Source organism: Callionymus lyra, chromosome 15, assembly GCF_982586985.1.
Source record: "Callionymus lyra chromosome 15, fCalLyr1.hap1.1, whole genome shotgun sequence".
NCBI lineage: Eukaryota > Metazoa > Chordata > Actinopteri > Syngnathiformes > Callionymidae > Callionymus > Callionymus lyra.
Window position 1 is genome coordinate 4,180,258 of NC_141832.1, and position 54,779 is coordinate 4,235,036.

At 41.6% G+C, this 54,779-nt stretch overlaps 1 protein-coding gene, 2 long non-coding RNA genes and 1 pseudogene across 6 annotated transcripts; all 4 read right to left on the reverse strand.

Annotated features, from left to right (window-relative positions):
• Positions 1 to 7,836: 7,836 nt before the first annotated feature.
• LOC148064533 (uncharacterized) lies at positions 7,837 to 8,716 on the reverse strand. Its single transcript, XR_015713413.1, has 3 exons — positions 8,509 to 8,716; positions 8,344 to 8,378; positions 7,837 to 8,245 (listed from the first exon to the last, which is right to left on the reverse strand). It is a non-coding gene; the product is annotated as an uncharacterized LOC148064533 (long non-coding RNA).
• A 3,915-nt stretch (positions 8,717 to 12,631) lies between these two features.
• On the reverse strand, positions 12,632 to 14,370 carry LOC148064534 (uncharacterized). 3 transcript variants are annotated; one of them, XR_015713424.1, is made up of 6 exons: positions 14,281 to 14,356; positions 13,628 to 13,715; positions 13,480 to 13,525; positions 13,316 to 13,400; positions 13,065 to 13,228; positions 12,632 to 12,995 (listed from the first exon to the last, which is right to left on the reverse strand). It is a non-coding gene; the product is annotated as an uncharacterized LOC148064534 (long non-coding RNA). The 3 variants fall into 3 exon arrangements; XR_015713423.1 differs by having other exon boundaries at positions 13,628 to 13,868; positions 14,281 to 14,347; XR_015713422.1 differs by lacking the exon at positions 13,628 to 13,715 and having other exon boundaries at positions 14,281 to 14,370.
• Positions 14,371 to 26,486: 12,116 nt separating this feature from the next.
• LOC148064535 (NACHT, LRR and PYD domains-containing protein 3-like) lies at positions 26,487 to 40,298 on the reverse strand (annotated as a pseudogene). Its single transcript, XR_015713432.1, has 10 exons — positions 40,240 to 40,298; positions 39,745 to 39,964; positions 37,821 to 39,615; positions 36,587 to 36,763; positions 31,315 to 31,491; positions 28,965 to 29,141; positions 28,109 to 28,285; positions 27,875 to 28,048; positions 27,520 to 27,566; positions 26,487 to 27,079 (listed from the first exon to the last, which is right to left on the reverse strand). The product of XR_015713432.1 is annotated as an NACHT, LRR and PYD domains-containing protein 3-like (transcript).
• Positions 40,299 to 40,499: 201 nt separating this feature from the next.
• Positions 40,500 to 45,117, reverse strand: LOC148064536 (uncharacterized). Its single transcript, XM_087809696.1, has 5 exons — positions 45,048 to 45,117; positions 43,986 to 44,054; positions 40,930 to 41,008; positions 40,701 to 40,856; positions 40,500 to 40,617 (listed from the first exon to the last, which is right to left on the reverse strand). The coding sequence occupies exons 1-5, from the start codon at positions 45,115 to 45,117 to the stop codon at positions 40,500 to 40,502; spliced, it is 492 nt and encodes a 163-aa protein (XP_087665822.1).
• Positions 45,118 to 54,779: the final 9,662 nt, after the last annotated feature.

Consider the following 54,779-nt stretch of genomic DNA (forward strand, 5'->3'; position numbering starts at 1 on the left):
TCCATAATTGATGTCATACAGTCTCAGCACGTCTCTAGATAGGGACACCCCTAAAAATTTGATGAGTTTTGCATCCCATTTCCAGTTATACATAGTCCTGATGTTTGATGGTGGGTCATAGTTCAGTCTTAGAACTTGGGTTTTATCAATGTTAATTTTGTAGCTGATAACATCTCCATCACTTTGGGGAGTGTCTGAGTAGGTTGTGTTATGGTCAACAGTAAATCATCAGCAAACAACGCAAGCTTTTGCTCCCCCGTGGACATCATGACCCCTTGGATTTCTGCCCTCTGCCTGATCCATTGACCCAGAGGTTCCATGAAAATGACAAACAAAAGTGGTGACGCACAACAGTCTTGTTCCTCTCTCCACAACAAATGATTTTGTTAAATCTCCATTAATTTTAATTCTAGCTGTTGGTTTTTTGTACAATGCTGCAAAAGTATCAATTATAGTTTCATGAAATCCAAATTTTGATAAAACTTTATATAAAAATGACCAACTTACCGAGTCGAACGCCTTTTCTGCGTCCAGACTCAGTAACAACGTTTCCAAGTTTTGATTCCCAGCTTGTCTTATAATGTGTAATGCTCTCCTGATGCTATCTTGAGTTTGTCTATTTCCAACAAAGCCTGTCTGATCCTCATGAATTAATTTAGGTAAGATTGGTTCAATTCTTCTTGTAAGTATGGAGGTGAACAGTTTATAATCAATGTTCAAAACGCTCACTGGACGATAATTCCCACATTCCATATTATCTTTCCCTTCTTTGGGAATGACAGATATGATCGCTTCGCTCCATGAGGTACAACTTTATGTTCTAAAACCCAGTTAAATGTTCTCAGTGTAGTAATTAGTTGATCTTGCATTATTTTGTACCACTCGGAGGTAAATCCATCTGTCGGGGGATTTCCCTCCTTTTAATCTTTTAATTGCTGATCGAAGTTCATCTTCTGTGATTTTTGATGTTAATTCTTCGTTTTGTTCATTGTTAACCTTTGGAAGCTCAATTTGGGATAAGAATTTGTCAATCTGGTGGACATTAGCTGTTTGAGGTTGAGAATAGAGCTTTTCATAACATTTTAAGAAACATTTCTGAATGTTTTGTTGATTAGTTTCCACTTTTGTGTATAGACCGGTCAGCTTGCTGTTTTCTCAACTTGTATGACAGGAGCCTCATAGATTTTCCACCAGCCTCGTAGTATTTTTGCTTGGTGAAAAGTAGTTTTTTTTGTATCTCATGTGTATTTATTTCATCTATTTCTTTTCTTAGTTTTTGGACTTTCAATTTAGTGTCATCATCTAAGGACTGGGAGTGTTTCATTTGAGTTGTCCTCAGTTTGTCTTCGAGTTCCATAAGTTCTTGTTGTCTAAGTTTCTTCTCATATGAAGAGATAGAAATTATTTTACCCCTCAACACAGCCTTAAGAGCATCCCATAATATAGGTGGTGATACTTCCTTGTTATCATTTAATTCTAAATAGTCTTCAATTTCAGCTTTCAGTTTATCTTTAATAGCGTGGCTATTTAGAATGTTTGAATTTAGTCTCCAGACTGTAGATCTACGCTTTTTCCCAGACCAACCGTCATGTAGACCGGACCGTGGTCGGAAACACTACTGGGGCCTATTTCACACTTATTTACCCTTTGATCCGTTTTAAACATGAAGAAATAGTCAATGCGATAGTAAACATTATGAGCTGCTGAGTAATGTGTATATTCTCGGTTTTTTGAGTTCAACTCTCTCCAAGTATCAATAATTCCCACTTCTTCCATAATATTGTTGAACATTTTGTTGATGTTTCTTGTGTCTGACTTGCCATTAGATGAGTCTATTTTGGGGTTAAGTCGAATAATGAAGTCGCCCACAAATCAACATCCTTTGGCTTTTTGTTGTCATTATTTCAAGTAAACGTTTATAGAACCAGTCGCTCCAGGTGGAACATACACGTTAAAGAAACTCACCAATTCCTCTTCAACTTTACCTGTAATTATTATAAATCTACCTTCATTATCTTTATACTCTGAAATGTGCTGGTAATTTACTGTTATCTATGAGGATCACACTCCCCTCCTTCTTCCTGAACTATGAGAAGCAAAATAGACGTGTTTAAATCCTGATTTATTCAGTTTACCATGTTCTGTGTCATCAAGATGTGTTTCTTGTAAGAAAGCAACGTGAATTTTATCTTAAGTTTTGACAATATCTTCGCCCTCTTAACTGGGTTGAATACGCCGTTAATGTTAAACGACACAATATTTATTGATCTTTTATCCATTACTGGTGTCCTTTTCCAACAATTTCACAAAACTGGTTCAAAGCTCCCTCCCCCCCTCAAAAAACGAATAAACAAAGCCAGAAAAAACAAACAAACTCAATAATACATTCAACTTAATAAACCATTTGAGTGACTCCCAAAGGAGGGGTCTCAGGAACTGACCCTGTTCAGCCATATTAGGTGGCTTGAAGGGAAACCCCCCCATCCCAATCCGCAGGGGGCCCTTAGGTGTGAGGCACCATGACTTAAAGCAAGAGTCTCAAACAAACCTTTTCAATTCTACGTTTTCCTTCCGCTGATGTTAATTATGAATAATAATAATAATATTCGTGTCACAAACCGCTGATGGAGAGTCAGTTGATGGGCGGAGCAGGTGAGGATCTTCTGAAAGTTTCTCCTTGTAGCCCTGATCCTGACGTGGAAGTGTCTCAGTGACTCTGGTCTGACCAGTGTGACGTCGAATCGTTTTCTCATATCCTCCGTTGCTTCCTCCACTGTAGGTTCTGGTTCCGTCTTTGTATTTCACTCGTAGTCTGGCCGGGAAGAGAGTCTGAAATTGAACTTGGTTTTCCTTCAGGACTTTGCGCACTTCTGCAAACTCGCGCCGCTGTTTGATGATGGCTGGAGGATAATCATGATCCATGTTGATTTGGTTAGATTTCCAGGAGAATCCTCTGCTCTGCCACACCTTGCGAAGAATCGATTCTTTCGTAGTGAAACTCAGAAACTTGACGACGATGGAGGTCTTGCTGTCGGGCAGCTGAGGTCCAGCGTCGCTCTCTCCATCCTCAGCTCCGCTCTCTGTCGTCCCAAGTCCGTCACGAAGCAAGTTCTCCAGAAAAGTTATCATGGAGGATGACTCCTCAGCCTCCTCCGGAACGCCATAGATCCGTATATTTTCCCTTCTAGATCGGCTTTCCAAGTCCACCATCTTCTCCTCGACTCTCGCGTGTAGCTTTAGCATCTCTGTAGCAACTTCCTCGATGTTCTGAAGCCTTTCTTCTGCCGTCACAATCTGTCCCTATGCCTCTTCCATCCTTTTCTTGAGCTTCGACATCTTCTTTTAATGATTGAAATTGAGTTTTACTCTCCTGTCGGAACCTCTCAGTTCTTGCAGGATGAGATCCATGTCGGCCATGTTGGTTCGTTAGCTTCGTTGTCTGCGGCGCTACAGGTGTTTTCGCTGTCCTTTGAGACACTTGTCTTTCGGGTCCAAATCACGGAAGAATTCTTGCCCCCTTTGTTTAAAATGTAAAATCTTTAGAAATTTCTGTGGTAATTTAGTAAATTTATCAGGTTCTATTGAGAGCTTCTTCACCACGCTGCCATCACATCGGTGTTCTCCCGGAAGCCCATTTAATACTTTATATAAAAGTTTATTTTTTAATATTGAATCATTTAATACCTTATTTAAAGGTTTATTTTTTAATATTGAATCATTAAGAGAAGTCCAGAAACCTTTGGTAGAGAAGTCCAGAAACCTTTGGTAGAGAAGTCCAGAAACCTTTGGTAGAGAAGTCCAGAAACTTTTGGTAGAGAAGTCCAGAAACCTTTGGTAGAGAAGTCCAGAAACTTTTGGTAGAGAAGTCCAGAAACCTTTGGTAGATAAGTCCAGAAACTTTTGGTAGAGAAGTCCAGAAACGTTTGGTAGATAAGTCCAGAAACCTTTGGTAGAGAAGTCCAGAAACGTTTGGTAGAGAAGTCCAGAAACCTTTGGTAGAGAAGTCCAGAAACTTTTGGTAGAGAAGTCCAGAAACCTTTGCTAGAGAAGTCCAGAAACCTTTGGTAGAGAAGTCCAGAAACTTTTGGTAGAGAAGTCCAGAAACCTTTGGTAGATAAGTCCAGAAACCTTTGGTAAAGAAGTCCAGAAACTTTTGGTAGAGAAGTCCAGTAACCTTTGGTAGAGAAGTCCAGAAACCTTTGCTAGAGAAGTCCAGAAACCTTTGGAAGATAAGTCCAGAAACCTTTGCTAGAGAAGTCCAGTAACCTTTGGTAGAGAAGTCCAGAAACCTTTGCTAGAGAAGTCCAGAAACCTTTGCTAGAGAAGTCCAGAAACCTTTGCTAGAGAAGTCCAGAAACTTTTGGTAGAGAAGTCCAGAAACCTTTGGTAGAGAAGTCCAGAAACCTTTGGAAGAGAAGTCCAGAAACCTTTGCTAGAGAAGTCCAGAAACCTTTGCTAGAGAAGTCCAGAAAACTTTGGTAGAGAAGTCCAGTAACCTTTGGTAGAGAAGTCCAGAAACCTTTGCTAGAGAAGTCCAGTAACCTTTGCAAGGGAAGTCCAGAAACCTTTGGTAGAGAAGTCCAGAAACCTTTGGTAGAGAAATCCAGAAACCTTTGCTAGAGAAGTCCAGTAACCTTTGGTAGAGAAGTCCAGAAACCTTTGCTAGAGAAGTCCAGAAACCTTTGCTAGAGAAGTCCAGTAACCTTCGGTAGAGAAGTCCAGAAACCTTTGGTAGAGAAGTCCAGAAACCTTTGCTAGAGAAGTCCAGAAACCTTTGCTAGAGAAGTCCAGAAACCTCACCACTATCGAACTCGGTGCAGCGTCAGAGTCGCTCTCTTCATTTGAAAGTTAATGGTGGTAGTTGATGGTCGACTTCAACGTTTGTTGCAGAAAACTCTTCATGTTCTCACCCTCAGCTCCTTCTGGAACTTGATATATCCGGAGATTTTTTCTTCGCGACCTATTTTCCTCATTCCGGGCTGTCAGGCTCGCTTCTCGTTCAGAAGATAAGGAAGGTTTGTCCGTGTAGCTTCTGTGTCTCTTCACCACAACTTATTGTGTTTGTGTTGTCGCTCCTCCAGCTGCTTGATACCTTGAGTTCTTGAAGTGAAGTCTCCAGTTCAGTCAGAGTCTGGTGTGACTCTGGCCTTCTCTCTTCACGGAGGCTGGTTAGCTCCGCCATTAGCCTCGACTCCGGCTCGTCAGCGATATCATGTTATTTTCAAGTTCTTGTCCAATTTGTCTTGTCGACTCGTTCCCTTTCCTCTGAATGAGGTTGATGTTGTTCGTGTCTTTTTTGACGAGCAAATTCAGTTTAGTTAGTTTTCTTAGTTTTAATGACGGAGCTGAAGTTCTACACTGTTGCCTGTGTCATGGCGTCACCGGAACTCAAAAGTTTATTTTTTAACATTGAATCATTAATATCATCAATACTTTATTTAAAGGTTTCTTTTTTAATATTTAATCATTTAATACTTTATTTATTTAAAGGTTTCTTTTTCATATTGAATCATTTAATACTTTATCTAAAGGTTTATTTTTTAATATTTAATCATTTAATACCTCATTTATTTAAAGGTTTCTTTTTTATATTGAATCATTTAATACTTTATTTAAAGATTTATTTTGTAATATTGAATCATTTAATACTTTATTTAAAGGTTTCTTTTTTAATATTAAATCATTTAATACTTTATTTATTTAAAGGTTTAATTTTTAATATTGAATCATTTTACATTATTTATTTAAAGGTTTAATTTTTAATATTGAGTCATTTAATACTTTATTTAAAGTTTAATTCTTTAATATTCAATCGTTCAGCTGAATCTCAGTGTGTGAAAGAACCACATTTCCCAGAGTGCACCAGCAGCAGCTGCTTCAGTCATTGTCACTAATGAGCAGCACCTGTGAACTGTGAGGTAATGGAGGGTCTCAGTCAGTCAGTCAGTCAGAGAGAGAAGACGCTCCAAGTTCACAACAATGGCTTCAGTCCAAAGACGCCAATGGTCGGTGAAATGTTTTCTTTACTTTGATTGTGTATTGATTGAATGCTTCTGAGATGTTCGAATGGATGTTTAACTGCTTTAAATATTTGTTAAGGAACTGAGTTTGGAAAATTCAAGAAATTAGATTTAGTGCTTGTTGATTCATTTAAAATATTTAAGATGTTTAAATGAATTTAAAATATTCAAATGTTTAAATGAATTTAAAATGTTATTGTTTGAATGAATTCAACATGTTTGAATGTTTAAGTGAATTTAAAATGAATTTAGAATGTTTAATTTAAATGGATAATTAAAATGGTTTGTTTATCTTTATAGGTTTACAACCTAATTACTGACAATAAAGAAAATAAAAGTGATTGAATTAAACATTTGAGTTTTCCTTGTGTCCTTTGAACCTGAACAAGAGTTGGACTTGACAGGTTTATTTTTTAATATCCAATCATTCAATACTTTATTTAAAGGTTCATTTTTTAATATTTAATCATTTAATCATTTAATCATTTTTAAAGTTTTATTTTTTAATATTCAATCATTTAATACTTTATTATACAATTCACTAAACTAAATTAAAATGTTACCCTGACGTCGGGGATTACTCCCCCGAAGTCGGTATAATACTGGGTGACCCGGGTAGGCTAAAACCGACGTTTTTGTCCCCCCTCTAACGTCACTCTAGTGACGCCTGGGGGGAATTGCACGCCGTAGGACGGTATGACGCCTCGGGTGTGAGGACGTGTTTGATAAACCAACACGTCCTCACACCCAAGGCGTCACACCGTCCTACGCCGTGCAATGTCCCCCTGGCGTCAATAAGGCAACGCTACAGGGAGGACAAAAACGGCGGTATTTGCCGACCCGGGTCACCCAGTAATATACAGAGCACCCCCCTGCTTTCCTTTGGCTACCGTAATACTACAACTATGAAGCGCACTTGAAATGTTTAATGTCAACAGTGCGATTCTAACCCCGATTGTGCTTACCGACCTCAAACCACTTTAAGGAGGTACAGAGTGAATATAAATCGGTAAAAATGCTTAATTTTAATTTTTTTAAGCTTGGATTGTTCACGCATCGCGGAAGTCAAGAGGCTCTCGCGGATTAATACATGCTTATTCTTTATAATCCGGTGCTTTTCTATGAAAATAGAATCTTTCATTGAGATTGCATTTATGGACATATGTTTTCTTTTTATTTAGCTTTAGTTTATTGAGCGTCTACGTGACGTTTGTCAACAGTAATCGCGATCCTGCAGAGGTGACGTCACACACGCGTCCAAACGCCAGATGATGACGTCACGCTTGTTGACAAAGATTGATAGCATTTTGTCCACACGTTTGTTCAGTAACTTGACGGAACCAAGTGCGCGTCACTCGTCTATTGAGGTAAGATATCATTATTGCTTTAAGTTGACTCAGAAATAAGGTTTCATTGCGTGTAATGTAACTTTCTGTGGTGCGTTAACACGAGAGCTAGTTCGCTAACACTTAGCTTTTTAAATTATACTTTTTATTTATTATTCTTTTGTTGTTTTCTTTAAATGAAAGAATATACAGGGAGTGCGGAAATATTAGGCAAGTTGTATTTTTGAGGATTAATTTTATTATTGAACAACAACCATGCTCTTAATTAACCCAAAACACTCATTAATATCAAAGGTGAATATTTTTGGAAGTTGGAGCAGGGCTTTTTTAGTTTTAGCTATTTTAGGAAGATATCTGTGTGTGCAGGTGACTTTTACTGTGCATAATTATTAGGCAACTTAACAAAAAACAAATATATACCCATTATAATTATTTATTTTCACCAGGGAAACCAATATAACCGTTCAACAATCACAAATATACATTTCTGACATTCAAAAACAAAACAAAAACAAATCAGTGACCAATATAGCCACCTTTCTTTGCAAGGACACTCAAAAGCCTGCCATCCATGGATTCTGTCAGTGTTTTGATCTGTTCACGATCAACATTGCGTGCAGCAGCAACCACAGCCTCCCAGACACGGTTCAGAGAGGTGTACTGTTTTCCCTCCTTGTAAATCTGACATTTGATGAGGGACCACAGGTTCTCTATGGGGTTCAGATCAGGTGAACAAGGAGGCCATGTCATTAGTTTTTCTTCTTTTAGACCCTTTCTTGCCAGCAATGATGGAGCATTGTCCTGCATGAAAATCATGTTTTTCTTGAAGGATGCCGACTTCTTCCTGTACCACTGCTTGAAGAAGGTGTCTTCCAGAAACTGGCAGTAGGACTGGGAGTTGAGCTTGACTCCATCCTCAACCCGAAAAGGCCCCACAAGCTCATCTTTGATGATACCAGCCCATACCAGTACCCCACCTCCACCTTGCTGGCGTCTGAGTCGGACTGGAGCTCTCTGCCCTTTACCGATCCAGCCACGGGCCCATCCATCTGGCCCATCAAGACTCACTCTCATTTCATCAGTCCATAAAACCTTAGAAAAATCAGTCTTGAGATATTTCTTGGCCCAGTCCACAAGTAGACGTTTCAGCTTGTGTGTCTTGTTCAGTGGTGGTCGTTTTTCAGCCTTTCTTACCTTGGCCATGTCTCTGAGTATTGCACACCTTGTGCTTTTTGGCACTCCAGTGATGTTGCAGCTCTGAAATATGGCAAAACTGGTGGCAAGTGGCATCTTGGCAGCTGCATGCTTGACTTTTCTCAGTTCATGGGCAGTTATTTTGCGCCTTGGTTTTTCCACAAGCTTTTTGCGACCCTGTTGACTATTTTGAATGAAACGCTTGATTGTTCGATGGTCACGCTTCAGAAGCTTGGCAATTTTAAGAGTGCTGCATCCCTCTGCAAGATATCTCACTATTTTTGACTTTTGGGAGCCTGTCAAGTCCCTCTTCTGACCCATTTTGCCAAAGGAAAGGAAGTTGCCTAATAATTATGCACACCTGATATAGGGTGTTGATGTCATTAGACCACACCCCTTCTCATTACAGAGATGCACATCACCTGATATGCGTAATTGGGAGTAGGCTTTCGAGCCTATACAACTTGGAGTAAGACAACATGCATAAAGAGCATGATGTGGTCAAAATACTCATTTGCCTAATAATTCTGCACTCCCTGTATTTAAAATTATAATGAAACGTATTTTAAATTCCAGCATAAATAGGTAAACCAGATGGAAACACAATCAAACAATGGATGAAGGAAACTTGGAGAGCTTATCTATGAATGATCAAGTATACTTGCTTATATTTATTGATTTATTATATTTAAAAGGGAGCACTAGTATGTTTTTGTTTTGTTTTTGCATGGAAGTGACCTGCAAGAACTGCCCAGACCTGCTTGACATGAAACCTTTCTCTCTGTGGTTCCTGACAAATGATTTCAAATGTGAAATAAGTGAGTAATATTTGTAACATAGTGAACACAAACTTGTAAACCTACAGCACATCCCATCATGGAAATAATCTAAAATGCAATTCTATGTTCTTTTCTAGGTGAGATGGAGTGCTGCATATCAGGTGCTGGACTAACCATCGGAGGTGGAAGGGGTCAACATGTCAAAAGCAGGTGAGATGGTTACATCATACACACTTTGGTCATTAAAATAGTCATGTTTGGTAATAATGATCAATACATTTCTGTGGCAGGACGCACTGACATGCTGACGCTTATGGTCAAGGTTTTCTGGCTTCTGTTGTTGGAAACACTTGGTCGTGCCCGTCAAGGTGGAAGGTACACTAGACTGAAGAGTCTTTTTCAATAGATTTTACAATTAAAATGATCAGAATTATACGACTTCATTAATACAATGTTTTCCAGGTTCTGTTGACTTTCAGACAAAGAGCATTCAACGTTGTTATGGCAGTAAGGAGACGGCAGGAAGTGAAAGATTCTTGAGAAGGAGATGAACCACCTCTGGACTCTGTCAAGTCGTTGTGATTCCCTGAAAGAGTTGTCTCGCATGGCAGCGTCACAGCAAGGTAAGAGTTGATTTAGCAAGTGAAGAACAGAAGTACAGCTGCTCATTCTTATTGTCTTATTCCTTTAAGATGCACCATGGGCTTGACTGGTGAGGCTTTGAAGGATCTTCAGAGCCTTTGATGAGCAGCAGCAAGTCAGCATGACGTCACTCGATCCATGACTCGGACCAGAAACTACTACACACAAGTCTTCGATGAGGACAAGACCATCAACGTCATGCAGATTCACTCTGATGGTTACTCGTGACATTTGTGACGATCTGTGAACAATTGTTTGATATGAAATATGTGTTTGAGATCGACATAGAGTTCAACATGAACAATATTCAGGCAAAGCAGACATCATATGTTAATGAATCATGAATGAATTAATGCTTTATTTGAAACATGTTACATAAGAAAGTAAACTTAAGACAAACAAACAAAACCAATGACATTAGTCAAACAATAATTATAGTCAAAACAATAATATTTACCCAACAGGTCCAAATTAAGAAGGATGAAGCATAAGCTCATCTATACCTAACCCTTCACTACTCAATATTAACCATCAACACCCAAAGTACATAAACAAAATACAAACATAAACAAACAAACATGCAGCAAAACACAGTGGAGATATTTAAGATATAAATAGAGATAAACCACTGCTTTCTTGAAATCACCACACTTGCAATAACTTTCATAATGTTGTCATTCCATGTGATATGGGTAACAGTAAAAAATTGATTTAAATCATCAGTAATCATCATCGTTTAAAATAGCAACTGAAGAGCTATTTGTAAATTACACTCAAACTATGAAATAGAAGACAGCACGTCTAAAAGCTTTGTGAGACCCACAGTACATGTTTGAACTTTAAAATATACATATTTATGTTATTGATAGGTGACTCAGGACTGCTGTTATACTATCAGAAAACTACACACACCAACATGATTAATTTGTTTGTAGTGGCCTGTGCTACATCAAAGGGTTAATTCTCTAACTTCAAGAGGCATGAAGGCCGTTGTAAAGCTGATATTTATATGACACATTCAGATGGTCTCCTACTATCCTGTGAGAAGTGTGGTTCAATGAGTCCAAAAATGAGGGAGAGGTTGTCATTCTTCTGTCAAGATGGTCTCTAAGTGTAACAGAATATGCAGACCCTGATCCTTCAGGAATGGACTTAGGCAACTTTTTTTCTTACCAGACCTCAGAGCTGATATTTGGATATGTTATTCTAGACTCCATTCTGAGTTGAGCTGTGGTGGTTTGATGTTGCTATGAACTTCCTGTGCCCCATGGTATCATGGGAAACTTGGAGAAATCTGGACTTTGAAGCTCTATAAATCGACCATTGTTAATTTAAATGATCTGAAACTTTTAGAGGTTCTTCATGTTCCATTTGAACACATATATGTTCAAGGGTGTTTCTCTAGTTGCTTCCTGAAGCTACTTCCGGTTTGGGAGGGATTATCATTATGGTTCTACCAGAATATGATTTTACAGGTGTCAGAGGTCACACAGACCAAGTTTCATATGGCTGAGGGTCACAGAGGTCAAATTAGAGCAAAATAGCAACTGTTGTGAAAAAATGTGCTTTTTGCCTCCTGTTTCTGGTCCGAGGCCCCTGGAGGTCTGAAAATGAGTGTGTGTGTTCACAATGAACTAAATATCAAACATGTAAATTTTGGTTTAAGTAGCTTTAGAAATCTCTGACCTATTGACCTATTTTGGCTATTGTGGCCTGTTGGACATGAAAGGGTTAATTCTATAACTTAAAGAGACTGTCACGTGGGCCCATGTGAAGCTAGTAAGATAAAATTAAAAAAGATAAAAAAAAGAGTCTGACGGTCCCCTAGTATCTATGTAAGAAATCTGGTGTCCATCGGTGCAAAAATGTGGGAGAGGTTGTCATTCTTCTGTCAAGATGGTCTCTGAGTGTTACAGAATGACGAGACCTGATTTTCCAGGAATGGATTTGGGAACTTTTTTTCTACTCAGACCTCAGAGCTGATATTTGGATATGTTATTCTAGACTCCATTCTGAGTTGAACTGTGGTGGTTTGATGTTGCTATGAACTTCCTGTGCCCCATGGTATCATGGGAAACTTGGAGAAATCTGGACTTTGAAGCTCTATAAATCGACCATTGTTAATTTAAATGATCTGAAACTTTTAGAGGTTCTTCATGTTCCATTTGTACACATATGTTTTCAAGGGCGTTTTTCTAGGTGCTTCCTGAAGCTACTTCCGGTTTGGGAGGAGTTATCATTATGGTTCCACGAGCATATGATTTTAGAGGTGTCAGATGTCAGGCAGACCAAGTTTCATATGTCTGAGGGTCACAGAGGTCACATAAGAGCAAAAGAGCAACAGTCATGAAAAACACGTTTTTGGCCCCGGTTCATTCCCAGCGGCCCCTGGGGGTCTGAAAATGAGCATGATAGTTCACACTAGCCTCAATATCAAGCCTCTGTTAATTAATGTACATGTTATTGATTACCAATGTATGATTATGTTTGTACTTATGCAATACATATTATTGATTACATGTGATTATAGATGTAATTATTCCAATAGTAGTAAACTTTTAACTTTTGACACTGGATAAACTATTAACTCCAATATGAATATTGTACATGAGCTGCTTTTTATCAACCTGTCATAATAAAAGACATGAACTGTTATCATAAAAACTTTATTTTAATTTTTTAAGCATTCATTGGTATCAATTATAGGCATCTCTGAAGTTACAACTGCATTGATCATGTTGGGATGAATACTATGCGAGCATTATTCAAAATTATGTCAAATTGTGCTTTATTACAGGTTTCATATCAAACAAATGTTCACAGATCGTCACAAATGTCACGAGTAACCATCAGAGTGAATCTGCACGACGTTGATGGACTCGTCCTCATCGAACACTTGTGTGTAGTAGTTTCTGGTCCGAGTCATGGTTCGAGTGACGTCATGCTGACTTGCTGCTGCTCCTCAAAGGCTCTGAAGATCCTTCAAAGCCTCACCAGTCAAGCCCATGGTGCATCTTAAAAGAATAAGACAATAAGAATGATCAGCTGTACTTCTGTTCTTCACTTGCTAAATCAACTCTTACCTTGCTGTGACGCTGCCATGCGAGACAACTCTTTCAGGGAATCACAACGACTTGACAGAGACTTCCAGAGGTGGTTCATCTCCTTCTCAAGAATCTTTCACTTCCTGCCGTCTCCTTACTGCCATAACAACGTCGAATCCTCTTTGTCCGAAAGTCAACAGAACCTGGAAAATATTGTATTAATGAAGTCGTTTGATTCCGATCATTTGAAGTGTAAAATCTATTGAAAAAGACTCTTCAGTCTAGTGTACCTTCCACCTTGACAGGCACGACCAAGTGTTTCCAACAACAGAAGCCAGAAAACCTTGACCATAAGCGTCAGCATGTCAGTGTGTCCTGCCACAGAAATGTATTGATCATTATTACCAAACATGACTATTTTAATGACCAAAGTGTGTATGATGTAACATCTCACCTGCTTTTGACATGTTGACCACCTGATATGCAGCACTCCATCTCACCTAGAAAAGAACATAACATTGCATTTTAGATTATTTCCATGATGGGATGTGCTGTAGGTTTACAAGTTTGTGTTCACTATGTTACAAATGTTACTCACTTACTTCACATTTGAAATCATTTGCCAGGAACCACAGAGAGAAATGTTTCATGTCATGCAGGTCTGGAGTTCTGGGCAGTTCTTGCAGGTCACTTCCATGCAAAAACAAAAACATTCTAGTGCTCCCTTTTAAATATAATAAATCAATAAATACAAGCAAGTATACTTGATCATTCAGAGATAAGCTCTCCATGTTTCCTTCATCCATTGTTTGATTGTGTTTCCATCTGGTTTACCTCTTTATGCTGGAATTTAAAATACTTTTCATTATTATTTTATATATATTCTTTCATTTAAAGAAAACAACAACAGATCAAATCCCTCATCCAAAAGGGTTAAAATAAACGTATACTTATATACTTAAATACAATAAATATGTTATCTGTATTAATATGCGGAAGTGATAAATGAAATCAATATCTTGAATATTAATAAAATAAATCGCCTACCATGACCCACCAATATAGCAAACTTTTTATTGGAATATAAATATATTTTCGTCCTTCAAAATAACAAAAAAAATACGTGCGTGAGTTACATTATAATTTAAAAAGCTAAGTGTTAGCGAACTAGCTCTCGTGTTAACGCACCACAGAAAGTTACATTACACGCAATGAAACATTATTTCTGAATCTTAAAGCAATAATGATATCTTACCTCAATAGACGAGTGACGCGCACCTGGTTCCGTCAAGTTATGCACAAACGTGAGGATAAAATGCGATCGATCTTTGTCAACAAGTGTGACGTCATCATCCGGAAGTTGCGTATGCGGCAATTTGAAAACTTTTTAGCTGACGCTAAATTTAAACTAAACTTAATTCGGTCTTTATACAAGCACGCATCTACTATTGTATTCATGGCGCTTTTAAACAAACAAGCACAATATCTCATTTTATTCCTGTGGTGTGACGTCACCGCTGCAGGATCAGTTGATTAGCATGTGTGACGTCACCCCTGCAGGATCGCGATTAATGTTGACAAACGTCACGTAGACGCTTATAATCGCAGCTAAATAAAAAGAAAACATATGTCCATAGACGCAATCTCAATGAAAGCTTCTATTTTCATAGGAAAGCGCACCGGATTATAAAGAGGATCAAGCGAAATAGCACAGACTTTATTTTACTCATTCATAAAACAATGTCAACATTATGGAGTTGAAACACCTAAAAATATACAATATAGTCACTTTTCTAAACTTAGGAAAATGTTGTCGGAACATGATCTGGAGCTTGTAATCCATGCGTTTGTTTCTTCTCGTCTGGACTATTGTAACAGTTTGTTTTCATGTCTTAACAAGAAGGATGTGTCTCGTCTGCAGTTGATTCAGAACTCTGCAGCGAGAATTCTGACTCGCTCAAGTAGAAGAACTCACATCTCTCCGGTCCTTAAAACTCTTCACTGGCTTCCAGTTTCTTTCAGGATCAACTTTAAAATTCTGGTTCTTACTTTCAGATCTATTCATGGTCAGGCTCCTCCTTACATCACTGATCTGATCCAGCCTTACACCCCAGCTCGGGCTCTGAGGTCTGTGGATCAGAATCTACTTATGGTTCCACGCACACGGCTCAGGACCAGAGGAGAGAAATCTTTTCAGGCTGTTGCTCCTAAGCTTTGGAACGATCTTCTCTCTCTTTGCGCTTGATGGAGTCTACTGACTCCTTTAAGAAACATCTTAAGACGTTTCTATTTGTTCAGGCTTTTCCTTGAATTTCTCGAACTCCTGTGTTGTTCTCAGTATTATCTTGATCTTTAAAGTATGTACTTTTTTGAGTATTGTTTTGATTGTTTAAGCGCTTTGTGACCCTGGTCTCGAAAAGCGCTATATAAATAAATATTACTTACTTACTTACTTACTTATAGTACAATAAACGTAACGTACATGACATGACGTATGTTTAGTGAGTGTTCGCTCACAAGCTAGCGAAATAACATTAGCATTCACGTTTTCATCCAAAATACAAATAAACAAACGTTACTGACGTTTCTATACAACAGCACTAGTGCAAACATATGAAATGAAAAACTTACATCGGTATAAAGTTGAAAAATTGACCGAGGGGGCGTCGCTCTCAACGTGCTCTCTTGCCTCCATTTGACTGGTAGTGACGTAACTTCCGTTCACAACGTCAACGTCATTAATATGGCGGCCATTTAGGGTGGTTAGTGTCCATCGAACCATACTCAGTTCTGTGGGAATGTTAGTACGCCAATTTAGTGTGCGTGGCGCACTTAATTTCGCATACTATGAATTGAGACGCACTAACGCACTATAAATACTAACTTTGAGTAGCTAGTATGCGATTTGAGACACAGCACTGCTTCAGTCATTGTCACTAATGAGCAGCACCTGTGAACTGTGAGGTAATGGAGGGTCTCAGTCAGTCAGTCAGTCAGAGAGAGAAGACGCTCCAAGTTCACAACAATGGCTTCAGTCCAAAGACGCCAATGGTCGGTGAAATGTTTTCTTTACTTTGATTGTGTATTGATTGAATGCTTCTGAGATGTTCAAATGGATGTTTAACTGCGTTTAATATTAGTTAAGGAACACATTGCAGCATTATATGGATTTTGTGATCAATGGGTTTTGATAAAATAACATTTCATTTGAGTTCGGAAAATTCAAGAAATTAGATTTAGTGCTTGTTGATTCATTTAAAATATTAGATTAAGATGTTTTAAATTAATTTAAAATATTCGAATGTTTGAATGAATTTAAAATGTTAAATTGTTTGAATTCAAAATGTTTCAATGTTCAAGTTAATTTAAAATGAATTTAGAATGTTTAATCTAAATTGATAATTAAAATGGTTTATCTGTCTTTATAGGTTTACAAACTAATCACTGACAATCCAAAATAAAATAAAAGTGATTGAGTGAAACATTTGAGTTTTCATTGTGTCCTTTGGAACGATACTCACAAGTGCTTTTATTTAGATGTAATTATATAATGTCTTCTGTCACTTTTTGGTTTGTTGTCACTGCTTTTGTTTTGTTGTTCAGTCCCACTAAGAGGGAATAAGAGAGAAATGACATGAAGTTGCAGGAAACAGACACAAGGTGGCAGCACTTGCGTATTCCTGGCAAGTGAAACTCATGATCCAAGAGTTGATGAAAACTTGTGGTCTGGTGTCGTTCATTGCATTTCTAGGTTGGTTAAGAACTCCTTCTTTAATTCCTCTTACTTTAAACTGTATATAAGGGTGTGTGTGTGTGTGTGTGTGTGTGTGTGTGCGTCTGAATTGGGCATGTGTGTGTGCTATGAAGTGTGAAAAGTGTGCTAGCATGCTACATACACTCAGCATGAATGTGCAGGTTCAGACCAGTTATAGGCGCCGCCCTGGTTGAAAGCGCGCTAAAATAAATATGTTATACAGTTTCGTCTAGTTACACTGCAAAAGATATTCATTTTGTTTTATTTAGTGTACACTCCTCCAGCATTCTCAGCCTATAGCAGCTAAGATAAACAGTTAAGTTAGTTATAGCAGCTAAAGATAAACAGTTAAGTTAGTTATAGGCTTTATCGAAAAGCAGAGGGGCTTGAAAACTAAAGGCCCTGGCTCCAAATCTACATTTAGAGATTTGTGGTATAACTTCAATATATATAATAATAATATATAATATATAAACTAATGTTTTCGTGTTGCCAGCATCTCTAACATATTCAGAAAGGTCTGTCCTCGAAGGGGGGTATTGAGAAGCGCGCCCCCAAAAAGTAAGTAAGTATGTGTGTGTGTGTGTCTTTTAGAAGTCCTTCTTAATGCATGCCTGCAAACCACCACATGACGCAGTCGCAGTAGAAAAAACATGAAGGAAGTTTACCGGTGATATGAAGAAGTGTGATCTATCACCACGGTGACGAGGTATTATACCTGTAGGCCTTTATTTTCTAATAATATAGAGCATCCCTTTGGGTCACCCTTTCTGTACTTGTACCTTATTTATCTGAAGTACTAGATCACATCTAGATCTGCATATTCAGAGGCAAGACCGTCAACTGCTGAACCCACATGGTCGGCATAATCGTCAGCAATTCCCCCAGGAAGTTGGTCAACGGCGATGACATGAACATCTTTTGTGGGGCTCACTGGCGATGAGAACACCTTCCTGGGTCGTGGCATCAAACGCGACTGTGATGTCTTTGGTCTTCATGCACATGTGTGAAGCTTGAAGATCTGCAACGACACCTGATCCACGAGCATCTGTTCAACAGTCTTGAAACAAAAGTATCATTTGTTTAAATGTAAAACAGTGGATACATAAAGCAAAGTGACGTCGTATTGAATTGATGAACTTCATGAAATCAGGCGGAAGTGACGGAAAATGTCAACATGACTCGTGCGACTCCAACAGGAAACGGCTCCAAAAAAAACGACGTGCGAATCGATCGATTCAGAAGATACTTGGCAGACTGACAGGTAAATATGTACTTTATAATATAACGGGGGTTCAGAATAATATCTTACCCACCTAAGAAGATTCGTGGCACGTGTACTGGACCAAACCGAAAGTTTTAATATTCCACAGAAACCATGTCTTCGACGTCATCAGCATCAATAAATATTGGTGAACGAAGCCGTTTGACGCGAATACATGATCCTGCAGATCTTCAGGTCAAAAGTGACACGTGGACAATCGTTTGAAGAATCTTTGCAAACACACTATTAAAACTAACTTCTCCTCCTTTTTTCAGATGAATGTCATTGGAAACCAAGAAATGGTTGATTAACGTAAGTGTTGCGGCTTCCAAACACAAACTTTTCGCCGCTGAGAGTATGAGGTTGGGTCCTCAGGTACGTAGATTTATGACGCGCTTTGGTTTCCTTGTGATAACAGATACGCTGAGATCCAGATATGCTTTTGGTGCATTTATTGTTATACAAACAGCACAGTGTAGCGTGTAGCGTGCAGCGCTTTCCAAAGTCTTTCTGATAGGACGGCGAGTATCCGTTGATGCACTGCTGATCACACTTGGGGGTGTCCGTCTCGCCCTGGCAGGGAGGTCGTGTTCCTTTGACGTGGTGTTCGCATGGAGCAATGGTGTAGCTTGTAGCGTGTAGCGTTGTAGCGTGTAGCGTTGAAGCCTGTAGCGTTGAAGCCTGTAGCGGTCAACAAAAATTACGGCTACTTCCAACCTTGACTCTCTCTCTCTCTCTCTCATCTGCGTCACCTGTGAGTGCCCACCTTTACGCACACACCTCCGCACGCACACACGCCTACTCCCATGTGAACCGCCCCCTCTGCAATACACACACACTCAAACACACCGTGCAGCACATCTTCAGCCTGTATGTCTCTTACACACCAGCCCCTAATTATTAGGACTCACATAATAATTCACATTTCAAACACAATAGGAGACATAATAAATCATATCAATTTCAACGAAAATGCAAAAAATGACTAATAAATTGCTCAAGTCCATGAAAAGTCATTATACCAAATATTCCTTCTTCTGGTCGTCATGACCAATTAGTGCAAAGTCCAGCACAAGTAATAAAGACAAAAACAAAAACAAAACACAAAGTCCATATAGAGGTCAGCAATGTCCTCATGCTGCCTCCTCCTTCTCCAGCAACAAACACACCTTGGATATGGGTCTGTCCAAACAATTTGTTCTCGTCTTAATCCGAATTTGACGCACAAATCCCTTGCAATCCGGAAAAGTTTGCAAGACACGTCCCATAATCCAAGAATTACGAGGTGCAGTACTGTCCATAAGCAAAATTAGATCTCCTGCGACAAGGTTTCTCTGGACTCCAGTCCATCTCTGTCGCTCCTGTAACAGAGGCAGGTACTCCTTTGTCCAGCGCTTCCAGAACAGATCTGTTACTGTGCCACTTGGTCAAACAGAATCCCCCTTTAGCGCACAGAGACATGAGCTCATGACAGAGGGTCAGTGCTTCCTCCTCTGTTGCAACTGCCACCAAACAATCATCCACATAAAAGCAGTGCTGCAGCTTGTCCACTGTCTCCTCCTTATGCTCATGTCCAAAATCCTCTGCACATTTCTTGAGGGCAAAGTTGGCGCAGCTAGGGGAGGATGTAGCTCCGAAAAGATGTACCTTCATCCTGTATTCACATGGTGCTTGGTTCAAGTCTCCTTGTGACCACCAGAGGAATCGCAGCAGATCAGTATCATCTGGGGGCACTTGCACCTGGTGAAACATAGCTTCTATGTCAGCCATGATGACGACAGGTTCCCTCCTGAACCTGGTCACAACTCCAATCAGTGAGCTGGTTAGATCGGGCCCTTGCAACAGCTCTTCATTTGGAGATTGTCTTTTGTAACTGGCACCACAATCAAAAACAACTCTGAGTTTTCTCTTTGTCGGGTGGTAGAAACCATGGTGCGGTATGTAACAGACCCTGCCATCACTTCTTTCCAGCTCTGCATCAGGAACCCTTTCAGCATAGCCTTTACCAAGCAGATCATTAATAAAGGTGTTATACTCCTTGTAAAACACTGGATCCCTCTGGAGCCTCCTCTTCAGATGGTTTTGACGCTGTTCCACCACTTTCCTGTTATTTGGCATGCAGACGTTTGAATTTTTCAAAGGCAGGGCAACCTGGTAATGCCCATTGACCCGTTTGGCTGACTTTGTGACCATGTCCATGAACCTCAGGTCTTCCCTGGACAGACCCACTTGTTCCTCCACAGCAGATTCTGGAAAGTCCATTTTAAATTGCTGTTGCCACAGTTCATCCAAATTTACAATGGACACACGGTTCACCGTTACTGGCTGGTCACAGTAATTGGCCTCTCCACCGTTTCCTGTCAGTGGTCCATTTACCGTCCAGCCCAGCACCGTCCTTATAGCGTAGGGTCCATTGTGCTCACTGCGGATGACTTCCAGCGGTTCCATGGCTCGTGGAACATTCGTTCCAATCAGCAACTCAATTCCAGCCTCAATCTGTGGTAAGGAGATGTGTCTTAAATATGGCCACCTTGTCAGATCCTTATTTGTGGGTATGTTTGCTTTGTGGACTGGCATTGACAACTGAGTGTACGCTTTTGGCAACTCAATGAAGCTGTCATCTTCAAGTGCTGCCACCTCCAGCTCTGGCACAATGTAGCTACTGACCACCTTCTCCTGCCCCATGGTCCTGAGAAGAATGTTGGCTCTCTTCCCAGACAAATTGAGCTTCTGCTTCAGACTCTCAGTACAGAACACTGCAGTACTTCCCGGGTCCAAAAAGGCGTATGTGAGAATGACTTTATTGCCCTTCTTCGCCTTCACTTGGATCGGCACGATAGGAAGCTTGCAATCTGTCTCACCAGCCCCTGTAAGCCCACTGGAAACCAAAGTGTCGTCCACTGTAACCTGGATGCTTCTCTCAGCCGGTTCTGCTGTTGCCACACTATCCTTATGGAGCACAGTTGGATGTCTTAGGCCACACTTCGAGCAGGAAATCTTCCTTTGGCAATTTTTGCTTATGTGTCCTATACACAGGCAGCGAAAACAGGCACCATTTTCCTTCAGGAAGTCAATTTTCTCCTTGTGTGCCATTTTTTCCAACCGAGCACACACATCCAATGTGTGTCCTCCAGTGCAGCAGGGACAGATCTTCCTGGCTGGTGGTTTTATGTTTGTAGCTTTATTCACAGGTTGAGCTGTTCTCTCCACATGATTCACTGTGGTAGCGAAGCTGGTTCCTCTGATGCTGGTGCGAGGGGGTGGTTTGTGTTTCATTTGTTTAGTTGTCATAACAGTGTCCTGAATGTTTCCAAACACAGGGTCTGTCAAGATTTTTACTTGTTTTTCAACAAAGTTGGTAATGTCCACAAACCTTGCTCTCCTATTGTACCTTTCCTGCAGGTCACATGCGTCGCACCTCCAGCGGTCTCGGAGTTTGTACGGCAGTTTTTTGATGATTTCCACCATGTTTGTGGGTGTGTCAAGATCATTTAAATACTGCACATCCTCCAAAGCGTTGCAGCATCCACGCAGAAAGAGGCCGTACTCCTGAAGGGCTTTCCCATCTTCTGCTTTAATAGTGGGCCATGACAAAGCTCTCTCCATGTATGCGGCTGCCACCTTTTGCTCATTGCCATAGTGTTCTTATAATAGAGCCTTCGCCTTCACATATCCTCTGCTCGACTCCATGTGCTGACAGCTCCTCACTAGTCCCTTTGCATGCCCTTTGGTGTATTGTTCAAGGAAGTAGAGTCTGTCACAGTTGTTACTGGTGTTTCGCTCAACTCCATTTTTAAATGCTTTAATAAACGAATGGTATTTGAGTGGGTTACCATCGAAAATGGGAATTTCCCTTTTTGGGAGTGCTGAGAGGCATTGTTGTTGCATCAAGAGTGTTGAAATTTCATTTTGTTTTCTCATTATGTCCAGCACACTGTCGTTTTGTGATGCATCAGTTTGTGTGACATTAGTCACAGGATCTTCAGGAATTGTAAGATAACGTTGGAGCATGTAAGAAGGATCTGGGAGATGTTTTATGTCAGGTAAGTGAGTGACTTTAGGCGTCACAACTGTCTGTGTGGTTTCAATTGCATTGGGTTTTAGTTGTTGTTTTGAGCATGTCTTTTCATAGTATGAGTTCATCCCTTCTGAAACCTTTGACTTTGATTTACTGCCGACACTGCTTTGTGATTTTATAACACTTAGTTTTGCCATTTCCTCAGCGATTTCATTCTCCAGTAAAAGCTGTTCTCTTCTTTTGCGTAACTTTAACTCCTCTTCATCCAATGCATGTTTTTCCTTTAATGCCTTTTGTCTTGTTGCCAAAATTGCAAGATTTGTTTCCGTTTTTAAGCGAGCAGATGAGCGTGAAGCTAAAGATGAGGAATGATGTGAGCGCGATTTCTTGGTTGCATTTGAGATGCTGTCACAGGGCTGTAGTTCATCCTGAGGATCTTGTTCAGTGGTAACAGGTACTGGAGGGTCAGCAACAGACAAATTCTTGCTTTTTTCGACAGGAATTTGTACTGCATAATTGATTTCCTTTGTTGGTTGCTCAGAAGTATTTGTATGTAGTGGTAATTCATTTGAGTTTTCATGCGGATTTTCCTTTATCCATTTTTCCACACGTTCCTTGAATGCATCACTGTAATCCATAATGCTAGAAAACCACTCTTTTTGTTTTTTATGTTCATCATCGGGAAGAAGTTGCAATACTTCGTTGTGCAGGTCAGTGGCCTTTTTACACAGTGCATTCAAGTTATTCAGTTGTGATGGGATTTCAGTTACATTTTCTTTTGATTTCATGTGCGCTTTAATTTGCGGAATAAGCTCTTTGATTTTATTAACGGCACTTTTGCGCTCATTCTGCAACCGTTCGATTTTATTTTCCATAGCTTTGGCCGTCAGTTTAATTTCCCTCTTTTCACGTTCCATGTTTGAACATTCAGCATCGGCGTTTATTTGACTCATTTCCGTTGGATTGTATTTTAGTATGTAGCAAAACAATCATATTTCATTCAAGAGCGTATTCAAATCCATCCATAGCATTTCAATTCATTGACAGAGCAGATTCGATCCAAGAATTTCAACAATGAGTAGGTCTTGAGACAACATCAGCCGCCACATTCCACAAAGTCCTGACGTCACAATCCAATAAAGCACAGAGAATATGCGCCACAATCAATGCGCCAATGCAACCAGCGTAACATCCATTTAATACATTGTCCTCACTTGACACAATGCATTCCAATTGAAGCGGATTCCTTAATCCACAAACATTAACAGGTTCAGGCCTACCTGTTCCCAGGTGAATGGATGGCGTGGTGTGGCAATTATCTCAGGCTGGTCGGTGCGTGACGACTTGGTTCTTTGATGCGGCTTGATGATTTTCATTCTACGCCATTTTTTGTTGACAAATGTTGCGGCTTCCAAACACAACTGAATAACTTGAATGCACTGTGTAAAAAGGCCACTGACCTGCACAACGAAGTATTGCAGCCTGTATGTCTCTTACAGTAAGGTTGACGAATGTGTAAAGTGTAGTTCCTCCTCAGGTGTGACACGTGGTAATGTTGAGCTCAATATTAATCCTCACAGTAGAGGATCTTAGGATCTGTGGGAGACACTGTGAAAAAAGGGAGTTGATAGAAGAAAGTGATTCTTTCAAATGATTTCATATGTTGAACATGTACTTTATAATTACTGCAGTACTTTTGACAAGACATCAGGCAAACTTCACTCTTCAAACTACATGACAAAATTCACAAAAACACATTAAAACGTGTTTTGAAATTGATTTGTCCAAATAGTTTGACCCCTGACCCTTCAGAAGTGCACCAGTGTGAGGAGATCCTGGAAGTAGGAAAAAGAGACAAAGAGAGGGTTAGAGTTCGGCTTCTGTTATGAAAGAGAAATGAATGACAAAGAGACGAATGAGACGCACCTGCCGCCAATCAAAGTGGTCCAGAGGAAGCAGTCCAAGGAGCTCCCGGGTCCACAGGTGGGCGCTCCTCTTCCTGAGATCCTGCCGATGCTCTTAGTCTCACCACCTTCTCTTGGCTCACCAGGGCACCAGGACGGTTCCTTGGGTCGACCCCGAGCACTTCAGTCAGCGGCAGGAGTGCATCAACACCTTCAGCTGGTTTGGCTACATGCCTCTGGTGCACTCGCAGCTGCGCCTGGACCCGGTGCTCTTCAAGGACCAGGTGTCCGTGTTCCGCAAGAAGTACAAGGACCTGGAGAGAGCGTGAACATGGGAGACAGGACTGGAGGCTGGACCAGACGACAGACCCTGGAGGACTGTCTCTGGAGCCACGAGTCCAGATGAAGAAGAACTTCTAGAACTTTCTCTGAAGCCTCGTGACGGTTCTGATGACAATGAAGAGAAGAACCTGTGTGTGTGTGTGTGTGCGTGTGTGCGTGTGTGCGTGCGTGTGTGTGTGTGTCCGTGCGTGTGTGCGCATGTGTAGGAATAAGTGTGTGAGTGTGTGTGTGCATGCGTGGGTGTGTTTGTGTGTGTGTGTGTTTGTATGTCAGTGCGTGTGTGAGTGTGTGCGCATGTGTAGGAATGTGAGTGTGAGTGAGTGTGTGAGTGTGTGTGTGTGTGTGCGCATGTGTAGGAATAAGTGTGTGAGTGTGAGTGCATGTGTGTGTGTGAGTGTGTGTGTGCGCGTGTGTGTGTGTGTGTGTGTGTGTGTGTGTCAGAAATGATGGTTGTCGATCAAAGGAGGTGATTCCACAAAAGGTTCAATGAATAAATGTACCTGTCTGACCTCACATCTACCCGTCTGACCTCACATCTACCCGTCTGACCTCACATCTACCCGTCTGACCTCGCATCTACCCGTCTGACCTCAAATCTACCCGTCTGACCTCACATCTACCCGTCTGACCTCACATGTACCTGTCTGACCTCACATCTACCTGTCTGACCTCACATGTACCCGTCTGACCTCACATGTACCCGTCTGACCTCACATGTACCTGTCTGACCTCACATGTACCCGTCTGACCTCACATCTACCCGTCTGACCTCACATCTACCCGTCTGACCTCACATCTACCCGTCTGACCTCACATCTACCCGTCTGACCTCACATCTACCTGTCTGACCTCACATCTACCTGTCTGACCTCACATGTACCTGTCTGACCTCACATGTACCTGTCTGACCTCACATGTACCCGTCTGACCTCACATGTACCTGTCTGATCTCACATCTACCTGTCTGACCTCACATCTACCTGTCTGACCTCACATCTACCCGTCTGACCTCACATCTACCTGTCTGACCTCACATGTACCCGTCTGACCTCACATGTACCGGTCTGACCTCACATGTACCCGTCTGACCTCACATGTACCCGTCTGACCTCACATGTACCGGTCTGACCTCACATCTACCCGTCTGACCTCACATGTACCCGTCTGACCTCACATGTACCCGTCTGACCTCACATGTACCGGTCTGACCTCACATCTACCCGTCTGACCTCACATGTACCTGTCTGACCTTACATCTACCTGTCTGACCTCACATGTACCCGTCAGACCTCACATCTACCCGTCAGACCTCACATCTACCCGTCAGACCTCACATCTACCCGTCTGACCTCACATGTACCCGTCTGACCTCACATCTACCTGTCTGACCTCACATGTACCCGTCTGACCTCACATGTACCCGTCTGACCTCACATGTACCCGTCTGACCTCACATGTACCGGTCTGACCTCACATCTACCTGTCTGACCTCACATCTACCTGTCTGACCTCACATGTACCCGTCTGACCTCACATCTACCTGTCTGACCTCACATCTACCTGTCTGACCTCACATCTACCTGTCTGACCTCACATGTACCTGTCTGACCTCACATGTACCGGTCTGACCTCACATCTACCTGTCTGACCTCACATGTACCCGTCTGACCTCACATGTACCTGTCTGACCTCACATCTACCTGTCTGACCTCACATCTACCTGTCTGACCTCACATGTACCTGTCTGACCTCACATGTACCTGTCTGACCTCACATCTACCTGTCTGACCTCACATCTACCTGTCTGACCTCACATGTACCCGTCTGACCTCACATGTACCTGTCTGACCTCACATATACCCGTCTGACCTCACATCTACCTGTCTGACCTCACATGTACCCGTCTGACCTCACATCTACCTGTCTGACCTCACATGTAGCCGTCTGACCTCACATCTACCCGTCTGACCTTCTTTCTAACCTTTTATTGTGAAGTGACCTTGAGTCTCTTGAAAGTTTTAAACCAAATGTTTTATTATATCATGATGAACATCATAAGTGACACGTGCTCCACTGAACTTCAAGTCTTCAGTCGACTCAACAAGTGATGAAAGAGTTTCTTCAACAACATTCAGATCAACACGTTTGTTTCAGGAGCAGATTTCTTCCATCATCACTGTCAGCACTTTAATGATGATTGACAGCAGCAACACAAGTGTGTTGGAGGAACACACTCACACACTCAGGTCACACACACTGAGGAACCAGAACCAGGAACCTCTGTGAGTCCAAATCCCAGGTACAAAGGTTCAGTGGAGGTGAAGAACGATCGGAGGTGTTTCTGTCCATCAGAGGAGACACTGTAGAAGGTTAAATATCCAGGATCACTAAAGTTCATCAACATTCCTACTCTGTGAGAAACTTCTTGACTCTTGATGACAGTTTCTTTCTTATCGTGATAGAATTTATATCCATCATCATCAGAGCAGCTCAGACTCCAGGAATAACGGTTCTGTCCAAACTCGGACTCGTCTTCTTTCCCTCCGTCTCTTCTGAGAGTCAGTGCGATAGAAGCTCCTCCTCTCCACTCCAGCTCCCAGTAACATGGTCCAGTCACAGCTTCTCTGCTCATCACCTGAAGACACCGGTGGAATCTGTCGGGATGGTCCAGATAATCCTGATCCTGCGTCACAAGTTCCACCGTCCTGTTGTCGTTGGACAGTAGGAGGCGCCGGTGTGCTGTGTCCGGGTCCAGTGAGAGTGGACGGAAGTCTGAGAGAAGAAGACACGAGAGGTGATGATGGTGGAAGAACTTTCTCTTCAACACAATCATGGACTCAGTGTCCCAGCAAGCCAGGGAGGGCTGCTCTGTTTGTTGACATCTAGTGGAGATCATCATCAAAGTGAAGTCAACAGTCTTCTGAGACTGGGACCACCTCCAGAGAAGAACCAGGAGGAACATCCCAGAATCATCTTGTCACATTTGATTGACACCAGTGTGTCCATATCAAGTCAGCAGCTAAACTAGCATGTAGCTAACATGATGTTTCTTCATGTTCTTGAAACATCTCTGCGTTCATCTCCACCATCATCCTGGACTTGATGAAGCTCCATCAGCAGATTCAAGTGTAACAACATCTCAACATCACAACTGCTCCACTAGAAGCTGACAGAGTCAAGGAGTTCTCATCCATCAATCAAATCAAACTTACACATCTCCCATCCAGATGTTAACCTCTGTGGTCCACAGTGATCCAGCCTGGAGGAAGAAACATTGAGAAGATCAGATTCATTTGACTTCAGATGCTAAGTGGACGTTCTTTCATGACTGTGTTGACCACAACAAAGATGGATCTAGAAACACTCGCTCAGTCTCCACTGTCTCCTTGTTCTTCCACTGGTGTCCAGCAGGAGAACATGGAGAAGCTCTGAGAGTTGGATTCATGTGCTCAGTTCAGATGAAGAGTCTGAGCAGCGTCACACACTCACATCTCTCTGCTTCTGATCACATGTTCAGTCTGAAGATCTTTGGAGCTCAGTCAGTGAGTTCTGCTGCTCTGTCCATACCTGAGAGTCTCCAGCCTCCAGTCTGGACTCTCCAGTCCAGCAGACAGCAGCTCCAGTCCTGGTCCTCCTGGATGATTGAAGCTCAGGTCCAGCTCTCTCAGATGGGACGGGTTAGATGTCAGAGCTGAGGCCAGAGAAGAACAACCTCCCTCTGAGATCTGACACGCTGACAGACTGTAATGAAGGAGAAACAGTTTCATTAAATCAGAAGAACTGAAGACATGATGTTCTGACCTGAGAGTCTCCAGGTGACAGTGTGGACTCTTCAGTCCAGCAGACAGCAGCTCCACTCCTGGATCCTTCAGGTTCCAGTTGTGACTCAGGTCCAGTTGAGTCAGACTAGAGGACGGAGAGCTGAGGACTGAGGACAGAAGTGAACAACTTCTCTCTGACAGTCGACAGTCTCTCAGCCTGTGAAAGAGACGGAAACGTCAACAAGAGACTTTTTCTCTATTTTGCCTTGAAAGCCTTGATTGGAGGAAACACTGAACTCTTGACGTTCATAAGATCATCACATGATTGTGTGAACATTTGAAGACTTTGATTTCAATCAGGATCAACTTGATCAACACATGAAATAATGAAGTTTTCATCAGTTCAACACTTGATGTATAAATGATCACATGACTCACTGTTGTGAGAGGATTGATGTGTGTTTGTGTTTAATGTCAGTGTTAGTGTTAGTGTTGTGTAACTCCACTCACACTGGTGTTGTGTAACTCCACTCACACTGGTGTTGTGTAACTCCACTCACACTGGTGTTGTGTAACTCCACTCACACTGGTGTTGTGTAACTCGACTTTGACTCGATATGTGACTTGTGTTGTGTGATTTGTGTTGTGTGACTTGTGTTGTGCAAATTAAGTTGTGCGACTTGTGTTGTGTGACTTGAAATGTTATACATGACTTGAAATATTCTTCACCTTCCTGTTGTGTTCATGAAATATCAACTTCTAGAACCAAGTTCATGAGTCGAGGAAAAGTCATTCAAATCCTTCTCAGAGTGAAAAAGGTTTCATGAAGAAACATGAATCCATTCACTGTTTACATCCATGTGTGTGTTTGTGTTTGTTTGAAATGATGTTCTGACCTGAGAGTCTCCAGGTGACAGTGTGGACTCTTCAGTCCAGCAGACAGCAGCTCCACTCCTGGATCCTTCAGGTCAAGGTTGTGACTCAGGTCCAGTTGAGTCAGACTAGAGGACGGAGAGCTGAGGACTGAGGACAGAAGTGAACAACTTCTCTCTGACAGTCGACAGTTTCTCAGCCTGTGAAAGAGACGGAAACGTCAACAAGAGACTTTTTCTCTATTTTGACTTGAAAGCCTTGATTGGAGGAAACACTGAACTCTTGACGTTCATAAGATCATCACATGATTGTGTGAACATTTGAAGACTTTGATTTCAATCAGGATCAACTTGATCAACACATGAAATAATGAAGTTTTCATCAGTTCAACACTTGATGTATTAAAACGGATAAAACCGGAGTCCGTTTCCGGCGCTCCAACACGACGTCACCTCCGGGTCTTAATACTTTGCTTTATGGAGAAAAAAGGATCAATTCAGAGTGTACGGTCGTTTATTCACCGCTTCAAAACAAACAAACATAGAAACTTTTACGATCGATCGGACTCGCTCTTTGCCGGCAGCTGTACAGGTCAATAGCTCCGGGAAAGACGGTCTCTGGTTATGGGTCGTCTCTACATTTAAGGGAAAGTTTCCTGTCCAGGGGTCGCCTATTCCGGGGCAGTGGTTCTTTTATGTTAACTCCTGTTTCGAGTCACCTGGAGAGTAACTTCCTTCCTTGCCTGTTGTGTGTTCAAGTTCCTTTGTCTTCCAGCCCCCCTCTTTTGGGTGTGTTCCGTGTTGCCCTTTTGTTTCACGTCCACAGGTGTGAACTGAGCAGACAGACAGTCCTTCATTAAATCGCTGAATAATCTCTAGTCTGTTTCAAGCTACCCTTGACACAGTGTATATCAGTATGAAAGTGAAATGTTGGTTGTGAATGTGTATTTAAACGTTTAAGCTCTTAGATGAGGCTAGTATTTTATACTCTATATTTTGATCATCTTTTTAGCATTAATTTAACTTATGGCGTATACGTATAGTGTAGAATAATTTCCAATCTAACAGTATAAATGATCACATGACTCACTGTTGTGAGAGGATTGTGTGTTTGTGTTTAATGTCAGTGTTAGTGTTAGTGTTGTGTAACTCCACTCACACTGGTGTTGTGTAACTCCACTCACACTTGTGTAACTCCACTCACACTGGTGTTGTGTAACTCCACTCACACTGGTGTTGTGTAACTCCACTCACACTGGTGTTGTGTAACTCCACTCACACTGGTGTTGTGTAACTCCACTTACACTGGTGTTGTGTAACTCCACTCACACTGGTGTTGTGTAACTTGACATTGACTCGTTGTGTGACTCATGTTATTTGACTTGTGTTTTGTGAGTCGCGTTGTGTGACTTTTGTTGTGTGACTTTTGTTGTGTGACTTTTGTTGTGTGACTTTTGTTGTGTGACTCTTGTTGTGTTATGTGACTTGTGTTGTGTGACTTGTGTTGTGTGACTTGTGTTGTGTGACTCGTGTTGTGTGACTTGTTTAGTGTGACTTGGGTTGTGTGACTTGTGTTAGTTGTGTTGTGTCACTTTTGAGTTCTTTTGTGACTCATGTTGTGTGATTGTGTTGTGTAAGTTGTGTTGTGTGAGTTGTGTTGTGTGAGTCGTGTTTTGTGACTTGTGTTGTGTGAGTTGTGTTGTGTGACTTGTGTGAGTCGTGTTGTGTGACTTGTGTTGTGTGACTCATGTCATGTGAGTTGTGTTGTGACTTGTTGTGTGTGACTCTTGTTGTGTGAGTTTTGTGGTGTGATTTGTGTGATTTGTGTTGTGTGACTTGTGTCATGTGACTCGTGTCATGTGACTTTTGTTGTGTGACTTGTGTTGTGTGACTTTTGTGGTGTGACTTTTGTTGCGTGACTTTTGTTGTGCGACTTTTGTGGTGTGCCTTTTGTGGTGTGACTTTTGTGGTGTGACTTGTGGTGTGCCTTTTGTGGTGTGACTTTTGTGGTGTGCCTTTTGTGGTGTGACTTTTGTGGTGTGCCTTGTGTTGTGTGACTTTTGTCGTGTGACTCGTGTCGTGTGACTTTTGTTGTGTGACTTTCGTGGTGTGTGATTTGTGTTGTGTGACTTGTGTTGTGCAAATTAAGTTGTGTGACTTGTGTTGTGTGATTTGAAATATTATACATGACCTGAAATATTCTTCACCTTCCTGTTGTGTTCATGAAATATCAACTTCTAGAACCAAGTTCATGAGTCGAGGAAAAGTCATTCAAATCCTTCTCAGAGTGAAAAAGGTTTCATGAAGAAACATGAATCCATTCACTGTTTACATCCATGTGTGTGTTTGTGTTTGTTTGAAATGATGTTCTGACCTGAGAGTCTCCAGGTGACAGTGTGGACTCTTCAGTCCAGCAGACAGCAGCTCCACTCCTGGATCCTTCAGGTTCCAGTTGTGACTCAGGTCCAGTTGAGTCAGACTAGAGGACGGAGAGCTGAGGACTGAGGACAGAAGTGAACAACTTCTCTCTGTCAGTCCACAGTTTCTCAGCCTGTGAAAGAGACGAGTGTCGTCAACAAGAAGATTGATTTGTGTTTATATGAGAAACAAACACAAGATAACATAAGGAAAAATAAAAAGGATCCAAAAAAAACAACAATGACAAATGAAAATAAAAGGTTGTTACATGTATATTGATCATAATAACACATCATTGATTCTTTTTCTATTCACTTACTTATCTCAGTGTTTTTGTGTGTTTTCTCTCAATTGTTGTGTCGAATTCTTTTCCAGAGTAAAAATATCTTCAATTTAATCAAGACACTGATTCAATCGTGAAGATTCACTTCAGTCAATTTATTATATTTGTTTTTAACCTTAAATTCAATATGAACAGGTTTACAAAGTTATTATTCATAACAGTGTCAGGTGTGAGTGTGAAGGTGTTGCAGGTAATACAAGCTCAAACAATGTGTGTGTGTTTGACAATCAAGGAGTCGACTACTTCCACTATACATGGACTACTATCAACCTTCAGCTAATGCCAACATGACTGACCAAATGACTGATGTAGTTCAACATATGGAGGACAGTGAGCTGAGACTATGGTATCCCATCCAAGGACGACAGCCCCTCCATCAGCCCCACACAACAGCTCAGGAGCCCATGATGGTTCAAGTCACTTCCCAACGGACATTTCTAGATTCTCTCATGTTAGACACGAAACACAAAGAGAACTCAAGGCTCCTCTTGTTTTCCGTGGGGATGTTCAGACAAAGTTGAGTTGGAAGAATGGCTCGAGTTGATGGAAGATTATTTCAAGAAACGTGATGTTCAACTGGAGAGTCGGGTCGAAGAAATTCTCACACATTTAAGGGCTCGAGCTAAAGAGTGAAGTTTGGGATAGAAATGGAGAGATAGATGTTGCACGCCGTCCTCACGCTGTGTATGGTCTCTTGAGGAAACATTTTTCTTCCGAACGATATTCATGGTGCCTTTCGTTCAACTCTCACAGATGAAGACCCGTTTGACTACTGGCTCCGCCTCAATAAAGCTGCTGCAGTCGCCACAGGTTGCTTGTGGGAACAAGGCAAATGTTTGATCACCCAGATCTGGCTCTCACATTCCGGTCCATCCTTTGGATAAATGGTCAGCCGTGAAGTGCAGGACGAGTTGGATGAATTTCATAGACTAGTTTGAAGACACCAGCCAAACATAGTGAAGAGGTGAACATGGATAGAGTTGAAGTTAACCTACAGCAGCCTGTGAACCACCTGAGAGACAGCAGCCAGTTGATCAAGACTCTTCTACAATGGAGAGGTTGCTGGGGTTGTTGGAAAAGATGCTGCTGCAGAACCAGAGTCAGAACCAAGTTATGGTTCTTTCTCAAAACACAAAATGGATTGTGTTGAGGCAACTGAATATGTATATATAGAATCTGTTTGGACGACAAGCCTTTCAGACTGCAGTACCCCCGTGTCCCCTCTAGTCAATATGAGAAACTGAGGATCTAAATGAGATGGAGGAACAGGGGATTATTCGTGAATCTGTGAGTGAGTTTTCTTCTCCTCTTGTGCTTGTTGTTAAACCTAATGGTGACCTACGCATTTGCAATGACTTCAGATGGTTGATGCCTGAACAGTGAAAGATGCGGACCCCCTGCCCCACCAGACAGACGCCCTTGCTGCGCTTCCTGGTAACACATTTTTCTCCACTATGGACCTCACATCAGGGTTTTATAATGTCAGACTCCACGAAGAGGATAAGAAATTTAAAGTGTTCTCCTTCCCGTTTGGTCTGCACAAATATAGTAGAATGCTCCAGGGTCTTACCAACAGCCCCGCAACATGTATACAGATGATGATGTCCATATTTGGTGATAAGAACTTTACCAGTCTTTTGTGTTATCTGGACGACCTGCTGGTTTTTGCTCCATCGGAGGAGGTTGCAATTGAGCGGTTGGAGATGGTTTTTTCGTGTCTTGCTGCTAACAACTTCAAGCTGTCACCTAGGAAATGTAACTTTCTTTGCAGATCTGTAAGGTTCTTAGGACACATTATTTGTGCAAATGGTGTTAAAGACGGACGCTGATAAAATAAATGCCATTGTTGATGTGGAAGAATCTGATCTGTTTGACTCTGATGGAATCACTCCTGCAAAGAAGATGAGATAATTTCTTAGCATGGTCCTGTATTATCACCATTTCATAGAGGGATGTTCAGCTGAAGCCAAACCACTTTTTGATCTTGTTTCTGATCCTGTCTCCTGTAACAGCAGAGGCAGAAAACGCAAACCTAAATTGAAAAGGTTTCATCAAACTCACCCCCGGTGATTGTTCTGCTGAGTGTAAGGCTGCATTCCAAACACTTAAACATGACTCAGTCCACAGTGTCACTCTGGCTCACCCTGACTTCACAGAGCCCTTGTTCCTGCTGTAGACGCTTCTTTTGACGGGTTAGGTGCTGTCCTCTCACAGTTGCCACCAGGGGGCACTGTAGCACGACCAGTGGCTTTTGCCAGTAAAAGCCTCTCACGTTCACAGCTGAATTAACCTGCTCATCGGCTAGAGTTTCTGGCGGTTTGTGATAAGTTCAGTCACTGGCTAAAAGGAAGACATCTTACAGTTTGGACAGATAACAATCCCCTAACCTACATTTTTACTAAGCCCTAGTTGGACGCATGTGAACAAAGATCGGTGTCCAAGTTGGCAGCTTATAGTTTTGATCCGAACTATGTACCTGGCAACAAGAATGTGGTCGCTGGTGCCCTTGAGAACCATTTGTTCGGTCTTGCATTGATCATCGACTTGTTACAGAGACCTACGTCTCATTGTTACAGAAGATGTGTGGTCTTAAAGATGAAAAAGTGCATGGTGCATTCAAGTGTACTACGAACTGTCAAAGGGTCATTGAGCAGTCTTTGAATGAGGGTGAAGCACTAGACCAGGCCTGGCCAACCCGTGGCTCCCGGGCCGCATGCGGCTCTTTGCCTGGTTTCATGCGGCTCTAACGTTCTAGTGTTGTGTCGTCACGAACGATTTATTCGAACGAACGATCTTTTGAGTGAACGTACTGAACCGAATCACTTCATGAAGTGATTAATTCCTTTCTCAGTTCAGTTGAACGCCTCGACCGTGCCGGTGGGAGGGATTCTATGATAAGTCTTTGCTACAGAACATTTAGTTTTTATGTTGGCACAGATTCGTTCAGTGAACGGGGATTCATGTTCGGCTGTGAACACACCTCAAGATCTTCTCTATTTGCTGAATTTCTCACGAATGTCTGTGTACTGGTCCTTTTCCGTGAACGCACTTTATTTTTCTTTTTTTTAAATTGTCCCTCAAGTGCAGTGAACGTGAACCTCGGGTCTGAATCATTAAACCTAGTAACGGATTGTTTGGCTGCGTTCAGGAAGTAGAAGAAATTGCAGTCAGAGCTCCATAAGCACTGAGTTAGTGATTTGGTGAACGAACGAACTGAACAAATCCTTTTAATGAACTGATTCTAGTGATTCAGTTCAGTCAAAAGAACTGCCGATCCCATCACTATGACATTCATATCGAAGTTTGGGTTTGTGTTTTTTTTAATGTGCGTGTTCGCTTCGCTTGAGTTCAATACGGTATTTTCATCTAACGCGCAATAATACAAGCCAGATCTGAAGAGGTTTGTTCAAAGCAAGGAAGCCAGAAGTCCCAATAAGCAACATGCATAGTAAGATAAAAAAGACATTTTAATTATTATATTTTTGTTTGTGGACTTGGTTGAACTGAGAGTTTGTGTGTGAGACACAGTGCACACGATGTTCATTGTTGAAAATGACTGACCCGTGGTCTGTAGAAGTCAAATTCTGTTTGGCCACCCCTGCACTAGACCAACAAAATTCCTTGACAGCTGAAGAATTATCAGCCGTTTTTGGAGCACAAATCTCCGGTGGAATGAGCCAGAAAGAAGGCACAAAACCTCCTCTTCCTCAACTTGTGGACATCACTCAGTCTGACTCATTAACTAAAAGTGAAATAGCCAGACTGCAAGAACAGGACAACATTCTAAACATGGCGTTTTATTATGTCAAACGTCATAGGCAACCAAACACAAAAAATCTTCCAGTTAATCGCCCCAAATTCATTAAAAGGTCAGGTGTTGCGTGGTTTACATGACTCAGAGGTCGTCAGGGTCAGGCACGCACTGTGTCACTGGAGTGGACTGGAGAGTGACATCATTCAAATCATCAGTAAAGGGCTGTTTTCGCTGTGTTGTTGCTAAAACTCCAGAACCTTCATTTCGTTGTCCCCCTTGAATGCATTCCAACAGCTGCACCTTTAGAATTGGTTTGCATAGATTTTTGGTCTGTGAGAAATCTGACAATCGAAGCGTGGATGTACTTGTTGTGACTGATCATTTCTCAAAAGCTAAGCAGGTATCCCGTCGACTGGGTTCGCACCCTTTTTCCTCATGTTTGGCAGGACACCACGATAACCTGTTGATGTTGTGTTCCAGCATGCTCTCCCTGATTCCACTGTTGTTGACCATCATGACTTTGTGTCTCGGTTGAAGCAGGAGTTAGCCAAAGCTACTCAAATTGGCCAAAATCTACCCGCAGAGCTAGGGGCATGTCTCTTGCTGTTGGTGATCGGGTTCTGCCCTCTTGACAAATGAGCGATTAGTGATAGTGTAAACACATCATTCCTCTATAGACCTAATGCACTGTAGGAGCGAGTGACACTGTACCAAGATGGCCGCCCTGTATACACACCGCTCTAGTGGGCGGCAGCAGTCGATGCGGCGTCCATGTAAATATGTCTATGGCCTCGAGGACTGCGATGAGGTAGGAGGAGGAGATGCTCTGTGAGCATTAGTGTAGAAAAATATGTTAGAAACACCTTTTTCTTTCAATTGTCATATTTTATGTTCTTTGTTTAGTAGCAGTTTTATTGTATATGTTTGTTTAATTGTTTAGCGTTTAACTTATTGTGTGGTGTTTCTAGAGCGAGAGCAACGAGTGTGTGAGCGATCCATCCTCAAACAGTATTTTGATTTTTGTGCAGAATCCTACAAATAAAAGACGAGTGATCCACGCGCAGCTTTGACTCTCTGGAGTCTCACCTCTGACTTTCACATGTTCTGAAGCTGAAGAAATGATTTTCTGACCTGAGAGTCTCCAGGTGACAGTGTGGACTCTTCAGTCCAGCAGACAGCAGCTCCACTCCTGGATCCTTCAGGTTCCAGTTGAGACTCAGGTCCAGTTGAGTCAGACTAGAGGACGGAGAGCTGAGGACTGAGGACAGAAGTGAACAACTTCTCTCTGACAGTCGACAGTTTCTCAGCCTGTGAAAGAGACGAGTGTCGTCAACAAGAGGATTGATTTGTGTTTATATGAGAAACAAACACAAGATAACATAAGGAAAAATAAAGAGTCACAAAACAAACAACAATGACAAATGAAAATAAAAGGTTGTTACATGTATATTGATCATAATAACACATCATTGATTATTTTTCTATTCACTTACTTATCTCAGTGTTTTTGTGTGTTTTCTCTCAATTGTTGTGTCGAATTCTTTTCCAGAGTAAAAATATCTTCAATTTAATCAAGACACTGATTCAATCGTGAAGATTCACTTCAGTCAATTTATTCTATTTGTTTTTTTAACCTTAAATTCAATATTTCTCAGGTTTACAAAGTTATTATTCATAACAGTGTCAGGTGTGAGTGTGAAGGTGTTGCAGGTAATACAAGCTCAAACAATGTGTGTGTGTTTGTCACTCACACTCCTGCACTCTCTCAACATTGTTGTCTTCATTTGAATGTTTACAGTTAGAAAATTCAAGGTGAATTCTCTCCATCTTTGGATCCAGTGGATCTATGTTGTGACACAGATGGAGTTTCAATCATCTTCCGTCACATTCACCTTCATTTCTTCTCCCATGTTTGCTTCACATGCACTCAATTAGTTTCAACTTTTGAAACATTTGTCAAGTTTGGAGACTATTTTTGAAGGAGGTTGTTTCTGAATGTTATTTTCTGTTCTATTAACACTGGTTAAACTTTTCATTTTCTTCATTTATGTTCAGTTTTCACGCTGGATTTTGGGGACAATCCTAAAATAAACCCTGTCTGTGCCTGAGGGAGAAACATACAGTTGTTCATTCCCTGTTTGTGTGTTTGTGTCCACGACACATGTTCAAGTGTTTGCTCATGAAATTCAAATATAAGTTGATGTTGTTTCAAAAAGTGACTTTAGAAAATGATGGATTTACAAAACAACGTGAAAGAAAAACCATGAAGAGAGAAAGGAAGTTGGAGTTTCTCAGCCTGGATAAAATGAAGAAGGAAATCAAACATTCATGGTTCATATCAGAGATGTTTCAATGATCCACTTACAGAACTTCATTTGAAGCTTGAACCACCGGCAGAAGCCTCTCAAGAACCTCCTCTGAGGTAGAGTATTTCTTCAGGTCAAACACCTTCAGATGTTCCTCTGAGGACAGTAAGATGAAGGCCAGGCTGGACCATTGAGCAGGAGACAGTTGATCTGTGAGGAGACGTCCTGATCTCAGCTGCTGTTGGACCTCCTCCACCAGAGAAGTGTCCTTCACTTCATTCAGACAGTGGAACAGGTTGATGATTCTCTCTGGAGACACATTCTCACTGATCTTCTTCTTGATGAGCTTTGCTGTGTCCTGATTGGTCCAGGAACTACTTCCTGTCTGTGTCAACAAACCTGTCAGGAGACTCTGGCTGGTCTGCAGAGAAAGACCCAGAAGGAAGCGCAGGAACAAGTCCAGATGTCCATTTGGACTTTCTACAGCTTCATTGATGGTTCTCTGGTAGAAACTTTCGATTGGAAGTTTGTTTCTAAACATTCTTGACAGTCTGGATGGTTGTTGTGAATCAAGCAAGTTGACTCCAGACTTGATGAAGTTCTGGTGAACATGAAGAGCAGCCAGAAACTCCTGAAGACTCAGGTGGATGAAGCAGAACATCTGGTCCTGGTAGAGTCCTCTCTCCTCTCTGAAGATCTGAGTGAAGACTCCTGAGTAAAGTGAAGCAGCTGTGATGTTGATGTCACACTCTGTCAGGTCTGATTCATAGAAGACCAAGTTTCCTTTCTTCAGATGCTCAAAAGCCAGTTTTCCCAGAGACTCCATCATCTCCCTGCTCTCAGGATCCCAAACTGTGTCTGTCCCAGCTGCTCCATGGTACTTCATCTTCTTGACTTTGGACAGAACCACCAGGAAGTGGATGAACATCTCAGTCAGGGTGTTGGGCAGCTGTCCTGTCTCTCCTCTCTTCAACATGTCTTCCAGAACTGTGGCAATGATCCAGCAGAAGATCGGGATGTGACACATGATGTGGAGGCTTCGTGAGGTCTTGATGTGAGAGATGATGGTGCTGGTCTGCTCCTCATCACTGGACCTCTTTCTGAAGTACTCCTCCTTCTGGAGGTCAGTGAACCCTCTGACCTCTGTCACCATGTCCACACACTCAGGAGGGATCTGATTGGCTGCTGCAGGTCGTGTGGTCATCCAGAGATGAGCTGAGGGAAGAAGATTCCCTCTGATGAGGTTTGTCAGGAGGACGTCTACTGAGGTGGACTCTGTAGCTGCTGTCAGGACCTGACTGTTGAGGAAGTCCAGAGGGAGTCGACACTCGTCCAGACCATCAAAGATGAACAGGACCTGGAGTCCTTCAAAACTGATGAGATCTTTGGTTTCAGGAAAGAAAAGATGAACAAGTTCCATCAAACTCAACTTCTTCTCTTTCAGCAGGTTCAGCTCTCTGAAGGTGAAAGGAAACATGAGGTGGAAGTTCTGGTGGGCTTTGTCTTCAGCCCAGTCCAGAGTGACCTTCTGTGTCAGGAGGGTCTTCCCAATGCCAGCCACGCCCTTCGTCAGCAGGCTCCTGATTGGTGGGTCTCTCTCAGGTGAGGCTTTAAAGAGGTCTTCTGTTCTGATGGTAGTTTCTGGTCTGGTCTGGTTCCTGGTGGCTGCTTCGATCTGTCGGACCTCGTGCTCCTGGTTGACCTGGTCTGTGCCCCCCTCAGTGATGTAGAGCTCCGTGTAGATCTGATTCAGAGGAGCAGAGTTTCCTGCTTTAGCGACCCCCTCAGACACACTGTGGAACTTCTTCTTCAGGCTCCTCTTCAGTTGTCTTTGACGCTTTCCAGCACGACTTCCTGAAGAAGAGAAGTCACATGAAGCTCAAGATTCTAGAAGATCAATCTTCTCATCAGCTGCAGGAACTTCCATCACAAATTTACTTCAAGACGTCATATTCAGCAGGTTGAAGGTTCAAATCCTCTTACTTCCCCACAGGCGACCAGCAAGCTCCTCCTGCTTCATGCTCCTCAGGAGGTTCAGGATGATCTTCAGGAAAGCTTCTCTGCTGCTCCTCATCTGCTCCTCTTCACACTTCGACTCCTCCTCTTCCTCATCATCCAGGTGTTTCTGCTCACCTGGTCTGAGAAACTTCTTCACTCTCTCCAGTTCCTCCTTCACCAGGGTCATGACCTTCTCCTCCAGCAACTGAAACACACACATGTGACTAGAGGCAGGTCTGAACTTTCTTCACGAGCAGGACGTGATATTACGTCTCTTATTGACGTCATAGAAGGAAAAATTCAATTTAAATCTCATCTTCTCTCCAGAACCAAACAAGAGTCTCAGCCACACCAGACCTTCTGGTTCATGTAGGAACAGCTCAAGTGTGAAGCTGACAGATGCAGGTGTCCAGTACTCAGAGCTTCATGAAGCATGCAGAAGCAGCTGCTGTAGTTCGCAGGTGAGGCTGAAGAACGTACCTGAATCGTGGACTCCACATCTGTCTGATGCTGCTGGACACACTGGAGAACATCTGAGACCTGCTGATCCTCTCTGTGAAGAACATCAGGTAGTCGATAAGTTCTACTTCTACAATGTCACCAATGATCTGAGCAAGACTTCATGGCTTCAGTTTGTTGCTTCTTCTCTTGGATGTTGACTTTCTTTCACGACTGTCTGCAGCACTTTTGACTAACAGTTCATGAGCAGTTGGTATCAGTGGAGAAAAGAGAAGAAAACCTCACCTGTCTCCTGAAGACTCTTGTCCACCTTTGAAATTAATACGATGTGCCATTGATGCTTCACTCTTCAGAGACTCACAGTTGAGTTCAGACTCTTCTTGTTTCTCCTGGTAGATCCTGAAAGAGACACAACTCTGATCAACACTTCTGTCGTTCACCATCTGACCAGTAGATGTCATGTTGCTCCTGTTGTCTCTCACCTCTGATGCTTCTGTTCACCTTTGAAGTTAATCAATCTTCCTTTAGATCTGTCACTCTTCAGAGACTCACAGCTGGGAGCAGGTCCAGGTCCTGGTCCTGGTCCTGGTCCTGGTCTTTGTCCAGGTCCAGGTCCAGCAGATGTTCGTAGCTTTGATCTGAACACACACAAGTTTCAGTGAGAAGAAGATTCCAGTATGTGTTGGTGTGACAGGGACGTGATCTTCTCACCTCTGAGCTCTGGTCTGACTGTCATGGTCTTCACCCAGAGGAGGTTCAGAGGCAGGATCTTCCTCCTCTGTGTCCACACCTGCACACAAACGCAGCAGCATCATCACTCGTTATCATTGTGTTGTTACACAAACAACATGTTGTTGCTCAACCACACATTCATGTGTTCACTCTAGTTGTTGCTGATCTTCACATGAACTTTGACTCTTGGTCTCTGAACACTTTTTATTGCTGGAATCAAAAGATGCCGGAACAGAGTTCAGACGTTATCAACAGTCAGGATCAGAGTTCACCTGCTGCTGCCACACCTGTGTTTATAGCCCTCGATTCTTCATCCAGTCACCAGGTTAATGATTGACGCACATGTTGATATGAGAGCAATTTGTTCTTTGACTGACTTTGATCCACTTTATATTTTTATGTTTTCACTCATTCAATCAACACATGAAGAATAATTTTCTTTTTCACCTCACTCTTGATTAATGTATTCACCTCACTCATGATTCATTTATTCACCTCAATCTTGATTCATGTATTCACCTCACAAACTCACTCTTGACTCATGCATTCACACTCTGGCTGGGGAACATGGCAGCATGAAAAAAGTCACTGACCTGTGAGCAGCTCTCTGCTCTGAAGACTTGTGTCCATGTTTGTAGGTGAAACTTCCAGGTGAGCTGAGCTGCTTGTGATCCAGACTCAGGGAAACACTGATCAACCGTCAGTGAGGAGGTGTGTCCTGTCAGAGACATCAGTGCAACATAGTGTGTTGTTGACTCACACTTTTACGACATCGTTCAACAACAAAACATTTTCCACGAGAATCCCGACGTTTGACAAGTTTAGTCACGATGTTGATCTAGAAGAAGGAATGCAGGAGTTATTTACATGAATATATTAATGTTTATATGAGTAACCTTCAGAGTAACATAGTACTTTACATAAGAAACACAGTTAAACAACTGTCTGACCACACCTGTTCAAAGTTCTACTTTATCGCTTGATGATTCATGATTGATTAACAAAACTGTTAGTGTAAGAAGTAACTTCACTGATATAAGAACAACTTTAGTTCTTCACTGTCATCACTTGACTTTTACTAACACTGTTAGGGGTTTTTGTGTTTCCATGAACCGACCCCTCCCCAGCCTCGTACGTGGTGATGGAATGAAGGACAGACACATGGATGAGTTTAAGAAAAATGCTCGTTTAGTGAATTATGCAAAAGTCAGAGACAAACTTACGTGAACACGGGCGCTAGCAAGCAGAGAGATCTATCGCAGACGTCTTCGAATGCCAGAACGCAAAGATCAGACAAAATGGTGGATCTTTATAGTAGAATATTCAGGTTAACGCCTCTAGTCAAATGTGAATGTAGGATTGGTCAGTAAGTGTAAACATTTGATTCTAAGATGGCCGGTCGCACGTGATCGTAGTGGAAATTTACCAAAAGTTGTTGTTTTCAAGAATCTGTTCCCAGCGACTTGTGTCCTTCAGAGTGAATTCTCAAACAGGTGTCCAGACGTCCTGGAATCTGGGATTGTTTAATCTTTCTGTGTGTGTGAGGCTTTGTGACCTCGGCCTTTGAGTTGTGAGCCTGAGTTTAGTTTAAGTGAATGCAATGCAAGAATAGGATTATTTAATATGAATTAAATATGTAAGATTATCAGTTAATCAAGTGACTATTTGAAATGTGTGTTAAATCTAGGTGATTGATTACAGTAAAGTTGTCATTTCCTTACAACACATAATCCCATAATGCCATTAGAGTCGGGCGAGTTACAGGCTCCATATTGACCTAAGAGAGGCGTTTAAAGACCATCACCGTCTGCACTCCCCCTCCCTCTCTTCCACTCCCTCCACCTCCTCCTCCTCCTCACCCTCCTCCTCCACCTCCCCCTCCTCCACCTCCTCCTCCTCCTCCCCCTCCTCCACCTCCCCCTCCCTCTCTTCCACCTCCTCCTCCCCCACCTCCACCTCCTCCTCCTCCTCCTTCTCCTTCTCCTCCATCTCTTCATCCTCCTCCTCTTCCTCCTCCTCCTCCTCTCCTGACCCTTCACCTACGATCATGAGCTTTGACCCTCATCTACGTCATGAGCTTTGACGCTTCACCTACGGTCATGAACTTTGACACTCACCTACGGTCATGAACTTTGACCCTCACCTACGGTCATGAACTTTGACCTTCACCTACGGTCATGAACATTTACCCTTCACCTACTTCATGAGCTTTGACCCTCACCTACGTCATGAACTTTGACCCTATATATATTTTGAAGCAACTTTTTTTTAAGTATGGAAAATATAACTTCTATTGGCAGTAACTAAGTTTTTGATTCAGTATTCTACTGAAGCAACTTAGTTTTCAATTGAAAAACATATTTTCAAAGAAATCTTTAGCAACTGTCGTTCATTTGAAGTAAATATCTGGAGACACAGTTTGAAACCTTGATTCTTAGTTGGCACTAAATGAATCAAACTGTGCTCGAGTCACTGAGTCTCAGTATCTCGTTGCTTCAATACTTACTATCAGAAGTATCTTTAAAATCTAAAGAGCGATAACTGACTTGATAAAACATCAACTATTTGAAAAAAAGGTTCAATATCTCAATGAAAACACTTTGTTCTACAATGATACGTCCACGAATGTGAAGCATTGAGTCACATGATCACGGTTCGATGGACAGAAGTCGACGTTTGTGTAGTAGAGCCTGATGACCACTTGGGTGTTCTGTACCGTTGACAGGGTTGGAGGTGTGTGGGGGGATCGGATAAAAAGAGTCTTTGGAATCCCTAATGGCTGTTAGCGTTGTTGTGTGTCTCCCTTAAAAACAAACGAGTTGAGCAACAACATCGTACATTGTGTCAGAAGTTGGCAAAGACAACCGTGAGTGACGAAAACATCTGTAACGTGTCGGGAAGACGTCAGAAGTTGTTCTCCGGGACGCAAGCTAAAGCTAATGCTAAGCAGCTAAACCAGTGAGCTTGTCGGCTTTTTCTTCTGAGTAACGGAAGGAGGAGAGACTGTGTCAGGATGGAACACGTTTTTTCAATACCTCCACAACTTTGACGAGCCAAACAGTTGGACTCAGTGGCGTTTTGAGCGATTCCGGGTTGATCAGGACCTGCAGAGAAGTCAGAGGCACCAGATCAACTTCTAGACGTTACGGGTGAGAAAAGTGACGACGTCTTGAACACTCTCACAATGGCTGATGACCAGAGACACATATATGAAGCAAAGCTCTGACGGAACATTTCATTGGCAGACATAATGTCGTGTATGAAAGAGTTTAACAGCAGATACCAGCAGCTGGAGAAACAGTGGAAAACTTCATCACTGATGTTCATAAGCTGAATTCTGACAATATGGTCATGTGCAGGAAGAGATGATAAGAGATCGGATCGTAGTTGGAATAAGAGATGGAAATGATCAGAAGGATTACAGCTAGATCCTAACCTCACTTTGACCAAAACAATAACGCAGGTCCGACAAAATGAGGAGGTAAAGAAACAACAGCCACTGATAAGACAAAAGTCAGAAATAAAAGAAGCAAATGTAGACGCTTTATCAACAAGAAAAAAAGGCAAATTTAAGATGTTCTCACAACAGAAGAATAAACAAACAGTCCAGAGAACAAAAGATTGCTCAACATGTGGAAAATAACCTCAACACCCGTGGAAGCAATGTCCAGCAAGGGAAGCAGAAGGTGCAAGAAAAGTGGTCATTTTGCTGCAATGTGTCGAACAGGACACAGCGTTGAGTCAATAGAAGACGACCAGAAGAATCTGAATGTGCATTCATGGGAACAATACAAAGTCAGAGTCAAAAACAAGACATATGGAAACAAAACATTGAAATGAATGGAGAACTTGTTAACTTTAAGTTGGATACAGGAGCAGCGGTCACAGCAATCCCAGAATCGGAATATTCCAGAGCCAGAGATGGTGAACTGAAAAAGGCACAGAGGATTATATGTGGCCCAATAATCAACCATTGACCGTCCTGGGCACATTCAGGGCGTGTCTGAAAAAGGGTAAACAGAAAACTGAACAAGAAATATTTGTTGTGAAAAACCTAGTGATGCCATTGCTAGGTCTTCCAGCTATTCTGTGTCTACCCTTGCTCCAGCAGGTGGCAGCTGTTATGGAGCAACACCATATGCCCTGCAGCTCCGAGACGTGTAGCATTGCCTCTTATGGACAAGGTACAATCAGAGCTCCAGAGAATTGAAAATATGGCAGATGTCCGGCAGATCCAAGAGCCAACCGAGTGGTCTGAGTTATGGTGGTCGTTCAAAAACCTAATGGAAACATAAGGGTCTGCGTGGATCTGACCAGACTAAATGAAAGTGTGCGTCGAGAAAGACATATACTGCCAGCGGTAGACGAGACTCTCGCAAAACTAGATGGAGCCGTGGTTTTCTCTAAATTGGATGCCACGTCAGGATTTTGGCAAATACCTTTACACAAAGACTCTGAACCACTGACAACTTTCATCACTCTGTTTGGGAGACTCTGAATTTCCTCAGCACCAGAGCATTTCCAGCTGAGAATCTGCCAGATAGTTTCTGGCACACCAGGTACACTGGCCACGCTGATGACATCTTGGTGTTTGGAAAGGATGCAGCTGAACATGATGACAGACTGCGTCAGGTCCTCCAGAAGTTGGAACGTGCAGGTCTCACTCTAAATGAAAAATGTGAGTTTGGAGTGAAGCAAGTGAAATTTCTTGGACACAAAATAAGCTCTGATGGAATAGAGGCTGACCGAGACAAGATCAAAGCAATTATGAACATGGCCGAGCCACAAACCATTGTGTGAGGCGCTTCATGGGAATGGTGAATTATGTTGGCAAGTTTTCCCCTGACCTCCCGACTCTTACAAAACCATTAAGAGACTTGCTGAGGAATGACTGCGCATGGACATGGGACTGTCAACAAAAGACGGCTTTTGAAGCTGTAAAGAAAGAACTGAGCTCACCAACTGTCTTAGCACAATACAGCTCAAAGAAAGATACACTATCAAACAGACAAATCAGAGACTTGCAAAGTAAAGACAATGTTCTAAAACAACTGAAAATGTACACAGACAGAGGATGGCCGGAGCACAGGAAAGCGACTCCTGAAACTCTCCAACAGTATTGGCCCTACAGAACCGATATACATGTGGCAGGTGGACTCCTCTTGATGAAAGAAAGAATCATAAGACCAGCACCGATGCGCAGTGAAATGCTTGAAAAGATACATCATGGCCATCAGGGTATGACAAAGTGTTTTGCTAGAGCACAACAGTCCATGTGGTGGCCAGGTTTATCAAGAGACATCCGTGAGCTGGTGGAAAGATGTGAGGTGTGTGGTCAATATTCAGCTTGTCGAACGGAACCATTGATAACAACACCTTTACCAGCTAGACCGTGGCAGAGGTTAGCAGCAGACATCTTCCAGTGGGGGAAAGATCACTACCTGGTAGTGATTGACTACTTTTCAAGGTATATTGAAGTAGCCAATCTGCCAACCCTCACAACAACAACCACAGTGAAGAGACTGAAAGTCATCTTTGCCAGATTTGGAATCCCAGAGTTGCTAGTGACAGACAATGGACCTCAGTTTTCCTCATTAGAGTTTGCTGAGTTCGCTCAAGACTATGACTTTGAACATGTCACAAGCTTCCCCAGGTATCCAAAGAGTAACGGGGAGGCGGAGAGAGCAGTCGGTGAAACTGATGCTAAAGAAAAATCAAGATCATCGAAAACCTCTCTTGGCATATAGAACCACACCATTGGCCCAAGGCAGCTCTCCGGCAGAACTTCTCATGGGAAGGAAGTTGAGATCGACGGTTCCAATTCCGTTAGAAGCACTGAAGACAAAGTGGCCTGATCTTAATGCATTCAAAAGGAAAGACATAAAGCTAAAAGAAGATCAAAAGTAAGCTTATGGAGCAAGACACAGAGTGAAAGAGCTTCCAACACTGGAACCTGGACAAAGAGTTTGGATCAGGATGGCAAAGACCACCGGAACTGTCCAGAACCAGCTTCCACACCAAGGTCATATATGTCCAAACAGAGCTGGGGACACTGAGAAGAAATCGAGCGGACTTGACTATTCTTCCAGAACCTATCCAGGGTGGAACGGTTCAGACAGACTCTAACGGAACAGTGACAAAATCTGGTAGAGTCTCTCGACCTCCACAAAGATTGGATTGGTAATATAGATCACAGTTTAGTTCAGAGTGCCTGCTGTGAAGGAAAGGGCAGAATAAATCCCTTCAGTAGAGCAAGAAGGTTCAGGTGGTCTACCCTGTCCTTCAGTTAAGATAGATGTTGTTAAGTGTACATGATTGATGGGAAATGGTTTAGTTTCACAGTACATTGTGATAGAAAATAAAAGTAAGTTCATTGAATACTTTAACAGCTAAAAGAGGGGGATGTAGTAGAACCTGATGACCACTTGGGTGTACTGTACTGTTGACATGGTTGGAGGTGTGTGGGGAGATCGGGAGAGAATAAAAAGAGTTTTTGGAATCCCTAATGGCTGTTAGCGTTGTTGTGTGTCTCCTATAAAAACTAACGAGTTGAGAAACAACATCGTACAGTTTGAAGTATTTTTGCAAATATATTTATTGTTGTTTTATGTTCGATTCTCACGGGATAAGTATGACCTGTTGACCTCGGGTCATTTGTAATAATTGTAGAGAATGTGTGAGTTTTAATCCCGTGTGGATGTGTGTGTTTGTAATTGTGAAGCATATATGTCACTGTAACACACTTCATTGTGTTCATATTTACTTCCGCTGTTTTATTTTGAAGGGCTTGAAAAGGAAGTAGATGGAGTTGGTGTTTGTACCAAATGACGAAAGTAAAGAAGATGCTCCACAGATACAAACTAAGTTGTCGTTGTTTCACACACGAATACACTCGGTTACACAACTGTAACTGTGTCTCTTCTGTCAGAATAATGTTTGGGCACATTTATGTGCAGCTCTCGCTGTTGAGCGTCAAGTTGGGAAATAAAGACTTGGTTACACTAACTTTCTCTTCCAGTGCTTTTTACATGTGTATCTCTAGTTAATGTTTTTACATGTGTATCTCTAGTTAATGTTTTTACATGTGTATCTCTAAGTAATGTTTATACATGTGTATCTCTAGTTAAGGTTTTTACATGTGTATCTCTAGGTAATGTTTTACATGTGTATCTCTAGGTAATGTTTTACATGTGTATCTCTAGTTAATGTTTTTACATGTGTATCTCTAGGTAATGTTTTTACATGTGTATCTCTAGGTAATGTTTTTACATGTGTATCTCTAGGTAGTGTTTTACATGTGTATCTCTAGGTAATGTTTTTACATGTGTATCTCTAAGTCTTGTTTTACATGTGTATCTCTAGGTAATGTTTTTACATGTGTATCTCTAGTTAATTTTTTTACATGTGTATCTCTAGGTCTTGTTTTACATGTGTATCTCTAGGTAATGTTTATACATGTGTATCTCTAGGTAATGTTTTTACATGTGTATCTCTAGGTAATGTTTATACATGTGTATCTCTAGGTAATGTTTTTACATGTGTATCTCTAGTTAATTTTTTTACATGTGTATCTCTAGGTCTTGTTTTACATGTGTATCTCTAGGTAATGTTTTTACATGTGTATCTCTAGGTAATGTTTATACATGTGTATCTCTAGGTAATGTTTATACATGTTGTTAGATTGGAAATTATTATACACTATACGTATACGCCATAAGTTAAATTAATGCTAAAAAGATAATAAAAATATAGAGTATAAATTACTAGCCCCATCTAATAGCTTAAACGTTTGAATACACATTCACAACCAACATTTCACTTCATACTGATATACACTGTCTCAAGGCTAGCTTGAAACAGACGTAGAGATTAATCAGCGACTTAATGAAGCATCTGTCTGTCTGCTCAGTTCACACCTGTGGGCGTGAAACAAAATGGCAAAACGGAACACACCCAAGAAAGGGGGGCTGGAAGACAAAGGAACTTGCCCACACGGAGGGGAGGCAGGGAGGTTGCTCTCCAGGTGACCCGAGACAGGAACTAACATGAAAGAACCACTGCCCCGGAAGGGACGACCCCCTGGACAGGAAATTTTTCCTTAAATTATGGTTCTCATCTTACCTTTCTGGGCGCAGTTTTAGTGTATCTGCCAATCAAATGAGGTCTGAATCGGCAGATCTGTTGTGTGGAGTCCCTCAAGGTTCTGTTCTGGGTCCTTTATTGTTTTTGCTGTACTTGATTCCCCTCGGTAAAATCATTCAGCGATTTCCAGATGTTTCTTATCACATTTTTGCTGATGACATCCAGCTCTACTGCTCTTTTGATCCAACTGAGCCCCAGAGGCTGAACAGCTTAGTCAATTGTTTGCTAGAAATCAAACAATGGCTGAGTGAAAACACTCTACAGCTAAATGTGGACAAAACTAATACACTGGTGATTGCTCCTGATGATAAGATTCCAGGGTTGAGTCAGTACTTGGGTGACTTAGGTCAGTCTGTCAAACTAAGCCTGAGAAACCTGGGTGTTGTATTTGATAAAGACATGTCTCTTGTTCGACATTGCAGAAAACTGACCAGAAACTGTTTCCTTCAACTGAGAAAAATCTCTAAACTTAGGAAAATGTTGTCAGAACATGATCTGGAGCTTGTAATCCATGCGTTTGTTTCTTCTCGTCTGGACTATTGCAACAGATTGTTTTCATGTCTTAACAAGAAGGAGCTGTCTCGCCTGCAGTTGATTCAGAACTCTGCAGCGAGAATTCTGACCCGCTCAAGTAGAAGAACTCACATTTCTCCGGTCCTTAAAACTCTTCACTGGCTTCCAGTTTCTTTCAGGATCAACTTTAAAATTCTGGTTCTTACTTTCAGAGCTATTCATGGTCAGGCTCCTCCTTACATTACTGATCTGATCCAGCCTTACAGCCCAGCTCGGGCTCTGAGGTCTGTGGATCAAAATCTACTTATGGTTCCACGCACACGGCTCAGGACCAGAGGAGAGAAATCTTTTCAGGCTGTTGCTCCTAAGCTTTGGAACGATCTTCTCTCTCTTTGCGCTTGATGGAGTCTACTGACTCCTTTAAGAAACATCTTAAGACGTTTCTATTTGTTCAGGCTTTTCCTTGAATTTCTCGAACTCCTGTTGTGTTCTCAGTATTATCTTGATCTTTAAAGTATGTACTTTTTTGAGTATTGTTTTGATTGTTTAAGCGCTTTGTGACCCTGGTCTCGAAAAGCGCTATATAAATAAATATTACTTACTTACTTACTTAAATACAAAGAAGCCCCATAACCCGGGACCGTCTTTCCCGGAGCTATTGACCTGTAGAGCTGCCGGCAAAGAGCGAGTCCTTTCGATCGTAAAGTTGTATCTTTGTTTGACTTGTAGCGGCGAATAAACGACCCGTACACCCTGCATTTTGACCTTTTCTCTCCATAAAGCAAAGTATCAAGACCCGGACGTGACATCGTGTTGAAGCGACAGAAACGGACTAAGTTTTAATCGTTTTAATTGGTGCGAGTGACCCTCGGATTTGTTTGGAGATTCTTGGACGAAAAGACGGCGACTGAGGCCAGTCAGACGAACGGGCCCAAAATATGGTAAGCAGAAAACCTTTTATTTAATTTCTAGTTTCGTCTGGCTGAGTTAATCGATTTAGAAGCCGTATGAGTGGATGGGTTCCGCTTGTAAGGCAAGCAAAGCTTTTTGTCTTTATCTTTATACTTAGATTGTGTCATCTTGTTCTTCCTCTTATGTTCTTTTCTTATTTTATTTTTTATGTATTATTTTTTATTGTTTATGAAAAATTGCTGGCTACTGGAAAAAAAACATCATCAATAAAGTTTTACCTTACCTTAAACATATAACTTGTTGTTTTGGTTTTATTTTCCGTTACGACTCTTGGCACCTAAAGTAATCACAGATAGAACATAATTGGCCGGGGGTTCTATCGAGTGACAAATATATCTCTATTAGCACGTTTTAAAGGCATTTAATTCACCCTTTTAGAGATGCTTAACCCCCTTGAGTACGAATGGTGTGTGAATGGGAAAAAATAGAGCTTTTTATAGGTTACGCTGCCTTATGAGTACTTATATTATGATAAAAAACAAAAAACAACTTTCTTGATTAATGCAACGTTAACGCTAATGTGTGTTTTTCAAGTTTTAAATAAAGAAATTTATAGCTTTCTTAAATTTCTATTGGCTAAAAAAGATCGTTTTTTTCTTGTAAGTTTTATGCTGCGAGTTTATTTTTAAAAGAGGGAAAAAACGGCTTACTATATTTATAAAAGAAGTTTCACGGTCAACTGCCGTGGACTTCTATTTGTCATGTTTATGTTCTTTCCGGTTTTATTTTGAAGTTGTGTTTCCGTTTTTGGTACGTGTTCCTCTGTTTGTCTTGACAGACGCTGGCAGGTGCGCGGCTGGGGATGATTGAATGGCGAGTTCTTCCCTCAGATAAGGAGCATCTCTAACCGGAAGAACTCGCCAGAGTATTCAGTTTCCTGACCAGGTTGGCATCTCAGATCACTCCGTGCTCGTGTTTTGAATGAACGATCTTTTGAAGACCCCTGACGTTGTCAGCGATTTTAGTTGCTCACGTGAGTCTTTTTTCCCCTTTGTTGTAGTTGCGGATCTGAGACCCCGATCTCCAGCCGCGTCCTGCCTCCGTCCCGAGCGCCTGTTATGTTTTTTGTTTCGGTCCTTTCCGACCGTGTGGATAATTAAAAGACTTTGTTCTGAACATTTCCTCCGTGGATTATTCACTTCCGCATCTGGGTCTCCTGCCGTGTTCCACCCGTGACACTATTGGTTGAAAAAAGCGTTTTTTGCTTGTGAATTTCATGTTGCAAGTTTTTTTTATACAAATTTTTGGTAATTATAAAATGAGTATTCAAGCATGTTATAATATTTTTGGGGAAAAAAGCATTTCTTGCGCCGCAAGTTTTACGAATTCAAATACTTTTGTTGTTTCTTATGTTACGTTGGTTGCATAGTGAGTACCTATATTGTGATAAAAAAAAAAAAAGACTTTCTTGACTAAATGCGACGTTAATGCTAATGTCAAGCTTGACAGTTCTCTTATAGAGAGGGAGACGAACAATTGGTGTAAAAATAAATAAAATAAAAATAACAAAAAGAAGGAAAAAATAAAATAAATAAAAATAAGAACTGGATTTATCTGAACTGCGGGTAAAATGGCAGTCTCGTGGAATAGGATCATGTGGTGCTGTATTGTTTCGCTCTGTAAGTTCGTATGTGGAAAAAATTGCTCCGTTGGATCGGGAAAATGTTGTAAAAAACTGGTATAAATGGGCTAAAAAGCAAAGAAAGGTTGGAAATCTGCCTGATTGGGGCATGCGTATGCCTGAAGAAGATATTCTTGGTGAAAATGTGAAAAATATTAATCTAGAACTTGAAGTCATTAGGAGGAGAAAAACAAGCATGTTGTTTAGTGAAAAATACAGACTGGCTTTGTTAGAAAAAACTAAAACTGATAGAGACAGATTTTTTGTGATTATGGAAATGGTAAAAATGATAAAGTTAAATACTGAAGTGATGGCACCAGTGAAAGCTGTTAAAAAGAAGTTGTTGATGAAAATAGTGTAACTGAAAAAACTGAATCACCACCACCTTACATAGAAGGTGGAAACCAAAATGTAAACTCACAAATGTTGTCTGATAGATTGCAACAAATGGTAATGAAAGAGAAAGTGAACACCCAGGCTCCAGTGTTCAATGTTACAGGAGGGCAGCTGATGATGGATCAAGATGGTAATGAAATAGATAAAACAAAAATGATACATTTAAAAGAGATAATAGATAATGTAGCAATAATAACACACAGGCAAGACATTCTCACAAGAGATCTGTTAGACACAGCAGAAAAAAACACTTAACATATTTGAATTAGCAATAAGACAAGAAAAAGTAGATAAAGATGTGAGTGCAGCCATGACAAGTACACTTGGAACTATAGAGCAGCTGTGTGAGGAGGTAGATGACAAATCAGAAAAATTAAAAAAGAAAAATGACAGTGAGGAAAGAAGCAGCAGTAAGAATGAGGAACAAGACAATCATTGTAATTATAGACTTGACCCAGGCACGCCACTGACACCCTCTAAACATAAAGTTAAAACTAGAAAAGGTGAGAAAGGGAGACTAGATGGATTGGGAACAGGACCTCATGGACAGTTTCCTCTAGTGATGAAGAGTAGAAGAAAGAGGGATTATACTGATTACGTCTCAGCAACTATGATGGATGTACAATGTCTGAAAGAAAAACTTCCTCCTTTGGAAAGGGGAGCAGGTCCGTGGATTAATGTTTTTTGCAACAATGTGACAGGAATTGTATTGGCTATTGGAGTTTGGAGACAAATTGTTATGGCATGTGTGGATTTTGATAATTTGTTAAAAATAGAGGAAAAAGCAGGAACTTGTAGGGAGCCATACCAAGCACTTTTTTCTCCTCATGCAAAACGAATATTTAAGGCCATGAGAAAGGTGTTCCCTACAAAGGTGGATGTGAATGAACTGATGTCATGCATGCACAAAGATTTGGAAGCTGAACAGCGGCAGCAAATGGCTGCAGCCCAACAGTATTTCACACCAGGCAACGACTGCTGCTTTTCATGTGGACAACCAGGTCACTGGAGAAATGAATGTCCTTTCTACCCACAGATCCCAGCATATTACAAATCTCTTAAAATAAAAAGGGGATGTAGATTTTTCAGAAGTCATGCAGGACCACAGTTCCGCAAGCCGAGTAGAAGGGGCCGGCATCACCTGCCCCTACCTGATATGAATCCTCAGCCCTCATCAAACTAGTGATAGCAGAAAGAAAAGCTAAAAACAACAGATAAATAATCAGCAAGACGAAGGAATTCAATTTCATGGCTATTACTAACTGAATGTGTTAAGTTGTGTAATTCCAGGAAAGGAGATGTTTTAAATCAGCTGCACAGAGGCTTGAGCGAGTTGTGTTGTGAGGACAGTTAAAACAAGGGACACGGACCCCTGCTGACATTCCACAGGTTGTAAACAATTCCATATGAGCCGTGGTGCAACAGAGGAGATGATGTCAGGCTCATGGAGAAAGTGACTTCTGTGTCCAGTTGTAGGTTGTAGGTAAGGAGAAGAATTTTGAGTAGCAATGGAGGTGTGAATCAGGTTGTAGAAGTGGAGGTGTGAATCAGTTGCTGAAATGGTCAGTTAAGAAAGGTCTCTAATGTAATTAATGATAAAAACAATTGGTCAAAAGGAAAGATGTTTTTTTGGGCAAGACGGTGATGCACAGAGGATTCTAGTTGGCTTTGAAAAAACATTGCATTACAAAGCCCATGAGATATGTTTTTATCAGGAATTTGTTAATTACAGAAGTTGAATTTATCAATGAAAGTGAAAATGGTTAGTCTTGCATCCTTACTGTACAATGATTTACAATCTCATTTAGAAGACATGGTTCTGACAGGGAAGTTTTCGCAACATAAATAAATAGTGGTGACATTCATTTGAAAAATGACTTAAAAGGTTTCATATAAAATAGATGTAGGTTTTAATTCAATGGTAAAGGAATGATTTCCAAAGTTCAGCACAGGTGAGGTCAGACAACATAACACCCCAGTTTCAATTTTGCAGAAAGAAAAGTTGTATGTTTTTCTTGTATTTAACGAACATGTCTAGTTCTCCTTTTACAGTTGAAGGAGACAAAGAAAGCCTTAAAAATGACCTAACAAAGGTCATGGTGGATCCAGGTTTAAATTTGCATTCAGGTGGAGATACCTGGAATGTGACACAGCAGGGGGTGGCACCAACACCAGTGCAGAACAG

Excerpts from the sequence above, each read along its gene's own strand:
- LOC148064536 (XM_087809696.1), bottom strand. The coding sequence starts at position 45,117 with ATGCTACACGTCTCGGAGCTGCAGGGCATATGGTGTTGCTCCATAACA. Across the intron at positions 44,055-45,047 it reads TGCCACCTGCTGGAGCAAGG|GTCCTGATCAACCCGGAATC; the intron begins GTAGACACAGAA and ends ACTTCTCTGCAG. Across the intron at positions 40,618-40,700 it reads GGTGAACAGAAGCATCAGAG|GATCTACCAGGAGAAACAAG; the intron begins GTGAGAGACAAC and ends TGTCTCTTTCAG.